Source organism: Sphaerodactylus townsendi, linkage group LG07 (genome assembly GCF_021028975.2).
Source record: "Sphaerodactylus townsendi isolate TG3544 linkage group LG07, MPM_Stown_v2.3, whole genome shotgun sequence".
Classification (NCBI taxonomy): domain Eukaryota; kingdom Metazoa; phylum Chordata; class Lepidosauria; order Squamata; family Sphaerodactylidae; genus Sphaerodactylus; species Sphaerodactylus townsendi.
Window position 1 is genome coordinate 49702923 of NC_059431.1, and position 60948 is coordinate 49763870.

The window sequence follows — 60948 nt, forward strand, 5'->3', positions numbered from 1 at the left end:
CCCCCTCCTGTTTACTTTTACCATGCTTGTCTGCTGGTTGGTTTTAATAAAAGGCATTTCAGGGGGTGGGGGTGCCTCTCCATTGTAGGGATGTGAGGGGTGATTTTGCACCCACACACACATGATTAAATGGGTGATGCCTGGGGACATGTGATCCCACCTGTCCCTGTGGCAGGTGCACTCCTGGACTGCACTGCCAATTTCTACTGCTCTAGTGTATGGCATCATTCATGCCTTAGACACCTTTAATTTGTTTTTCAACTGCCTCTGCTGCTAATTCTCCAGTGTGTCTCGTGTGGAAGCAGATACCCTTCTCCCCCAGTGCAGAAAGCTTTTTCTTTATTAAATTGTGTGTGTGTTTTCAAATCAGATTTTAGCATCAGTCTGAATCTTTTGATGAGGAGGAAAGGCTAATGTGGTGTGAACTTACTTTTTCTTCTTGTCCAGAGTGACTGAAAGCCAGTAGTGGCCCTCAGAAAAAAAAATGCCACCAGAACTCCTCAAATCATAACCAAGACCCATCTGAGTTTGCTGGCAACCAATGTGTGTGTGGGGGGGGGGGGGGGGGAAGGCTTACTAGCAGCAAACTGTTGCCAGTGATGCATCAATGTAACTGTTTACCATAAAGTTTTTGCCCATTACCAGAGTGTCTCCATGTCACATGGAGCACTGTGTCAGAACCTCCTTAAACCAGACAATTGAAACAGCTGTTGATGAACAATGAACAATGATTTCTTTATTGCAGGTTTAAGGAGGTTTCGACATCTCTGCACTTTCATCTTTTATCATGGAACCAACTCAGGAGGAGTTAGATGATTTTTTTTCTTCAAGGCTCTGATTCTCAGGAGTCATCAGAGTTCCCCTTTCTGCAGTCTGGCCAGGACACTAAACAATCTCTCTCAGCCGTGTGTGCCAGGAAATACCTGAAAGGAGAGATTGGTTTGCAGGACCTTACGAGGGAGGAATTTGGTAATGCTTTTGAGAGCTACCAAACTGAATTGGGACCGGTGGCCAGGTTGGTGCGGCAGCCGGTTCTTCAGTCCACTCACCCTGTGTTGCAAGTGGCAAATGGACTTATTCTGGGACCACAGCAGTCAGGAAGCAGCAGAAGAATAGTTTCACACAGCAGATTTACACAGACCAAAGTTCCCATCCCCCAGTACTCAAGCCACCCCGACACACTGCAAGTGGTGTCAACGTGCCACTGGCAGCAGAGGACTAGGCCTCAGTTTGCTGCTGGTAAGTCCCCCTATCAGTCAGCTAAATGGCAAAGGGAGAAGGCCTCAAGGTGGGCAACCAAGAGCCAACCCATACTTCATATGAAAACAGATTATATAAATTGACTGATTACATAACCCCAATCCCTAAAATTTTGTTTCCCTAGTTCTTTCTTAACAATAGCCATGTTGTTAATATGTAGGTGATGGGACTCATGGACATTGCAGCCTTCCAGGACTCAGGATTCAGCTTTGGATAACGTAACTTGAATTCTCAGAATCCAGTAGCTATGCAAATATGTGCTTTATCACTTTATTCTACCCTAAGACAAAGGAAGTCAGATTCAAAAATAATTTTGTTTCTTTTATATTTGAATGTCTACAGGTTTTGATTTACTGATTTAAAAAATATTTTTTCATCTTTTGCAATATGTTCCTTAAACACTTGATGCTTATCCATAAACTTTATTATTATTGCTGTTGTTATTTGAATTTCTTGACCACAACTCCCCTTTCAGTTCAGCTTAAACATTGTGTTGTGCTAATCTTTAATAGAGAATGAATATTTTGGTTTTGTATGGTAATAAGATTTTTGTTTTAATTTATGTAGGAATTACCTAAGGGTGCAAACAGAAAAATGTGAGGGAAACCACTACTCGAGCTCCCACATACAGTTCCAGTTCTGGATTCAGTGCAATTTACAGATTTGTTCTTTCCATTGTCTGTGTTATCAAGCATAATTCATTTTAACTACATTCATAGTCATTTATGACTTGCTGCTATCATAGATGATTGTAAATTTAGGCTCAGTAGACATCATTCAATCACAAGATTATGTCAATGTTCAGCAGGCTTGCATAAAAATGGGTTTTACTTGTACCCTCTCATTTTAATTAGGAATTCTTTGTATTATTTCAGAACAAGCATAGCCATTCAATCACAGTACTATTTAGGCTTCATTTGAGCTATCTTATTTATAAAACAAATGAAAATATGGTTCCAGTCAATTGCAGAGGACCTGTAATGATTGAAACTCAGTGTTTTAAAAAGTGATCTATACAAGCATCATTCAATTGTGAAGCACCATGAAATCTGGTAAAGAAAAGTAGCGCTCAAGAAAATATAGTTGTTTTTGCTATACTGTCCTATCAGTATATTAGAGGTCACTAATAACTAAACAGTGGGCAAGAGAGCGGTTCCTTTTCTTTTGAACTTATTTTTCCTTTTTATGGCATTCAAATTATCATAGGCCAGTTTTTCATGGTGAAATTGCTCCTTTGTTAGCAAGGGAAATGTTCCAGTGCAATCAAGAGTTCTTCACTGCTCCTGTTGCTGCTGCGTGTCTGCCACGCTGTTGCCCTGGCGCCACCCCAGAGCATTGACTTTGCTCCATGACTTTCTAGAACTGCCAAAATGGAGGTTCTTTTTGAATGCTCCTGTGTTGCTGCAGGGACTTCCCTGCTGTGAAGAACTCCATGGCAGCAGCACTGGAGCCGTTTTTCCTGCCTCTCTGCTTGGGCCCACCCCACCAAACAAGAAAATCCCCGCCCTCCCCTCATGTGTGAGGAGTTTGCAGGGGGGAGCTGGCAATTCTCTTGCATGTGTGAGGAGTTTAAAGGGGGGAAGCCAGCAATTCTTCTGCATGCACGAGGAGTTTGGACGGGGGGCAGCGATTCTCTCATACGAGCAAGGATTTTAGACAGCGGGTGAAGGCGCTGTTCTCAGCACCAGCCTGCATTCTGATTGTAAAATTTAAAAAATACTGAAAGTGAGTGGGAGGAGTGGAGGGAGATTTAGCCAATCCAAACGTAGGAAACAGAAGCTGCCCGCGCATGTGTGGAAGAGACTGCGGAAGAGCTCATGGTGCTTATGGGAAAGTACCGGCCTTGTGGGGGACAAGTTGGGGATTCCAGCACTGACCTTGACTGAGTCAAGGAAAGAGCTGGACAGCCATGGGGGGCTACAAGAGGGTGAAAAGCTCTGCGACAGATATGCTCCTGGATATGCCATGGGGAATTTAGACAGTGAAAAAACTGCCATAGTAGACAGATGGCAGGAAGGTCAGAATCTTTGAAGATAAAAGAAAATGGTTGTCAAAAGAGGCTTGTGCATTATTCCTCTAAACAGTCCATCCTCTGTAACTCATAATCACAAGCAAATATTATTTTTTTTTCAAAAAAAAGATAGATCCTTTTATATACTCTTGTTCAAAATATAAAATACCATGTAAAATAAATGCTAATCATGCAACATGGATGGATGGCAACTGATTTATAAACAAGACTTTCACAAGTTCATTTCAGTCCCACTCCTTGCATAGTGATTAGGGAGATTAAGATTTTCACAGATTTATTCATTACAGTATAACTATTTGCTAAATAATCTCTGCAAAACTTCAGGCATGGAAATTATGCCCGGCAATGAAATCCAGAGGGAGGACAGTTGTGCTGGGGACAGCTCAGCAACAGTGTAGCTGAGCTGCCTCCCAAGTGGTTTGTTGCACCACAGCCAGCTCCGGGCCAGCAAAGCAAAAAGCCAGTCAGTGAACCTGTAGCAGTGGCACAGCAGCACTGTTGTGGAAGAGGCAGGATGACAGACTGGATGACTGACATCCATAGGGTGGGGCAGAGGAAGGAGGAGGAAGGAGCCGGAAAAGCCAATCTGGAGGGATGGGTGGGAGAAGGCAGATGAGCTCCCACCTGCTGTCCAGTCTTTGCCCCCTGAAGGGGATGATGATGAGGCCAAGACAAAGTCCAAAACCCAAGTGAGAGCAGCAAGAAGGGATAGATTTTGAAAAATTGCAGAGTAAAGCTTCAGATGCTATATCACTGGCTGGATATCACTGCCTAGGTGTTTGTTGTCAATAAAATATGATGGATAACAGGTACGTCATCGCTTGGACCCTCAGCAGCACAATGAAACTTCCCTGCTCCCCCCCCCCCTTTGTTGCAGACTTCTGTGTCCCCAAAGATGTGATCCTACAGGTCAGTGGATCTAAAGAAACAATGCAGCAAGACAACTGGAAGTATGCAGCAGGGTGCACTGGCAAAGATCTCCCACTCCTCCTGTCCAAATGGAAAAGCTGCTCCATTTGACTGGCTGATGATACACCAATGAAATGATACCTTTGGATCCAAGGCCTTGGAGTTATTAGACTGGGAGCGCTATTTGCGGTATTTCTTCCTTACTGCTACTCCACACACTCACATATTTCAGCAGCTTCTGGGGTTGAGAAATTGGAACCTGCAGTAGAAAAAAGGAGCTGGCAGAATGAGGACAAACAGAAGTGCCAGTCCACTTGAACAAAAGCAGTAAGGATCTAAGCCTACATGACTAACATTATGTATAGGTTAAGTTTGACAAGATTACTACAGTCTTGAGGACTTTTGTATAACATTAGTGTCATTTTCATTAATCCTCATAAAAGGTATTACATGGCTTTTGTCTTTGCTTCTGAAAGAATCTATGCTGTGTCCATTGGCAATCATCTTCTTGGTAAGATACATGTGGAAAGTACCACAAAATATCCTAGAAATTTTCAAAGGAAAAAAAATCCATCCAGCATTTGTGGTGTATTTTAATATTATAGGGGGCATACAATCCAACAAACCAATAAATGCTGGTAAGTGTATCTTTCTAAACAGATTCAAATAACACAGGCACCTGGAGATTTACGAAGTCATTGATGGCATCGTGGCTGGACTCTGGGAACTGAGCTCTGCCACAGTACTTCAATTTTTTCCACAACTGGATCTTTAAGCTTACTGTCAGTTTATGGTCAGCCTATTGTGAGCTTTGAACTGTGCTGAGTGAGCAGAAAGTATCATTATATTTAGAAGTCAAGGAAGCTAATTTGTATGCAGATGGACTCTCGAGGGATTGATTGATCTGGCTAGAAACAACAAATTAGCAAGTGAGAGAGGCTTTTGCAAATGAGAGAGACTTTAACATACTTGCTGAGAAAGAGTGTGGCCAGCAATTGTGGAGGAGCTGGAGCTGGCAGCAGACAAACAGGATGAGCCAATGAAGCTGGAGTTGGTGGCAAAATAACCAGGACAAGCTGGCAAACATGGCTGAGGCTGGGGCCAAAGTCGGGGTCTGCAGCTTACAGATAGAATCACTGAGGCAGGGTGGAAGGCAACAAGGAACCTAACTGCTCACACCCACCCTTCAGAACCTGGCTGGAAAACATGGACTGGAACTGGCTAGAATGCACAGACTGCTTTGATTCCCTTCTGTTTTGTTTGTTTGTTTGTTTGTTTCCCCTCTCTTTACTTGCCAGGGAACCTTGGCTAACAACAATGCTTCCTGAGACCAAGAGGAGCTCCGGGTGTACTTGGGTTCTATCAGAGAGCTACAGAGATCAAATGAGAACATTGGAGGGGAGGGAAGCTCCATGGAACAAACTGGAGTAGCCTGATGTACTTCAATGTCCTAAGTGAGATTAAATGAGAGAGTCCCATGGCTAATGACTAGACATATTGCAAACAAATCTCTGGGTATATTGTAAAACACGAGAGTCTTTGGTTGGAATTTGCAGACATTGGACTTAAGCATTATTTAAAACATCACCCCCTGTGTATATTTAATGCCAGTCCCTAGGATAGGAGAATAAATAGTGGCCTGCTGTCTTGTGATTTTCTAGGGATAGAGAGAATCGGTGCAGATGGCCACTTTTGGAACTAGAAATACTCTTTTGTTTGAACAGTAGAAGAAGTTAGTTGTTGGGATTTGTTTATTTTATTTCAGAAAGAAAAGCAGGAGGGTTGTGTAGTTGGAATGCAGAGGACGATGGTGAGTGTGATGGTGAGAGTTGTTGGAAATCATGGGAGAGGCCTGCTTGGGTTCAGGGATCACCATTATTGAGGGTCAGGGGATGTATACCGATGGGAGGAGACTGATGAAAGGATAAACATGGAGAAATGGACATGCTCAGTGCCCTTCTAATCTCTGTCCCATCCCAAAGCACATTCACGGAGAGGTTACGGGATTTAACCCTTCTCCAGCACTGATGATAGATAATGCCAGATAGATCATAAATAACACCAAAACATTGCAAGATTTTTTTTGCAGAGCAGAGTCTATCTGGTATGCATAACCAAGACCTGGGTGAGGAAGGGTAAGACAGTCACCCTGAAAGAGCTGCCACCACCCCACCCCCCTTCATCAGTTGTGGACTAAAGGGTGAGAGGAGTAGCTATGTTGATCTGGAAGACTTTCTCCTATAGGGCTTTTCCTGCAAAATGGCTCACAAAATTGTCACAGCTAAATGCCAAAGTGATAGAAATTTGGCATTCAGCGGTGATGATTTTGTGAGCCATTTTGTGGACAAAATTTTACCTCTCCACCAGGGTCTTCTAACCAGAGTTAATGCAGTAAAAGAACTAGAAGCCCATTGGGGATCTTATGGTCCCTTATTGGACCAGTTCAGCTGACTGTTCCAGAACAATGTGGACAGGGTCGTGAGATGCATTGTGACTCTTGGGCCCAGGCCCATTCTAACTTGTGAAAGCAAGCACAGACGAGGTGCAGGTTCCCCTAGAGGAAATTATCAACCTTTTCCTCAGGAGTGGAAATTTTCCCAGTAGTTTGAAGGAGGCTGTAATGAGACTGCTCTTTAAAAAGCCATTCCTAGTCAATTACTACCCAGTCTCCAACTTATCGTTCTTGGGTAAGATAATTGGGAGTGTGCTCGCTGAGCAGTTCCAGTTCTATCTGGAAGAATCATCATGAAGACTCATTCCTGAAACCAGGTAATATATAGGTCATCAAATGGAAATGTTCAATTATATGAGTCTGGTCAGTCAAGTTTTGGGTTGTCTACTCATTACAATGAAAAGAATCTGACCTATTCCCATGTTCTCTGACAAATTAACTTTGAGATTGTTTGGAGGGTTGCAGCAATTATATACTCTTGACCCAAGAATGGTACATTCCTTCTACCTAAGATGGTCATCCTCCTCCTCTAAGCGTGCAGCTTCATGGAGCAGTGAGGGAGGTAGCCAGCAATATCGGCCAGATAAGCCCTGGTGAACAATGAGGTGATAGATGTTGCAGCCAGATTGCCCTTACATCCTAATCTTACCTGTCCAAAGTACAATGTTGCAATGTTCAGGTATGCATATGTGTGTGTTAGTGTGTGTGTGTACACAAACACACACATATATAAATCACAGTGACTAGTAGTAATTTCATTATTGAGTGTAATCATGCCATACAGCAATGAATAAAACTCAGTATTCCTTAAATGCTGCAGCAAAAAGATGCAGTGTTACTTTCATACTTAAATCAATTCTACATGTAATCAGCAAGCTATTAAACCACAAATCAACAACTTATATCACAGCAGACTATGATCCCACAAATTAGTTCCTAGATATCTTCTGTCTTATTTTTTACCAGAAATAAGGTCAAATTAAACACAACACTAAAATAATATGATTTAATCCCAGAGCTGTTATTTGGCCCTAAAAACCAGCCATAGGAATCTAGATCAAGGTCACAGCACTGGAAACGGGAGGGGGGGGGGCAGGGTTCGATTGATTTTTCCCTCCCACAGTTTTCCTCAATCACAATATAAGATACAGGAGGATTGGAAGTATAAGATCAGGCAGCAGGACCAGACCTAGTCTGTTTTGTTATTAGCCAGCATGCAAGTCCAGAAATGAGCTGGAGAAAATGTATTTGGGAAGGGTTTTTCTAGGGGGAAATCAGCGAGCACTTGAAAAAGTGAATGTGCTCTCCTTCCACCTGCTGATTCTCACCTTCAAATTCTGCCCAGCTCTACATTCTCTCTAGCAAATACGAGTTTGGAAATAAATACTGTACAAGGTAATGAGTAGTTCCATCCTCAGAACAAAATGAGTTCATACTGATTTGTCTGGTCTAATAGGAAACAACTACATGGGGAGGATGATACTTTGGCTTTATGTCTTTAATCATAAGATATCAGGCAACAGGAAGACTTTCATCTAAACTTCCTTTTACATCTCAGAAGACATGATAAGCAGCTGCTGTGATCACAGTTTGAAACATTTATGGCAATGCAACTGCTGGGCTGCAAATGGTGCATCAGATACACAGATGATTTGATGTGTATGCTGAAGTCCTTAGCACTACAGTGCAATGTTTTTTGAAGGTATGCGATAAGAATTGCAAATGGTTGACAGATCAGTTCTGAATTCTAAAGACTATATATATATGTATGTATGCATATAAATCAGCAGGAACATACGCTAACATCTAACTTGAATTTTTGCTATGCTCCTTGGTCTGTTAAAAACACATTTTAAAATTATTTAATATGATTGCCATATGTTAGAGGCTGAAATTAATTCATTGTTCCATGAGTAAAAAGGAGTTCTACATTTCGTCTTTAAGTTCCCCTCTCTCTAGGGATTATATTCTCAAGGGTTATACAATTCACAGAAGGAAGACTTCCACCCAACTTCCTGCCATGTAGAAAGTTCTGCCATGTGTCACAATGAATAAGTGAAAATTCAGATGGATGTGGCTCCTGCAATCCAGTCTCCATGCATAATTATTATCCAAACTGTAGAGCATCTATAAAGGGTTGTGACCACCTGTTCCTCTTAGCCATCTGAGCTAAATTTCCCTCCTTTTCTAAATCCCATTCTTTCCCTTCTCTTCCCTCTTAACTCTCTTATCTAAACACCCCTTAGGTTTCAAATAAAATGAACAAAAAAGTTTGATTTTACAGACCCCTCAAAATAGGTGGTTCTCTACTGATTCTAAGGTTGGCAGTTTGCCCTCCCCCGAACGGCAATTTGGGACGAGATCAGCCATTTTGGAGGAGGTCGGAGGACCAAGGGGAAATACCTTCCAGCCCAGCCGGCAAAAGGGCAGCTGGCGCCGGGCAGCCTCCATGCCAGCCGCTTGCCTTCCTTCCAGTTGGAAGGATTGGCGGCTAAAGGGGCTTGGCAGGGGATGGGGTGAAGGGAACAGAGAAGCCGCCACCACCCACCCACGATAGGTCAACAAATGAGCCCCCTGCAGGCACCCCCAGAAATTTCCCATTGAGAGACATGGAGCAAATTCACAGAGAAACGAGGAATCTTGGGCACATTTCTGGGGGTGCCTGCAGGAGGCTCATTTTTTGACCTATCCACACCAAAATTTCAGGGTATCATAGAGATACTGTCCTGATGGCACACCCCAAGTTTGGTGAAGTTTGGTTCAGGGGACCAAAGTTATAGACCCTCAAAAGGGGTAGCCCCCATTTGCTTAGCTCCCATTGGAAACAATGGGGGATTGGGGCACCCAATTTGCGGGTCCATAACTTTGGCCCCCCTCAACCAAACTTCACCAAACTTGGGTAGTAGCATCAGGAGAGTCTCTTTAAAATACCCTGAAATCTTGGTGCTGATACCTCTAAAAATGCGCCCCCTGCAGGCTGAAACGCAAAAACACCAAAAAATAAAAACGCATCCGAGAATCTCGGATGCTGCTGTAATTTTGGGTGAATCTGAACCTGCCAAGATTCTCAGGAGATCCAACCCCACACACCTGAACTGGGCCCAAACCCGAACTGGGGCCGAATTTTTTTCCAATCTGCCAACCCTAATTTCCTGTCGGGAATGGAAAATGACAGTGACCCAGGAGGAAAGCACCAGAAGGCAACTAGCATTTCTTTTGTAAAAGACTGTATTAATTTCATTTCCCTACTCTGAAAGTAACTATTTTTAACCTTTTTGCTGAAAGCTCTGCATTTTCCTATCCTTATTTGTCATGATCTATTGTTTGTTTCCTTTCACTAAGTGAGAAAGAAGGAAGAGAAGGAAGGCTAGAAGGAAGAGAAGGAAGGCTGTCATTATTCCCTATGGTGGAGTGAGGGAAGGGAAACTGGAGTGGCGGGTTTTTTACCAAATGACACCAACATTTCAGGGGAGCTAGTGCTGCCTGTCCACCAAAAGATCCCTTTCTTCACAAAAAAGTTCAAACAAATTAGGCCAAGGTGCTCCTTGCTAATTCTGTGGGCCACCACACAAGATGCCCCCTGCCACCCTACTTGCAGAGCGGCAAAGGTTTGATTTTGTAGATTCCCAAAGCAAGTACATTTTGGTGCTGGTGTACTTTTTGTCCTCTGATTCCTACTGGAGGAAAAAGGCACTTGCCACTGGCATTCATTTTATATATATATACACAATTATATATAATTGTTTATTAAACTTCTAGCTCAACCTAAATTCCTCATTATTCTTAAACCTTTTCTAATATATCAACTTACAATTTGAGGCAAGTTATAACCAATACAAAAAACTAATCAAAACAACACCCCATCTTCCTAACCTAATTCCCATAATCAAAGATTTTTTAAACATAGATTCTCCCTCTCTTATCTCCCTTCACTTTACCATATATCTGAAGTTATCTTCCTAACTTTATCATTAGTCTCCAAAAGGTCCATTCACTTCCTCTTTTATTATATTATTGATTGATCTTACAAAACATTTTTTATTCAAGGTTTTTAAAAAAACTTTCTTGAAGATCTTTTTGGGGCACTCACTATTGAAGTAATTATTTGCTGTTGTCCCTTGTAAGTGAAGAAAACACCTTCCCATCTGAGCCACAACAATCATATCTGTATTTTTTTCTTAAGATGTCTACCAGAAATGCATTTTTTTCTTTTTCTGTAAGACTGTTAAAGGGATCTCTCTCATCATAGTGATGTCTTTGTCTTGTAACTCCATTGTTGATTTCTTATGTGATTTCAGGATCTGATCTGATCTGCCATTTTAGAGTGGAAGTAAACAATGTCTCTTCCTAATCCTTTTACTTTTGGGTTCCTTGATGTGACTCTATAATTTTTTTCAATCTGGGACACCATTTCTTCTTTTTTAATCATCAAATAATTGGCCAAGATTGATGCAATTTTCTTGTATAATTCCTCTCTTGCTGTGTCTCATTCCTCTGGAACCTTTCTCAGTCTCAAGGCCTTTTCTTTGATTTGATATTCCAGTCAAAGAATTGTTAAATCATGTATTTTAGCCTCCAATTGTACAGAGTCCACATCTTGTTTTAGAGATTTTACTTCCTCTTTGATCTTTTCCACCTTCTCTTCTATTTGTGTTACTTTTTGAAATTCAGTTTTCTAGTAGAGACCATGTCCACTAGAGGTCACTGTTTTCACAGCTTCCCGAAGTTTTCATTAGTTTAATGCAGGACTCGCATTTCTCCTTTCTGGCTGCTGACGTATTAGTAAAGTCTTCTTTTCCAGTTCTACTTTGGCAGTCTACCAACTGAGAGGGTGATAAGATCTGGCATTTTTCTTGCTTTAAAACAGCTATCTCACTCTAATGCTTTCTCCTCTGGAAATATCTTTTAGTATGGCTTTATTTTCTACACTCTGCACATTCATCACTTGTCTATCATTCCATATTTCTTAGGAAGATCTCCTGTTTTTTGTCAGGCTTATCAGCAGCAGGGTATGAACTCTGCTTTCAAATTCTTTATATCTTCATTCCATCTGTACAGAATACACAGCATGGATATTTCCTCCCGAAGAGGGTTGATAGCTCAGGTTGGAAAAGATGGCAATTACTGCTAACTCCAGCTTCTCAACTCCAACAGATTGCTATGGTATGTGATTCTGCGTGATCCTGCTTAGATGAGATTGCTCCAGGAGTACATGCAGCTTCTCTCCTTCATCCAGAGAGGCTTTTGCAGCTCTTTTCAGAACTGCACACTTGAGCTTTGTTGTCTGGCAAAGCTAGAACAATGTCAGGCACATCCATCCAAAGCCATATTCTGTACCGAAATTCCAGGCCATGGACATTCCAAAAAATAAGAAAAGAAAAAAAGATCCTGTCAGTATCCATTCTTGCACATAACCTGAGTAACAAATTTTTTTTGTCATGTCCCTGAAAAACTGGTTTGCCATTATTCTGCTTTTCCCCTTTCACAAAGTACAGAAGGCTTCCTTTGCAGCAAACATCCTCCATACTGCCTTGCTTCATTCTTGCAATCAGTAAAAATAGTTCACATTAAAAAAAATGTGGTCACACCAGCTCCAAGAAGATTGCTTGAAAGCCATAGAATCTGATTTTGTTGATGAGGGATGACACAGGCAGAAGGGAGAGCTCTTGCTTCTCCTTCCAACCCTTTTCCTGATGCTACCCCTACCTAAGTAGGAAGTTATTTACATAAACTTGCAGCAAGTCTGAGAACACATGGCTCAGCACAGACTCATTCATGGAAACACCTTCTCTGGGACTTGTCTTCAAAGAGGATCAGATAGGAGCACTCACCTGGTGATCTCTTGCAAGGTTCTGATTGGAAGCAATGTCACTGTCCAGGAAATCAGAAGAATCAAAGGAAAACACAAGTGCTGTGTCCATAATGGCTGTGGTCACAACTCAATAATCTCTTCTTGTAGACTTCCCTCAAACATAAACCGGCGTGGTATTTCCTCCTACTCTTTGGCAGATTCCACATGGGCCAAAAACAGCAGTGTGAAAACGGTGTAAAATGGTTTAAAACGGTGTAAAAGGGTTTACACCATTTTCACACTGCTGTTTTTGGCCCATGCGGAATCTGCCTTTGCATATAGAAAACCAACTTATACTTTCAAGGAAGGTCAACCACTTTGGCTAGACTAACAGTAGTAACGCTGCTTCCTTAATCTTCTGAAAACCTTTCCTACCATGCATTATAATTTCATCTCCCATTTCTTCTGTCTCATTCCACATTTCCTCTTATGGTTGCTTTATTATGCTTATTCACCGATATCTCACTCCAGTAGCTCCAGTTCGCTTGCTGGAGGTAATTAGATTGGTGTTTCTGTTCTCTGCAGTGCAGCCTGTTCTGCTCACAGAAGGTTGTTTCCCTAAAATGTTTTTTCCCTCCTCCTTAGTTAGAAATGAAAAGAAGCTCATGACAGAACACTGTGACAGCTTGTCTGTTCCTGTTGAAACCCAGAAATCTGGTTCATACAATGCAAGAGAATGAAATGGCAGTGAAGGCACAGAGACAGGATGGCTGGCACTGCTCATACTGCAGATTCCAGCTCTGAATATTCATTGACATTTTTTTTTTAAAAAAAAAGCCCTGTATGAGACCTGGAAAAGAAGGTTCTGTTTCATCCTTTGCTAGCTGTGCTAGTTTTCTATTTGCAGTGCGTTTTTAACATAAAAGAGCATTCCAAAATGCTCCTCCATGATTCTTTACATGTTGTCTGAAATAGTTCTATCTATTTGACCCCCTCATCTAGTCTACCCCATAATTCTGTTGCATCATGCATAAACCAGGCTGTAGTCTGCATTTTACTTTCCTGATTACAGCACATCCATGTTGGGGAATATTTCAGCCCATGCCAGTGATTGTGTGCACTCCAACAAGAAGTATTTTTTCACAAAATTTGATGCTTAAAAGGCATGATTTCTTCAGTCATGGAACTGTCCCTTTTGAGCCCTATGAAGCTTTCTTCACTGACCTATTACTGAGGCCTACAATTCACATTCTCTTGGTGCTCAGGATACAGTAAGTTAGAGTCACTCTCCTCCAGATACAGCTGTGGACCTTCTCGATTTAATACTTACTTCCTTGAATGTTTTGCTGTGATCCTTTGCCTATGTGGATGCCTATTTTTTGTCTCCCTACGCAGTCAAGCTATTGCCTTGAGTAGTTCCTGAGAACTCTGGAAACAGTGAAAATCTAAATCCAATCCCCTCTTTCATTTAATAAGTTCAATGGTCACACATATAGTCATTAATTTCCAGAAGGCCTAGGGCACAGGTGTCAAACTCGCAGCCCTCCAGATTTTATGGACTACAGTTCCCATCAACCCCTGCCAGCATGATGCTGGCAGTAGATGATGGGAACTGTAGTCCATAACATCTGGAGGGCTGTGAGTTTGACACCTATGGCCAAGGAAACGACTGCTGTACCTTTGGCATCTGTACTGTCTACTTTTCATAGTATCACTGTTCACATATGAAAATTCTCCAAACTTTCAAAAACCAATAAAAAGAACTGGCTACATTTTTCCAGCCAAAGCTTGTTGTCTCTGATCCTTTAAGACTGGCTCAATTTTTTGAATTTCATTCTAGAACTGGTTGAGATTATGTTTTGAGAAACAACAGCACCATCTGTTGGCGAAATAAATTATTTTTTGTAAAACTATCTTTTTGTCCTAATGAGCCACTTCATTCATTATATGTTCAATGTTCACCTGTCCTCACAAAAATTATGCTGAGGGTGCAAGTGTGTTTCCAGGCACATGAACAAAAAAGTACACCAGAAAGTTGACTGCTGGGTGCCATATGTAGTTGTAATGGCAGTCACAAAGTTGCTACCATGTCATGTAGGAACCAGCCCAAACACAAAAAAAAATTAATGGAACTTTTCATTTTATGCAAGAAATCCATAGGCCTCAAATGAAATATAATTTTTTTATGCTTTGGAATAAAAGAGCAACATATGATGCAAAATTTTAAAAGAAGATAAATCCTAGTCTTGGGCAACCATTCAAAATGATAAGAGACCATAATAAAAACAAATGAATGCTAGATTTTTTGGAGTAAAGGCTTTAATTCAAGTAATTAAATAGACTCTTACTAAAATACAACTTCTCAATCATTTACAGATTGTGATAACTGTCTAAAATAAATACTTGCTTTCATTAAAAATATTGTTCAACAATGAACAGAGGCAACAAGAATGCATCCTGTTTGGGGTATGTGCATAGAGTTATATATTATGGTTTTAAAAATACATTCATTCATGCAACAAATAATGCAAAACAAACAAACAAACAAAAATGGAATCTCAGTAGCAATTTCAGGCATATAGGTTACTTGCAATGGACAAAAACAATGACCATGCAGTGCCCAGGCACACTTGGTGGGAAATTTGTGGTTTGCACTGGAATCTTTTGACACTGTCCTTTAGGATACATTTGAAGATTATTGCTTTATATCATGCATACAAACTCTTACGAATTGTTCAGTCCATTGATTTCTAGGGAGAACTGGGCACAATCAGGCACAAGAATCCAGTCAACTAGCTGTTATTTGGAAAACTCTATGTGCCAGATTCATGAAAGGTACTGAGGCACAGAAAAGTAAATTATTCTTCACAAGCTGTGGCAGCCAGAGGGGGGTGGGGAGGGGCAGGATCTGAGAAACACTGCAAGAGACTTTCCTTCAGAAAAAGTCACCAGACCCTATGATGTACATGTGCAATGCCTCCAATACCCATAAATGGGTTTTCTGGATTATGGTCAGTCTTTGGGTCTAATAGAATTGCAGATGTAATAACTTGTTCTAAAGAACAATCATTTACATTTATGAAGAAACAGCAAAAACATTTCTGAAATTTTCTAGTTATCTGTAGGTTAAGTCTGTGCTATAAAATTGGATATAAAATGAAAACGGAGAATATAAAGGTCAGTGGTTTCTTACACTCTGGATGACTTTGCACGCCTAAGACACGTTTAGTAAATTTACCCAAAAGACGATTTGCTGTTGAGTAATCAAAATGTTGACACACAGCTGCAAAACTAAAGAGGTCTACACAGAAACAGCAGGAAAGTATTGTGTTAAGATGGCAGAGATCCTTCTGATGAGCAGTTTAAGGTGCGTTCCCTCAGTTCCCTTCTGTGGCTAATGGCCTCACAGATCAGTTTGAAACACTCTTGTGAAAGCCAGAAAGCAAAGTTATGGAGCATTGTTGTTGTACTTTTCTCTCTGTTCCACAACCTGCAGCCCAAATTATAAAATGGTAGAACTGCAATAGTGAAGGGGAGAGAGCTGCAAACAGGGAAAACTCCTAGTTATAAAAATTGTTATAAGAACATTAATTTTAAGGCTGCATGTCTGCTTAGTAGTGCTAATCATTGTTATACCCCATAGAATGTCTAAAGTCAGGTGACAGCTGACACCAATTTGGATTGCATTTTAAACTTGAACAAGGCATTTCCATTAGCGGAATGGGACTTGTTCACCTTCCCTTTCCTGTTGTAGCCCATAATGCTCTCTGAAATGCTGCTCCTGTGGAACAGGGCACATCAGGAACAGCATGAGGGGTAAAGAGAGGGTTTGCAGTAGGAGACGAATCAGTGAAAATCTGACACCTCCTGTATTAGTTGAACATGATGGAATGCATATAGAAACATATCTGTTACATGGAAACATATATGTTTGTTTCTACCATGGAATACAAGCTACTGAGACAGGATGCCAAAAATTCCAAATGAATGGACATTTGTAACAAATTATCTCAGTTAGGGATCATACGCCAGTGAATATTATCAGTCACATAAACACAGCTATAAGTGTTCATAGGTATATCTCTGACACATTAGACATTCACAAAATTTATCTGGAATTGGTAGCATTCACCAAATTTGGAGGCTTGCTGCAAGAAATGTAATAATAACCAGGGACACTGATACATATCCAGTTTTCAGGTATAAACAATGAAAAAACCCCTGAGTAATACAAGTCTGTTTACAACTACTGCTTGCAATCACAGCTAAGGAGGCAACAGATATTTTTCCAGGTCACTGACAAAAAGGTTATTACTACAGAGATATCCACTCTGGTGACCAAGTTTTTTAAAATCATACATTCTGTAATACAACAGAAAATCTGCTAGAGCAGTTGACCACATGTGAACCAAGGATAAATACAGCATTCAAAAATATTAATGATTTTCATCAAGTGGTTTTCATATGTAAAGCCCAATACACCAGCCAAACAATAGTATAATTATACTCCATTTCTACTAGATCAAAATACTGAAATTTGCGAAGTCTGTAAATAACCAAAAGAGGTCAGCTGGTTCAAAATCAGGGAGAGGTGGGTGAGGGTATGGATAGTCTAAGAAAGTTTATAAAGTAAACCCATAAAGGTATGAAAACATCAAACCATATTCATACCTCAAAAAGCACACATATTAACATATTTAAAGTACTCTGAGTTTGTGCTTTATTAGCCAAAACTATTGTTGCAAATGTGCATATTTTGTTTTGTGGAAATATTGTGAGAATATTAAACCACAAAAAATTAACATGAGTCTACTGCACTTTCCCACTTCGATGCCCAGTGCCCTCCAACCTGCTATGAGATTATAAATAGGATCTTATGGGTCACTTTAAAACCCAAAGGCATAGCAGAAGGACACCTGTGATCCAGACCGTCCACATGCAGCTGCCATGATTTGTACATCTGTACCAGTTGTTCAGACAGGTTCATGTTGATCTGTCATTTCATGGAAGAAGCACCTCCGTGCAATCCCAGCAATGGCAAGTGTTAACTGGTGGTCCATATGCTCCTACAGTAAATTCTACTGGAACTGCTCAGTAACTCAAGGCACTGGAATGAACTGAGTTGCTGGTGCTAGATTTTTTTTTATCAGAAAGGTCTTTAAAGTGCTATTTCTTGTTCTAGAATATTCCATGTTATTCTGTCTGAAAAAAATTGCTGTTTCAAATCATTGAAGTAAACTTTATAAGTCATATTTAAAAAACAGGAGAAGATAGATCCAGATCTGCTCCAGTCATTGTATTATTCAAGCTCTGCAAGTCTAGCTGCAATGCTGTCTCTTCAGTCTTCAATTCTTCTATGAGTTTCTATGAGAGCTGTAGGTATTCATTATGCTACAATTGTACACTAGTCTCTATTTCAGTATTCTTCTGTGAAGAACAAGTTTGAACTGGTGGAGGCTTATACAAAAAAAAGGCTATAAGGATGAAGGTAATGGAAATCGCTTTGCTAGTTGCACCTGAAAGGGGAAAAAGGTATATTTGAATTTATTTAATACATACCGTACCCCCTTTTCCTTCCAAGAAAAATTCACAAAATTATTCAGATCAGATCTATTTAGAGCATTTCCATTATGTAATATTAATGAAAGCCACTTACTTATACCCAATAATGTATACGCCATTAGATGGTTGTTGTAAACCCAACAGGCCCCATGCTTTCCACATTCATCTACAGACCACAAAGTACAGCTATGGTCTATTGCAACACCAAATATGATTGGTCCAGGTATAGTGCCTGTAAAAGAATAATTAGTGCACAGTGAGTTAGCAATACAAGCTCAGAAAGATGTGCTATTGTCAAATGGAATAAGAGACACTGTAAGGTATCACAGAACGTATTTGTATGGGCAAACAAGAAGGGAACCCATGAAAAAATCTTCAGAAAAAAAACATAACCACAGATCAAACATAACATAACCACAGATCAAAACACTACATCAAAACACTACATGGATTATTTAGCATTTACAAACAATGGGAAAAGCTCTGAATCCTCCCCGCTGTCAAAAAGCCTCATAGAAGAGAAGAGAAGAGAAGAGAAGAGAAGAGAAGAGAAGAGAAGAGAAGAGAAGAGAAGAGAAGAGAAGAGAAGAGAAGAGAAGAAGAGTTTGGATTTATATCCCCCCTTTCTTTCCTGCAGGAGACTCAAAGGGGCTTACAATCTCCTTGCCCTTCCCCCCTCACAACAAACACCCTGTGAGGTAGGTGGGGCTGAGAGAGCTCCGAGAAGCTGTGACTAGCCCAAGGTCACCCAGCTGGCGTGTGTGGGAGTGTACAGGCTAATCTGAATTCCCCAGATAAGCCTCCACAGCTCAGGTGGCAGAGCTGGGAATCAAACCCGGTTCCTCCAGATTAGATACACGAGCTCTTAACCTCCTACGCCACTGCTGCTCATAGGGGTGAAAGGACAAGTTTGAGGGCTAGTGCACCACAGTACTTGAAACTAGAGGTGTACCAGGGGAGAATGGCGCCCGGAGACATCCATTCACCAGGCGCGCCCCCCTGCTATGCCTGGGGTGGGGCCCACAGCGGGGCCCACCCCTGAGCCCTGCCCTCTCCTGGCTGCTGGCTCCAAGCCAGCAAGCCCTTTTACCCTCCCCTATGGGGAGGACAGAAGCAACTGGAAGGCTCCATGCTGGGGCCTTTGCTTTTATAAGCTAAATAATGTTTGTTTTCATCTTGTGGCTCTCAAACATCTGAAGATTATTCTATGTGGCTCTTATGCTAAGCAAGTTTGGCCACTCCTGCCTGATAATATTACAAGATGTGAAGTTACATTACAAGAATAAGTTAGCATTTCAAGGAGGTATTCAGATCATAAACTCATTCCTGCAAACAACTGGCAATTTCAGAGCCATAAATAAGGGGAAAAGACAGCCTCTTCCTTGCACAAAAGGCACAGGGCAGAGCAGCTCTGCACAGGAATGTATTGTGACTGTACCACCCAGCCATGTCTCTACTAGAGATGCACTGTATCTGTGCCAGATGCATTAGGAACCAAAAAAGGTTAAGACATTATAAACATAACCTCGATATCTATAGATTAAATGCATAAATATAAACAAATATAGGAGTATGCATTTATATTCTGATATTTCACAAAAAACACATCTTGGCCCAAATAGTAACCTCACAAGTATACATAAATTTAAAAGACCACTACTGACCCAGACCAGATGCTTTTCGGCATCAGATATTGAAACAGTATATAAATAATCTCTAAACCAGACCAACATGAAATGTAATAATAATAATTCTCTGTGACCAAAGGCAGACATGTAAGTCAGAAACCATTTAGTATCTTGCTATCATTGTCAGTTGGTGCCTTTCATCAAAAGATGAAGCAATCATTTCATAGAAATAGAGATCAATCTCTCTGTTTCTCTATATATAATTTAACCTATAGATACTGAGTCCATTTTCATACTGTCTTAACCTCCTTTGTTTTTAATTAAATTTAGTTAGGGTTAAGTTCTCTCCCTTTTTTGTCTGCACCAGACGCATTCATGCCAAGCTGGAGTTCTTCTACACCTTGCCAGATTCCTAAAGTGAAGACAACTCACAGCAGGAAATATGTAAGGGCCTACAGCAGTGATGGCGAACCTTTTTGAGACCGAGTGCCCAAATTGCAACCCAAACCCCACTTATTTATCGCAAAGTGCCAACCTGGCAATTTAACCTGAATGCTGAGGTTTTAGTTTAGAAAAAACCGGTTGGCTCCCTCTTCCTTTGCCCCACCCGCTCGAGCAGGGGCCAGCCTGCTGTAGCCTCCAGCAAGTCCTGCGCACACCGCTCTGTGCCTCTCTGGCATCTCTGCCTCCTCTGCGCCCGCCCCTCAGGCAGCAGCCACCCGGAGCACAGGCACTAGTTCCACCAGCTGAGTCCTCCCTGCTCACCGCGGTGCGCGCACGTCGTGCTCAGTGGCCCAAGCCAGCCTAGATGTGTGTGTGTGGGGGGGTGATTTTCTGCCCCCACATGATGAACTCTGTGTGTGCATGCCCACAGAGAGGGCTCCGAGTGCCACCTGTGGCACCCGTGCCATAGGTTCGCCATCACTGGCCTACAGGGTAAGATGAAGGATACACGTAGGTGAAAGGGTGCATCCAATTTATCTATTACCTGGAAATGATCAGCTCTCATGTACACCTAACATCTTCCAGGCCAAAAATATTTTGTAGGTCAAGAGCCTACTGGGATGCACATGTTGCTTTATTGACAAGTGCTTGTCCATTTCCTTAAGCTGCTTACTCCATCTAGTACAGCAACTTATGTTTCTGATAAAATGACGTCTCTGGTTTAATCTTTTATTCAGCAACATTCTTCAAACTTCAAATAGTAAAATTTAACAATGACAAATAACAATAAAGGTTCAAAGGATTTCCCAAGATACAAAGGATTTCCCATATTTATCCTTTACAAAGAGACATACCTACAATTCGTAGAAACAACATATGAACACCCATAGCAAATGATCGATGCATATCTGGTACACATCTGTAAACAACAATTGAGCTTTAAGATGGGGCCAAAGCAACATATATTCTCAGTACATATAACCTCTGTAGATCTATGAATCTTCACTTTTTCTGTAATGTACATTCAGTACTTAGTTCATTAAAACAGGAAACTGCCTTATGGTGAGTGAGACCATCAAAGGGACTTAGTCAGTTCTTTCACATCTCCTGATCTTTTGTGATCCTTTCAATAGGAGATGTTGGGGATGAAGTTGGAAACTTCTGCATAGAAAGCAGATCTTCTACTAAATTTTCTGCCAATTTCTTCAGAATTTGAGACACTAACAGTGCAATCCTAAACAGAACTACACTATTTTAAGTTCATTGACTTTGCTCCTTTAAAGAGTATATCCCATTACCTTAACGTTTTCAATCAATTACAATTTAAATTAATGTAAAATATTGGCCACCCTAAACAATCTCCCCTTCAGCCCTCTAAAATCTGACTCTCCCTAAAATTTAGAAGACTGAAAATGGAGAAAAAGAATAACTAGTCTTAAAAGGAATTTAAAAAATGAAAAACTATAAAGGAAATTAAGTATATTTTACAGGGCTCTAAGAGTAGAACAGAATAAATATATATATGTAACTACCTGAGAATGGCCACAGTTGTTGGTGTAACTGCCAGAAATGTAAAAATAATAGTAAGAAAGAAGATGGAAAGAAATGCAGGCAAGACTGTACACCTGGATGGACACTTCCCAGCAACGGCCCCATTGGTAATATTGCCAATTGTGTTTTTAGGATTCACAACACAGGAACAATTGCTGTATACCTATAACGACAGAGACAGGCTCATACAAGTAAGATATGTATCCCCTGTTGGATGGTAGATGGCATTCAACAGTTACAGGATTGAAAAAGTATTTGTCGGACTCAGTTTTTTTACCAATTCACTGGTCACCTTTGGATACTTAGGTTCTCTTATAGATTTAAAAGTAACCACCAACAATTGGAAATAAATCAGCAGCTAATTCAATAATTATAAGCATGAGGTAATATGAACTCCTTGGGCTACTGCCAACAATAGACAAGCTGTAGCATGTTGCACTAAATACAGTTTATGAGTTTATCTTCAAAGGACAATACTATGTAGCTTCCATTACAGTAGCTGAACCTCAAGGTTAGCAGCTTGTGTGATGCCAGATCAGCCAAATCTGGGGTGGGGTGGGAGGGGAGAGGGCTCATTGATGGGCCAGGAATAGATGAAAAACATGTAATATGGCTACTGTGGAAACCAGATTCTCCAGCAAAAGAACTGAATCCAATAATACCTCCAAATTCTTAAATGAACCCTGCACTACATCTAAAAATGAAAGGGCAGTTCCCTCATAATCTTAGTTTTACTGATGAACATCTACCTTATCAGGATTAACTTTCAGTTTGTTTTCCCGTAATGATGGTTACCAGACATTGGCCAGAGACAATAGCATCTATAGGCTTATTCAATTAAATATATACCTGTTGGTTGTGGTTATTATTATCATTATCATCAATTATGATTCAATCCAACATATACTTGGTTGCCTTCGACATAATAAACAACCCCAAAGAAGTAGATAATTTCATTTAAAGTGTTCACATTTACATTAAATATTTACATTTTTTAAAAAATAGGGGACAACACTGAACCCTATGGAACTCCCCACATTAGATTTCAAACTATTGAATGTATGTTAAACTGCAAGCTGAATAACAACAGTATCTGATCTCTGTCTCTTAGGGTCAAAGTTGAACCATCATTGGAAGATCCATTAATGTGTTTCATGTGGCTCTTTTAGATGGGTAGCCGAATCGGGAGTGGGGGTGAAGCATGATGTAGAAGCGGTGTGGGCTCACACTGACATGTTTGCCCACCCCGCCAGCATAAGTGGCACCTACACTAGTGGGGAGGGCAAAGAGGGTGGCAGGTGGACACAGCATTTCTGTACAGCACCTGACCCAGAAGAGGCTGCCTGCCCCAGAGCTGCACAAGCATAACTGCAGATACTGGTGCAGCTGGGGATGAGTTAGGGACATTCTCAGGGTGGAACTGACCTTAGTGAGCATCTATCTGACTTTCAGGCCAGGAAGGCCCCTGGCATGAGTCTCTAATTTATGCCACTCAAAAGTGTGGCTTAAGTTTGTTTTTCCCCAACGGCAGCTGTTCAGGTGGCCAGTGATTCTCCGGGTTTTGCTGCCTTCCCACACCACTTGGAAGCCCTCTGGAGGTACAGCAGTGGTGCTGCCCCAGGCAACCACGGCCTGTGGATTGAGCTATTAATGTTATCAGCACCAGGAGAGGAGCGAAGTGGTTTAACACTCACCCCATCCCATGGGTGGCAATCAGATTTAATCTGTACTTACAGCTATTGTCAGAACATAATCTTTATCTGCACTTTTAAACCACAGAGCCCCAGAGGAAATGCTTTCTTAGCACATTCTTAGCACATGAAACTACCTTTCCATCGTGAACAGAGCTGCATCCTGCATAACATGGAGAAAAATACTGGATTTGATCTGTGCCACAAACTGGTAAATAAACTGAACGTAAGCAGTGGCAATTCTCATTACATGGTGCAGTTAAGTTTGAAAATGTGCTTGTTCTGAAACAGAAAAACAACAAATAACATTTTTAAATATCCCATTGAAACCTATTTCAAATCATTAATTACTATAAATTTTATATATATCATAGAATATAAATGCTAGAATTCAAATAATCTTATTTATTAAAAATAAAAAGGGAAAGGAAGAAAGTAAATGTAAAACAGCACAATCCTAAACAGGGTTACACCCTTCTAAATCCATACAAATAGGCTTAGAGAGGTGAAAATCTGGTTAGATTTGCTCTGACAGTTTGGTCCTTCAATGTTAATATCTGGATTAATCAGCCCCAATTTTATTTCTAATTGTTCAAGTGCTACCCAACTATTTGTGGTATTTCACAAGAAAATATGAAGCTGCAATCACTAGTCTTTCTTGCTTGTTAATTTCTATTTTGACTGGCAGCAACTCTCCATAGCTTCAGAGGCCTTTCTCAGTTTAGCAGTGATATCTCAGAAGTTAAGCAAGGTCAGTTAATCATAGTGCTTGGATGGGAGTCCACCTTGGAAATCCAGGGTTGCTACACAAAGGTAGGTAATGGCAAATCACCTCCATATGTCTCTTCCCCTGAATACCCTATGGGGTCACCATAAGTCATATGCAATGGCACTTTCAATCACCACTTAGGCAGAAGGTTCTAACAAGAACTGAGACATCTTTACAGTGCTGGAAAACATAGAGCACCTTTGCTGAATCTGAGAAGGACTGAGATTGGTCAGTGCCTGTAAGTTGCTTTGAGGTCCAAGATGGAAGAAAGCTGGAATATGTATGTAAATAATAACAATCCTATGCCCAATTGCAGGGAACACATAGAGTACAGAAATTATGGTTACAATGATGCCATAGACAGCACATTCTCTTACACAACAGCATGTACATTTCTTGGTGTATTTCTTCCTAATAAAAGCAGACAAGTTAAGGTGGTCTGTTTCATTGACTCAATTTCTGTAGCTATAAAATGAAGCAAGCATTTGAGTCACACAGGCCTCTGTCAAGTTGAAGTTTTAATCAGATGGAAAAGCAGAGCAGTTTGTTCCAATCCTTAACTTGATGACTGGAATTCTGTTATGGAACAGATCAAGAGAAGCAAAACATTGTCTTTAAATGTCCTGCATTTAAATATCCTGTCCCATCTAAAAGGAACAGAGATACAGGTGATTTTAAATAACTACTGCCAATATAGCAGATATACTGCTTATGCTGCTTTCTAGGCAGTATAAGAAAAAAAAACCCTTTTTATATCAGTCATCTTCTAAAATAATTAAATAATGATCATTTTGGCCAGGTCTTACAAGAGATTCTGTATGTTTTAGGAGTGACAAATCATTATCCAGAAGATTGAGCTTTCCAGGCTCAGCTTACAGAACTTCTCATTATCTCCAACAAAATAGTTCCACTGTTGGAACTACTTTCCATTGCCATTCATATCTTGGTGGCTTCTAGGTTAAATTACTGTGATTCATCTACCTTGGAGCTGCTCTTGAAGATGGTTCATATATTTCAACAAGTTCATCAGTTCATAATGCTGCTGTTGCCCTTTATGCAGAGTGCCCCTCAGTTAGAGTACTACTTAGGCAAATTTTCTCAGGTCCATTCAGTAGAGACAAATCAACAACGTTTTATTTGCAAGAAGGGCAGGTCTTACACCCATCAGCTTCAGCTAACTTGCAAGAACTAAGAACTGAAACCACTCAGAAGGACCAAACTAAATCACACAGATAACAGAAGAAGAGCAGACCATTCCATTACATATATATACACACAGCAAATATGCCACAGCTGCCACGTGAGCGTTAACAGAGGTAAACTTGCCATGATCATATTATACCTGTTAAAACAACCTCACAGGCTTCTAGCTTGTTTTCAGACCTAATTCAAAGAGCTGTTTTTGACTTTTAAAGCTCTAGAAGTTTCAAATGCTGGATATCTCAGGGGGTATCTTATGATCTTCCCTCGCCCCCCAACATTTAAAATTACCCAGTGACATATTTTCCAGGTATGATCATTTTGGATTCCTGAATGTAATAGACCAGAAGTATCTCCTTGCTTCTATGGAACATTTGCCTTCAAAAGCTGTGCTTCCATCAGTGCCATCCTAAGCAGTTACAGTCATTGACTTCAATGAAATGAGAAGGGTTTGACAGCGCTTAGGACTTCTCTGTATATCACATGACTCATTCCAGAAACACATGCAAGCTTTGATTGATTTAGTTTCTTTTTATATTATTGCATGTTTTTTCAGTTTTTATGATGTATTTATTGTTTTAACATTTTTACATTTCGAGAAACGGATATGTTTTGGACATTACTTATTAAAGCAGTTTAACACTTATCTACTTACCCATTATAGGTTTCAGATACACCAGCAAAAGGTTCATTTCCGCATTTGGCAAACAAAAACACTGAATTTAATACCAGCGCTATTGAACATGTAATGGCAATGAATTTGATTATGCTTTTACAACGCAGTTTCAGCTTGGAAACCAATATGCCACTTAGGATTTGGCCAAGAGCTGCTCCTGGGATAAGGACAACTCCTGGAGGAAACAAAGGCACAAATTGGTGGGTTTTTTTAAGTTACAGAAAAAACTGAATAGTGATGCTTTTAAAATGTATATTTCAAAAACTGCATCTAACTTTATGAGCACTGCCCAAAGAATCAGTAGTCAGTAGCAGGCCAGACTCTGAGTCAGAAAGTTTGACCAAAGATGATGCAGACTGGAGTTAAGAATATAGGGAAGCAGTAGACAGACAACACGCAAAAACATCCAACTGTAAAAATGGTAAGGTGGAAAAGGAAGGAACAGGTAAGTTACCAGTTTGGGATATTTTTGAGGTGGAGCCTGAGGAGGGCAGGATTTGGGAAGGGGAGGGACTTCAATAGGGTATAATGCCCTCGAGTCCACCTTCCAAAAGGGCCATTGCCTGGAGATCAGTTGTAATAGGGAGGGATCCCTAAACACCACTTGGAAGCTGGCAACCCTACTAGGGAGGCACACAGTCAGGGGCCAGAGTCAGGGACAGGCTGGGAAGTTAAATGATCCTGTCGCAAGCCAAGCTGAGTAGCCCTTGTGATATTGCAAGCCTAAAGGGCCACTCAGCTCAGCATTTTCCTCCTACACAGTTGGTAAATTAACATCTGTCATCATTGCTGTTGAACTGCCTGGGCTAAGTGGGCTAAATGGGCTAAGTGATAGCCAAGTTACTAAGGCTTGACTCTATTTCAGGCCAGGAAAAGTGACCAGTCTGTCTAGAAAAAAACCATTAAACTGATGTGTTAAACAGATGTGACCAGGAGGCATTTAAAGTCACACCACAACAGGAGGATCCCCATATTTCCTGCACTGTGCAACCCTTAGTGGCTCATCTCATGGGCCCTGAGCATGCAGATCAGGAGTCCTGGTTCAATTTGCAACTGATCCTTATGCATACTCCATAAGACTAGAGATGTTTATTCAGGAGTAAATTCCGCTGAGCTCAATTAGACTTATTCCCCAGGGCTGTAGGCTTAGCACTCTTGATCCTGTTATTTAATATATACATTCAACAAGAACCTTTTTTTCAATTACAAACAGAGAAATACATTACCTGCTAAAGTGGCTGAATAACTAGATGAAAAACCAAACTGATTTTCAATAAATTTGGGTAAGAATGTTGCAAAGCCAGTGGCAACTAAAGCTTCTAATGCAGCAGCTATCACCAGACACATCAACACAGGGTTCCTCAGCAGACTCTGGGGAATGGTTAAAAAAAAGTGATGAGTTCACCATGCAGTTCTTCACTGTGAATTTGCAGATGCTACATAAATGGCATGCCCTCCGCTGAAGGATTTTATTTAGGTCAGGGTACTAGCCTGGTTTTCTAAATGACTCTTTACCACAGGGTGGGTTTTTTTTTAACTTAATTCTGTTATTTTTTAAACTTAATTCTGGTAGAACTTTGCTGCACCTCAGAAACCCAAGATTAAATTAGAGGTCCACAAGGAGACCCAATGTTATCCCATTAAAAAAAATTGATACTTTTGCCCCTTGCCAGAATCTGCCAAACTTTTCCAAGATTGTTAATAATTTCCAATTATTGTTAATTGTGCAAAACCAAATCTTTACATTTAAATTTCTTGTACAAAATGCAAAGGCTGCATTCAGAGAAGATGATAAATGTGTTGGTTTGAACTAAGGTTTGTTTAACAAGCTCTGTTGAGTGTATCAGGTGTTTTGAACAAATTCTGGTTTGTGTATAAACCTTGGTCAGCTTGCTTTTATCTTTCTTACATCTCCCAGCTAAAAAATAAATACTACCTGATCAGCTGGATACAATAAACAATGGACTCAACAAACTGTAGTTTGCCAATTCAGGTAAAACAACAAACCATAGAACAAACCAGCTACAAGCCCACTCTGAAATCTTGAATTGATGCCAGTCAACAAATTGCAACTTATTGGTGTAGCTGCATTCAGACATTGCAGCTAGCCAGGGTTTGATAAAACCACAGTTTATAAATCATAGTTTGTCACGCTATCTAAACACAGAAAAAATATGGAACACTTTGTTATGCAATCACAAAAAAAGGAACAAATTCTTTGTAGATTAGGGAACAAGTACTGCCAATATTCTACTTAGAGTAATGCGCAAATTTTGTAAAAATCAAATAAGCACAGCTAGCCCAGAATTATTTCATCCACATCCATGTTCTCATCCTGTCTGCTGCTCCAAAGAATCGCAACCAGTTGTAGACACAGCGTTATCCATTAGAATAAACAATCAGCCCTGTTGTTAATTTTCTGTTACAGAGAGCAATAATATGTTAATAATTTAAGGGTTAATCTGAGAACCAATCTATCTATCTATCTATCTATCTATCTATCTATCTATCTATCTATCTATCTATCTATCTATCTATCTATCTATCTATCTATCTATCTATCTATCTATCTATCTATACACACACACACACACACACATCTCCCAATATTGCCCAAGGAGGACCCTTCAAACCTCCAACAGCAATTTACTGGTGGTCCCCAGTTCCAAGAACATTCAGCTGTCTTCCACAATAGCCAAGGCTTTTTTGACACTGGCTCCTATTTAGTGGAACTCAGTCCCAGCAAACATCAGGGCCCTGCAGGATATAAATCAATTCTGCAAGGCCTGTAAGACTGAATTATTCCACGGCCCTACAAATGAAAATGCTTGGTCCTTAATAATGTCAGCTTGGCCCCCCAGTTTGTGCCCCCTCCTCTCTCACCCATAAGATTTTATACAACTAGAGTGAGAGCTGGGATTGATATATGGGTAAGGTACTGCTAAAATGCCATCTGTGTAATTATTATATTTGGAATCTTAATTGATTATGAATTCAAAGTTTTAAGATTGTGTTTTACATATGTATGTTACCCATCCTCAGTCCAACTTGGCTGGGGAGGGTGGGGTATCGACAAATAAAATAAAAAATAAATGTTCTGTCACAGTTGTAGCAAATTTTTGCTTGGTTGCAACCACACTTTACAAGCTTCTCAGCTTATCTATTCCACAGTCTACACTAGGAGAAAACAGTACAAGGAACCATGGAAACTGGCCCCGATTGCAGCTCATTCTATTTCAACAACCTAGTGCAATATATCCAGACAGCTGCAGTTACCAATGGCGCTGAAGTGACATCTCTGGAATACAGGCATAGTTCCTTCTGTTGCTACATGCACTGAACTTTTTACAGCAGCAACTACTCTTTCTAAGGCCTTATTTGATCCTGTGTCACATGCCAGTGACAGTGTTTGTACCTCCCCCTCTTCCTGTTCTGATGCAGCAGGCAGCTTGAGAAAGAAATCTAAGACAGCAGCCACTCAAAAACCAAGGTGATGTGGTTTGGGGCTGAGTGAGTGATAGCATGTAACCTACATCCACAAAGGCCAAATCAAGTGGGAGGATTCTAATTTGGCTTCAGGTTGAAACAGCAGCAGCAAAATATGGGTTTCAAGCTATCATGGTCCACAGCAGATTCATGAGATCAATTTTATTTTGGAGCTGAGCATTGGCAATCAAACTAACGTTGCCAACAGGTTGGAGAAAAAGGCTTAATGTGTTGAAATAAGCATAGAAATTTTCATGGCACAGATATAAATAACTTCACCTGCTAAATAACATCCCACTTCACCCCCCTCCCCCCCACCAACCCAGGAAGGCTAAATAAAACTAGTTAGTTACAAATACAGAGATTAAGAACATATGTCAGGGGTACATTTTATTTAATTGTAATTTTTTGCCATTGCACTTCCAATGGCCAGCATTTGTCATATTCTCAAATTCTCAATTCTGACTCAACTCAAAAATCACAGCCAGACTGTAGCTGGACTGTGGCTGCAATATACTGCAGATGTCCCTGCTCCCTCCTTTCCTTACTGATACCTTTCTTTTCTTAATTTGCAGCAGTGTCTCAACTGGGCAGAGCTATGCCTGTCACTAATAACATTTTGCCTCCAAACCAAATTCAAAACTTCATGTGGACTAATGAGTGGCTAACAAACACCCTAATTACTGTTAGTGTTTAAGTATACATTTTTAAAGTTTTTTTTATTTAGTAATGATAAACGCCACTGTAAGTGGAGTACTACTGCACAGGATAACATCATATATTGTTTATACTTTTTGTTTTTCATTTCAGCCTGTGATTTTTAACTGTTAATTCTTTTGCCCAGTTATCCAAAGATATCTGTTTAGGCCAAACCCCAATTACATATGAAGATGAGCAACACAGGGCCTTAGACTTACTGAGACTGTTCCTTTCAGGTAAGGAAATAGGTTGCCAGACACCCTCCAGGGCAAGAAATTCCCCACTTTAGGCCCCTTCCCTCCAATACCATCCACCTGGCTAGTGGGAGGGACTTACCAGGTACAAACTGAGGCCTAGCTTGAGGCCCTATCATCTGTTATAAGATGTCATTTCTGGAAGTGACAACATTTCCCTGATGATGTCACTTCCAGGAATGACATCTCATCACTGATGAAAAGTGAGACATTCTGCTATTTGGGGAGGGATGGAAGGGAATTCTATGGTAGAACCTGCTATAACACAGTTTTACCCAAATACTAGAGTGTAGCCCTTATAATCAGTTAGATGATGTGACATCATAATCCTCCCTTCCTTTCCAGTTGCCTCCTAGGAGGACATTCCTCTTATCAAGTTTTGGTGGCAGGGACTAATTTTTCATTTCCTGGCTCCAGCACTGTGATTCACCAGAGCCTCCCACAGTTGTCTGCTGACTTCTGTGATGCACTGATACTGAATAATTGAAAAAGTACACCCCTCTTAGCAAGCCTCAATATACCAAAGTGCTAACATTTAATGATGTGAAAATGTGAAAAATATTACATCAAAATATGGAAATATGAAAATGTCATACATTCACACACCACAGTCATACCCACAAGCTTTCATACAATTAATACCTCTTACAGCAATAAATATAATAGATACATGAGATGCTTTGTCCAGTTCTCCTGGAATCTCCAGGAATCCCCTGAAGATCTTTCCAAAGTTTCCAGAAATCTTCAATTATTGTCCCAGTATCCTCAATTAAGAGGTTGGTTATATTATTGATCAGTGATGGAGAACCTATGGCACTACAGATGTTCATGGACTACAATTGGCCATGCTGGCAGGGGCTGATGGGAAATGTAGTCCATGAACATCTGGAGTGCCATAGGTTTGCCATCATGGTTATAGATCCAAAACAGTGATCAACAGTTGCCGGTCAATAATAATGTTCTCAAGTGGGTAGACAATAACTGGAACAAGTAATGAAGTTACAGAGTAATTTTATCATTGGTTGTGTTCTAACAGGTGGCTCATCAAGTATATTTGGCAATAATTATTCCATTCAAAGAAATTCCATACGTGCACAAATTGGCATAAATATGAACGTGGTCCACGGTTAGACTCCACGCTTTTGGGAAACTTCACCCCTTCCTCAGACAGCCAATTCAAATTGTTGTACTTTTTCAATTATTCAGATTTTTCACTGCCACTAGAACTTTTGATTAATGTACTGATACTCCCTCAGTGGGAGTTTCCCCACTCACCCCGATCCCCCTTTTGCTGCGCGCTGCTCTCAGCGCGTGGCATCCCTGGCGCGTGCCCAGGCATCCCCATGGAGCGCGGGGTCATCAAAAGGCGCCGTTTACAAAAGCGCCAGGGACGCCGCACACTGAGGGGGCGCGACAGCGGCAGCGTCGGGGCGGCTGCGCTGTCGCCGCCTCTGTCATGGGGAGTGCCCCGGGACCCCACGCTACTTGAGGAGAGTAGCGCGGGGCTTAAGGTAAGTGGGGAAAGGCCCAGTGTCATTCTAAGCAGAGGTACAAGTTTAGAATGCCACTGAAGTCAACTTTCTCAGAAAAGAGTGATTCTGTTTGGGATGGCACTGTGTAACTAACAACAGAATGTAGCAAGCAATTTAGAATGTCAGAAAATAGAACATGTGCTAGGGACCAACTGCAGTTTCCTCTTGAGGAATCTCTTTTAAGTTATCATAGAGGTGAAATAACTGAAGGGTAACTAAGGAATAACTGATAACTGAGGGAGAAAATGTTTCTATGTGGGGTGTGGCTGATTCCTGGACAGGCATCTAGTCAACAGAGACTTCCCTTCCTTTCATTCTGGCGGATATTCAAAATCATCTAATTCACTTACATGTACCCTTCCTTGAATCTGGGAGCCTTCCTCAAGAAAGGAAATAACCTATTAGACTGGAAAGTTTTTGTCTGGTCTAGTTGGTCAAGTTGATCTACAGGAAGAATGGCTTCCCTATATATGCTGCAAAGTTAATTCTGAATATCATTTCATGGTGCCTGATACCTGAATTAATTGTGTGAATTTCTGGGAATGGGGAGAGAATTTGGCTGAAGAGCTCTTTTTCCCCCCTTTAGTCTTGTCTGCTTTAGCACCCTGGCAAGTTCTTCAGTTACAAAAAGTTTTGCAGACATTCCTATACCACTTAGAAACCTATGATGGGTTTTCCTTTCTCGGGAAGAGAGTGAGACTCTCTCCTGAAACTGGTACCCTTTTCTACTGAGTTGAACGGGGAAGATTCAGATGTGCTGCTGTTTTAGACCTTTCAGACCTTTCCTTCCTTCCAACTCAGAGCTGGGTCACAGATATTGGCATCCTTGAAATCTGCTGCTCTACTGTGGTCTGCTACTTGTTCTTGTAGAACCATCCTGCATTGTGTCTTCAGATATGGTGATCCTCTCAGGAGAAACTAGGGGCCCCTTCTGATCCCTTTCCTGATGGATGACGCTCCAACATCATGTTTAGCTGAGGTGGCAAGAGATCTGGTGCCACACTAGGGCCCTTTCCGCACGGGGCCAAAAATAGCGGCCCAGGGACGGAAAAACACCAGTCCCTCAGCAGCCGTTCACCTAGGCCGTCCTGTGCGGCCCCGAGCGGCGTGAAGGCGCCGCTTTCTACCTCCCTTCCCAAGGGAGGTTTTTGGAAAGCAGCGCCTTCCCATCGGCGCGGTGCGGTTCCGTCCCCCCCCCACTCACCTCATCCTCCAGCGTCAATCTGGAGGGCTGCTGAGACCTGCCCACGCTGCCCTCCGACCCCTGGAGGTCAGAGGGCAGCATGGGCGGGTCCCTGCAGCCCTCCAGAACAACGCTGGAGGACGAGGTGAGGGGGGGGGACACAGAAGAGGCTGCTCCATGCAGAGCCGCCTCTTCTGCGCTGGCCTCTGCAGGGGTCGCTCGCACGCTCCCATGCGAACGTCCCCCTCCCCTCCACTGGCATAATTCCTGCCAATGGAGGAGCGCCCTTTCCGCTGTGCAGAAAGGGCCTAGGTGAAGAAGATTTATTTTGGTCCAGAAGAAAAACAGGAGAGAAAAGGATTATGAGATGAAATTCTGAGGTTAAAAGTAGCTAGAGATAAAGAAGCCAGAAAGGAGAAAATGCAATCCTAAGTGGAGTGAAAATAATCACCAAACTCTCTGAAATCTGACTCATCCTTGCTAAGGCAAGAATGGAACTGGTAGAGACTACTCCTAAGGAATATAAACTAGGTCCTGCCTCCACAACTCAATGGGAAGAAATTAGCCATCCAGGACAAATGCTGTTTTCCTCTGAATTAGGTTGTTTTTACATATGTACTGCTTACACATTTTATTCACAAATGTGACAATGTATGAAATCCACAAAAATCAAAAGTAGTTCTAAATTGTTATAAACACTGCTTTGGATTAATTGAAGAAATTACCAAGAGGGTCCCTGAAAAGTCTGTCACACTTCCCCCGATATTCTTTTGTCCTTGTCCAGCACTGTGTGCTTCTGAAATCTTTTCCGCTTGTATTTTTTGTGAACCTAGTAAAAAACTTGCAATTAGAAAAGCAAAAATGTTTTGTTTGTAACAGGACACACTCAACAACTCAACTGAAAAGGGAAAAATAGAAAATAACTTCAGAGTACTTATAATTATAGTTAAGGCATACAGGCCTTAGAGAAGGTGTGATTTACTGGTGCCATACTTAATAATGCAGCATTTGATTTCTTTTGTCTATTGGACTTCATTTTTTCCAATATTTATTTGCCCAATTTATTTTCTAGCCAAAATGGCTAGTTATAACTATAATTATATATAGAAGCAGGCTTCTTTTAATAGCCTGAGGAACATGGGGACAATGAAACCATAGGTATTCCCCAAAATGCTAGTTCTGGATCTCTTCCACACAAAAGCCTTAGGAGTTCCTATTGTACATCTTGTGCTCTAACCATTCCACATTTATGAACTGCATTTACGCCAGACGCCCTCCCCCCGTGACTACATGGTGTGCACCTGAGCCGCCAACTGTGGCGCCCTGCCCTCCCGGCCTCCCTGCAGCCTGGATCCAACACTCTGCAGGGCCTCGGGAAAGCATGAGCCGGCCTCCAGAAACGCGGGGGGGAATCTGCAGCAGGCGGCGGCAATGCCCCACCCTCCCAGGCTTCCTGCAGGCTGGCTTTGGCCCTCCCTAGGCCCTGGGGAGAGCAGGAGCCAGCCTGCAGGGCAGCGGCATAGCTCCAAGGAAGCCTGGGGGTGCGCAACGCACCAAGCGCGTGCCCTTGTGGGGGCGTGGCAGGGATGTGGCAGGGGTAGTCTGGGGTGGGGGCGTTCTGGGGCGGGGGTGGAGGATGAACCAGTGCACCGGGCGCTTTCCCCCTTGCCAAGCCTCTGCTGCAGGGACATGGGGGTGGAGTACTACTTCTCGGCCTCCATGCTTTCAAAAACTGGCCTGCCCGGAGGTGGGGGTTGAGGGTAATGCCACGCCCACAAGGACTGCTCATGGGCGCGGGGTGACGCCTGGAGAAGGAGTTGTCTCCGGGCACCATTTCCCCCCAATATGCTTCTGTGGGAACCTCAGGAAGTTTTTATTATTTATTTTAATTTTATATACCATCCAACCCCCGGAGGGCTCTGGGACTAGCCAGATTCAGACTTGTTTAATTTCAGCAAAGCACCTCCACTGTGTGCCCATCAACTATATTCTTTACCCAGATTTGTACTCCCCCTCTTAATTTAGTTATCCTGTTTACCTGGCAAATGCCTTGGGAAATATGAAAACGGTGCTACCAAAAGCCATGTACAGAAACTGCATGCAACAAATGCTACCCACCAAGCTCCAACCCAACGTGGATCATTTGGAGTGATGTCTGTTCTAAAAAAAAGATATTAATTCAATAAAAATAGAATTAATGAATAAATAATTGACTGTGTATTTTGAGACAAAGCCGTCTACGTAATAAATTATGGCCTTTTGTTTTATGTGTATTATATTTTTAACCCTCTCAACTCCAGACACATATACCCAAATTCCCTGAACCCCCATTATTCATAACCATTATAAATATTGTATATAGTTATTATTGAAAAGATTGAAAAGGAGATACAAATTTACCATATTTTAACGTTCTGGAGGCATTCTGTAATACAGATAGGTTTACTTACTTCATTATCTGACCTGGATAGCCCAGGTTAGGCTAATCTCATCATCTCTCAGAAGCTAAGCAGGGTCAGCTTAGCTTCTAAAACAGTGATGGTGAACTTTTCGAGCTTGGCATGTCAAAAATTCAGAAAATGCCTAACTTGACTCAGCTGGCGTGTCATTATCCCGCACCTCTTGAACAAAAGAAGAATCATTTTTTACATATTGATTTATTTTTAAAATACATTTCAATCATGTGTAGTACTATGCATTATATAAAGAAGAAGCCTCAAGTAATTACAAAAATGACTCAAACTCAAGCAGGGAGAATAGTTGTTGAGTGTTGGTGAATGCTGGCATGTCACCCAAAATATCGTGGCTTGTCACCTTTAACACACATGTCATAGGTTCACCATCACTGTTCTAAGAGTTAGTATTTGGAGAGGAGACCATCAAAGAAGTTCAGGATTGCTATACAAGAGGCAGAAAATGGCAAGCTACGTCTGTTCATCTCTTGCCTTGCAAACCTTAGGGGGCACCACCATTAGTCAGCTGTGACTTGACGGTACATCCCACTCCCCACTTTATTGATAGAAAGTCTTGGAAACCATGGTATGATTCAACACCTGGAATCCAAACAATGATAACTCCAATCCATAGCAACATCATACAAAACAATTAGAGTTATTCTATGGAACCGCTATCATTTCTCATCTCTTCACCCTCTGAATACTTAACTGTACTGCATTTCCACTTAGTAAGATAAAGCACTTGATACTTTTTAAAGAAAAATTGGATTGTTGTCACTGAGAGAGCAAAGGAAAAAAGAAACCACTGTACCTTACTTGCTGATTGAAATCAACATAGATCTTAAGCAACTGCCCTCCTACCACATAGCCAATAGCAGGACCCAGCAAGGACATGGAATAGCCAATTCCTGCAGAGGGGGAAAAGAATAGCTTGCATTTCAAATCTCAAATGAACCTGTAGCCAAGATGCCAAAATTAACATTAATCTCACTCAGACTTTACAAAGAAGAGCAACAGTAAACAGTTAACATTAAAATTTATAAGAGATTTATAAGATATAAGAGATTGAAAAATCAACCTACATTTTCATTTGAATCAGGAAAAATTGCTTTCTGGGGGCTCACAGTGTTCTGCACTGAGAAACTGTGGTTCCTGTCCATGGAAACCCAAAGGTACTTTCCATGCACAGTGCCACATTCTCACTCAGTTACAGAAGCTAAGGCATGATCAGATCTGCCTCTCATTTGAGAAAGAAAGAAGGTCAGGCAAATGGTCAGGCAGACAGATTTCCCAAGGAGATCTGCTCAGAGATGTCAAGCAGTTTTTCACACTAGAATTTTTCTTGAAGATTCTGCTCATCTCAACTGGACAGTAACTGTCTTTGCCCTTGTCATAGGCAGGGAGAAAAAAGAAAATGAGAGATTTTGCCATTGATTTGATAGGCAGGATGATGTGAATGAATGAAAGTATGGTTGCCATGTCCTAATGCCAAAGCTTGACCTTCCATTCTAAGAGCCTTGAGGGGGCAAGAGAGTGTGCAAGAGAGCATACAGCAATAGTCATTCCACTCCCACATGTGGTGACAACTCCTTGGAGAGTCCTGCTTCTTATGGGCTACCACTAGAGGCCACCTTTCCATTGCAGAGGGAATCTTCTGTGATTCAGAACTATGTATGGTTGACATTTGCTTTGACGAATGCTTGCCATGTGGTGCTGAGGAAGTCTGAGATACTGAGTCATAGTTTGCCATTACAGGAAAAGCCTTGAACTCATACTGCTCCCTTCTCAGCCTTCCTTGCCTGGGTCATGAGTCCTTTTCTTTCTTTCTTTTTAAAAAATTAGATGAAAACCACAAATCCATACAAAGAGTCATGTTTGTACTTGCACTCAAAGTCACAATTACAGACTGAGGGTGGGGGAGAACAAACAAGGAGAAAGCATGTGAGCCAAATTACATCTGAACCAATTCACTAAATAACTTATTATGGTACAAGCAGCAGAGCAGCCATCACCATCATAGCAGAACACAACATCACGTCCTATTGCCTGATCCAGATGAACGGGAACATTTGAAATCTGATCCTTAATCATTCTGCGCTGGTGAGATAGCCAATAATAGCAATTCACCACAGAACAAATGTTTCAGTTTTCAAACAAGTGATAACAGTTAAAGATCCCTGTTCCAAATCATCCAGGTGCAGACCCACCAAGCATCAGGAAGTTATCAATTAGTAAACAAATGAAACTGCAAGGAATTTGGCACTCACATTTTTCCCAACTGATGGACAACCAATACAAATGGCAATTCCAAGAGACACAGCTTAGTTATACTTACCTATATAGACTGAAGATTTGTGTTTGGGGACACTATCATCAATGAATGCTGTTCCCAGAGTGTAAAGAGGGGTACCACCTGCTCCCAATATCAGCTGTCCCAGGATAAAGACATAGAGGTAGTTGGAGAGTGAAGACTTTGAGTCAGGAGAGCAGGTGGCATTATAAAACTGGCGATTAGATACTGGGCAGGTGTCTATAAAGATAGATTCAACAAACAAAAGTGACCATGGAGTACGATGCAAAATTCAAAACAAGGTGTTGAAGAAATACAGTATAAAACACAGTGTAATCCATGAGTAGCCACCATAAAAGCAACAAGAGTAACAGACTGAAGTTGTTTGTGCATACCATTCACAAGACTTACTTTTGTATAATAGCAGAAAAATTACAGGTCCTTCCCGAGTACTAAAAAAAGAAGAAGTAGTTTTGCAGAAACTACATCTAATTTTCTAAGGAAGAAGTAACAGGCTGACTTGCTGCCATTCCAGTTCCTTAATCAAAGTCTCCAAATACCACATTAATATTTGGCAAATATTGCCATTAGGTTTTCCTGCAGCTGTAGCCAGATCCTCCCAGTTCCTTTGGAGAAAGCAGACACAGATAAAAGATACTAACTCTGGCTTGCTTGTAAGTTGAGTGGAAAGGTCACAGAGGAATGGCCCATGAGACTTTTCTAGCCGTAACCCTTTCCTCAGTTCTGTCATCTCAGGCCCAAGACCCTTGCAGCACTTATGAGCCATCCTCAGGATTTTCTTGTGTATCAGCTAGTTGCTTGATGCTTCTCCCTATAGAGCTGTTTTGTGACAGCTCTGGGGGCTGAAGCATTCCAGTATCAATTGCTGCAGCTATTCACTATTAACTCTTGAAAGCATACGATATTCATGGAGCTGGCTTGTATGAGAGAACAGGAAGGGACAGGCCTCTGTTTCAATCCCTTCTGCTATCACAAATCGTCATATGACCCCAGTTATTTAAACTCTAACAATATGGGAAGTGTTACTAAACAGCTTATAAGCAAAGGCTCTTGAGAGATATTATCTCAAAGAACTGATCTCTGTCACCTGGAGATTTGGTGTAACAGTGGGAGATCTCTAGTTATCAGTTGGAAGTTGGCAACCCTAATTAAATGTCATAAGTTTAATACTGGATTCCAAAGTATCAAGTTTGCATAATATAGACAATATTGTAAATGCTGGAATATTTTAACTTTTATTAGAATTTAAATTATTTTAAAGTACATGGCTTAGATAAGGTTATGTACGTGCCATGCTAAACAATAAAAAAATACAAAGAACACATGACAATATTGTTATTGGCCCAACTAATGTTTAAATTATTGAAGGCAAACTTTCAAGTCAGTATTCCCCCTATTTCCTAGCCTAAAATCCTATACACTTATATGTGGGAGAAAGCTGTAGAATATTCTTCTGCATCACCGTACAAACCTGGGAGAATTGTTAATGTCATCACTATAATGACTAGAGGGAGTGCAACAGAAAAAGATAGAAAGGTCAACAGTTGTGTTTAGTGGGCCAGACTGGGATCAAGCTGACCAAAGAGGCACTGCAAGCACCTCAGGGGCATGATGACTTGGACCTGGATGGTGACTACACAGACCTGCAAGGTGATGGCAGTATATGCCTATTGTCCCTTCCCACGCTGCTAGCTGAAGTAGCACTGGTAGTATCACGAAACTTGCCTCAGTTGTTTAGGCAGAGAACCAGTACTGTGCACAGGACAACATTGTCTGATATGCTGCTGTTCAAAAGACATATCAAGAATTGCCAATCCCAAAACGAAATAACAAAATTCTATCATTTTTAGATTATATTGCTACTAAATTGTAGATCATATTTGCTTAGAATCTGATACAATCATTCCACAGGAAAAGGTACTGGCTAGTGTACATGATAAATAAATCCCACACAGAGTGGGAAGAATGGTTCGCTAACTACATAGAGAGGATTAACCAAGAATAGCCACTAGAAGAATCTAACTGTGCAATCCAATGTGGCAGGATGAAACTGCACTGGAAGCGTGCCATTGGCGCCATGCAAAGTACCAGAGATGCTGGTACAAAAGACTTACCCTGGTGGTGGGGCACTGGGGTGCAGAAACTAGGCAGTGGTGCTCCATGTCGTCATTCCTGAACTGCAGGAGGCTGTGCAGGAGTACCATGGGGCATTCCAGGGATGTCCCCAGGGGTCAAGCAGACTTTAGTCAGCTCCCATAGGACGTTCAGCCCAGGAATGCCCACTACGCTGGCAGACAATGTATGCTATCAAAAAGTATGGTGTAAATCAGTCTTCCCTATGGGATTGTTCAGGCAGCCACCCACCCACCCACCCTCCCGCCGCCGCCAACTCCTTCCTGTGCTGCCCAAAACCACAGTGCAGAGGATATAGCTGCACTGCTGTGGCACCATCCCCGCCTGCTGCTCTACCATTACACACACACACCTTGGACTGGGCTGCCTGCCTGCTCTTCGCCCTATCCCCAACTGAAGGTCTGCTAAAGTCTTATTCTATCACTTATATCTGCATTGCTTTGAATATTGAGTGGCAAATATTCCCCAGGTACTGAAAAGTAGCTACAAGATGCCAACATCACCATCTACCCAAACTGGCTGAGAAGCTAGACTATTTTTTATTATTTATTTATTATTTCGATTTTTATACCGCCCCGTCCCCGAGGGGCTATCTGTTCAGGATAGTGCTTAGAACTGATCAGATTTCTGTTCTTGCATTTTAACCATTTGATGTGGCAGCTTTCCAAATGGCAGTTTATTGGAAGAGCTATTATGAAATTATGTCAGAAGGGTACCTATTCAAATAAGTCAGATCCTTTTTCACTATGTAATTGTTCCCAGTACTCATTAACCCCACTTGAAATAGCAAATTACAGTTGCGTTTTCCAGAATCCCTAAGAATAAGCAGCTTATTACAATTTCTTGACAATCTGTAATTTAAAAAAATAAAATAAAAGGGGGGGGAGGTAAAACCTTACTTAGACTTTTTTTAACAAACAATTTTCCATTATGGCTGAAACTAGATTATGTTTCATTTGCACAGGCAGCTTCAGTTTTCTGGTAGTCATCCAGAATACATTTTAGTCTTCATGGCTGCAATTCTGATTCCATTAATCATAGAGTAAGTTCCACTGAACTCAAAGGAACATGCTTTTCAGTAAATATGCTTAGGATCCCATTACATGCTACAGGATTCTAGATACCATCAATACAATGAACTGCTCTAATTTCATACTTTCTCTTTCCTTTAGAATGGAGAAACTCATAAATTTCAATCAAGTATTTAAATAGAGCACTATTATGCTTACAGTGCAGTTCTAAGAACACTTTTCAGGGGGTAAACCCCAGTGAGTAGAAATGAGTCAGATTATGAGCAAAACAGCTTCCATTGACTATCTTATATACAGAATTAGATCTTTCTAAGCCTGCTAACTTCAGTGGTCTTGGAAAGATGTTTGTGCTTAGGATTGCTCTGTAAATGTATGTATTCCATGACATTAAGACAATCTTTAAAATATAGGTTTAAAATTAGGATAGTCTAAACATTAGTGATACAAGAATGGGATGTTTTTGTATTATAAACTTTATAAACATTAAACACCCAAAATAATTTAAAGTGTTGTTCTCCAGTGCCTATAATATACATGCTAGGTGTGGTGTGCCACTCCTGGTGCCCATTTCATTTGTCTCTTTTTCTACAACTTCTTCAACTGAACCACAGCACTAAGTGAACACTGGCCAACTGCCCCACAACCCTCACTCAAAATAAAGAAGATTCATACATGCACACACGTCAGAACAGTGGTCATTCATAATGACCACAATCTGGGGGAAAAACACAAAAGCATAAGCATTTTATTGTCATTGTGCACGCACAACGAAATTTACAGCAGCATTCCTCAATGCACACAATTTCAGACTCATACCACATCCTCACTTTCCCCTTCCTCTACCCATCCCTACACAGCCCCAAACACATCAACACAAAGCCGTGGAGTTTAGAATACCATCCAGAATCTAGTTGTTTTTCATATACTTCATTCAACACATGGGACTAAATTCACACAAAGGAGACTAAAAATCCACAATTAAAACCAACCTCACTGACTTTCCTTCTTCAGTATTTTTGCTTCTTTCAACTACACTTGATCTAGTATTGCTAAATGTCATTGTAAATCTTTTTTTAAAAAAATAAAACAGCCTATGTGCTATTTATAAAGTAGATATAGAGTAAGGTTTTAATCATAATCTTACTCATAAGGCAGAGAAAGAGGTGTCTCATACACTGCCGTCTTTGTTGTGAAAGTACTGATAAAATAAAAAGGAACTTTCTCAAGGTTCAGTAACTTCTCTGGCACAAAATGAAACATGAAGTCATTGGACATTAACTAATCAAACCACCCTTGCAAAGTTTCTGAAAGAAATTACTATGCAAACCTCCTTCTGGAAGATTCCCATTGCATTAAATGTGCTTTATTCTAGTTAGATGAGTCCAAAGTAGATTTCATGTGTGTATCAAGTTGCTGTGTGTGGCTTTAGCTAAGGAATTATTTCCCTAGGTCTGCTACTAGAGCCTTATGAAGATGTATGTATTCAAGGCACAAAATCAGGGCTGCACTTGCTTGCCTAATAAACATGTGTTAGATGTCATGTTAAAGCAGGAAGCCACATATGAAGGCCTAATAGACACAATCTATATTCCAGAATTTTAAGGGGGCTCAAATAAGTAGATACTTATTCATATATGGGAAAAAGGAAACTCAATTTGAAATGTTGAGAAGAACGGGGTGAAAATGTTAAAATTAAACATATGGACCTTAGTCTAGCTCTGGTTGTGTACAGCCAGTCCCATGCAATGTGTTAATGGTGCCAAATGAATATGCACATCTATTCACACCAACAGATGCATGCATATAGGTGGGGCCTGGGTCAGCATTATGATCGCTCTTCAATACAAACAGAACTGAAAAAAGGCACAACACAAGGAGTATAACAGCCAGACCTGAGGAACTGGTGAAGATAGGTTTGGATTTGTGGCAAATGACACAAATTATTCATGAATACAATAAAATCCTACTTCAATCAATAATTGTCACATAATTTTCAGATATGTTTCTAGCATATGTGAATTAACTGTAGTACCATGTGTCTAAGTGGTAGTATTGGTAGAAAATGCAGTCAAGTCACAGCCACCTTACAGCAACCCTATAGATTTTCAAGGGAAGAGACAAAGAGAGGTGGTTTGTTGTTGCCTTCCTCTGTATAACAACTCTAGTATTCCTTGGTGGTCTCCCATCCTACTAACCAGGTCTGATTCTGCTTAGCTTTTGAGATCTGATGACATGAGGCTGGTTTGTTCCATCCACAACAGAGACCATGTCTAAGTATTGCTTTATAATTAGATTCTATACCAGTGATGGCAAACCTTTTCGAGACCGAGTTCACAGATTGCAACCCAAAACCCACTTATTTATCGCAAAGTGCCAACACAGCAATTTTACCTGAATACTGAGGTTTTAAGTTTAGAAAAAATGGTTGGCTCCGAGGCATGCGTTACTCAGGAGTAAGCTTGGTGGTAGTCAGTGGCTTTGCTTTGAAGCAACCGTGCAACTCTTCCAACAGATGAATCACAACCCTAAGAGGGTTTACTCAGAAGCAAGCCCCATTGCCAGCAACTGAGCTTACTCCCAGGTAAAGGATTGCGCTTTAGTTCTTCACATGAAAATCAGTGGGGTTTAACAGCACTTAACAGGATTACCTAGACTGCTCCCCCCAAAAAACTAGATTTTAGATTTAATGCTAATAATCAAGCCCAGCGGCCCAGGCCAGCCTGGATGTGCGGGGGGGGGGGGGGGGCTCTGTTTGCGCGTACCCACAGAGAGGGCTCTGAGTGCCACCTCTGGCACCTGTGCCATAGGTTTGCCACCACTTTTCTATACTGTATGCAATGGATAAATTGATGAAATCATCATTTAGAATGATAAAGAGTCCAGAATTCAAAATTGGGGTGATGGACAAAACCATGATTAAGAAGATTATCTGCCTTAACAAATAAATAGATATTTATGCCGCAGTTTTCTCCCTAATGGGGACCCAAACATTTACAGCCTCACAGTATTATGGAGGCCAAATTTTAGAAATGCTTTTGAAATTCATACTCCTTTGCATCAGATTATGAGACACACCTCCCGTATTTTTGCCAGTTCACCAAGATCCCAAAGCCAAAAACTCATGGAGTACCTTGTGTTCCAGTGTTGTCAACTCTTAAAAGATACAAAGTAGGGACAAAGGACAGAAAGTAAGCAGGTCTAGCAGTGAATCTTTCATTCAGTATAAAACTTCATCACAACTAAACTATACAAATACCCATTTACATAATATTAAGCCAAATCTTAAGAGAACTGTTGGAGTGCATCAAAGTTAAATCTAGCCCAGCATCTGCCCGTGCTCCATTGTGCCCAAACAGATGATTCCATGAAGTTCACAAGCAGGATACAGTAACCCTTCTTTCACACACATACATTGGTGTTGCACAGCATCAGTAATCAGTGGGATTCTCTGAACCTGGACTTTCCATGAAGCTGTCACAGGTATGGTGACTAATCTTTCAAGAATCGTTCCAATTTTTATGGGCATCAGCATATCCTGTTGCAGTGAAATCCACAAAATAATTATGCATGCCCTGAAAGTATATTTTTCAACTGAAAACAGTCAAGTAAGTTACAACCGGATTTAAAAAATATTTTAAAATTCAGGTCACATAGACAACTAGAATATAACAAAAGGCAATGAGTTTATTGTATAGAAAGGCTTTGATCTGCTAAGCAAACTCTTAAACCACTAATCCAGAAATCTGTTTTCATTGTCTTGCTCTTATGACTCAGCTCTTGACTCCTATAGAATTACTTGCAAAGAAAAGTGCAGGCACATGTGTTCCAGAGTATTTAGTGACCTAACAATATGTGTACAATGCTTTAAAAAATATCATCCTCATTATTAAATTATTTTCCTTGTTAAAAAAGACTGTTGAAAAGTGGTTAAACATTGGTCCGCAGAAGAAATAAAACATTTTGCAGACATTTTGAAAAGATCCATTTGGGCTTTTTGTATTTGCTCTGCATGGAAAACACATGCATTGCTAGCCAAAATGGTTCTTTTCCCCCACCTGCTGGATGAAGGAACTCTCAACAGTTTCACTATTGTTCCCACCATTTTGTGTGCTGCTGCAGAGATTCTCCTACCTCCACCATTTGGTGAAGGTGGAGGTTTCCACTGCTTGCAGCTCATCCACATGCAGTTTCTGTGTAAAAAGCAGATGAATAAAGTTTGTTTTGCCTGGCGATCTCATGCACATGTTTTTTTCCTTCTTTTTTGAGGGGGATGTCTGCAAAGCAAGACGACACAAACATGCACATATTGCAGTTTCTGTAATTGTGCATGCGTAGCTTTGCAGACATCCCTCTCAAAAGAAAAAAGGGGGGGAAGGACAAGTGTGCAGGATCACCAGGCAAAACAAACTTTTATTCATATACTTCTTACACAGAAATCGGGCACAGTTGAGTTGCAAGCAGAGGAAACCTTCATGGGGAACCTTCATGGAATATCTCTGCTGCAGCACACAAAATGATGGGCACAAACTAATTGGCCAAGACTCCTGAAGGGCCCCATGACACATAATCTGGGAGGTTAACAAAGCTGCAGCTTTACAGAAAGAACTGAAGTATAGTCTAATCAAATTATTGGCATAGAACAGGTTTTTGGAGAAAAGGGACTAGTGGCTGCCTCCTTTGGGATGTCAAGATAAACTACTAAAACTGTTAGAATGTAGCTGCCTGACCAGAGGGGCCTAATGGAATTGGCACCATTGGCTGACAATTACACTGTCATGAAAAGGGGGCTTAGCACCCACAAAGTGTCCACAATCAGTGTGCCTTTAGTTCAGAGGAATCTGAGGTGGTCTATTCCATTCTGTGGCTCATTCCGCACACGCAGAATAATGCACTTTCAAGCTGCTTTCAGGGCTCTTTGAAGCTGTGCGGAATGGCAAAAACAGTTGTGAAAGCAGCTTGAAAGTGCATTATTTTGCGTGTGCGGAATGAGCCTGTGTGAGTCTTATGGGACAAACCCTGCCCCACCCTTGTTCTTAAAAAATATGTTTTAAGGCAACCCTTAGCCAGCTTTGCTGTTCCATTCAGTGACTCAAAATTCTGGCTCAAAATTCTGCTCAATTGGCTCAAAATTCTGCCAACTAACAGTTGTGGTGGCTCTTAAAACATTCTAATAGCTAATAAGTTTAGACTTACTGCCTGCACAAGACACCCTACAGTCCCAGATTTAGGATTTTTGGCTAGCCAGTGGGGAATGAACAATGTTTCATTTGAAAGCAAAAAATTCCCTCTTGGTCCTAAAACAATTAGCTCACACCCACAACTGCCCCATCAGAGGAAACATAGATAGGTAAGTAATCTGCTTCCAGCAGGGGACTTAGGAGCATGTGATGCTATCCCAGACTTAAATGTCCTTTCGTATTCCTCTTCCAATATATGGTATGACCAGTTGTCCCGTGTCCCGCCCGAGGGCCATGGCAAACTCCTGCCACACCTGAAGATGGGGAAGGAAAGCTTCAACAGTCTGAGATAGTTTAAACTACTAGTCATTGAACACTTTATGAAATACATCCATATCGTAGCATAATAATAGAAGGGAGACAGGTTGAAAGACACCCCCCTCGCTGAATTTACAATAATACATGAGTCTCTTGAATCCATTCATGTGAAGTGTGTGTCATTAAATTCCATAGCCAGACAAAACCACTATTTTTCAGCAACTATACCCACGAAGAGTTTCACTTCCCCTTTCTTACAACCCACACAACAAACTTTCAGGGTAATGTTGCCAAAGACTTCATAAATTACTTAACAGATAACTTTAGAACAGTTAACTTTTCGCTATGAAAGGCAGTGTGGGAGGATCATGCAGAGAACTAGTATGTGTTTACACACATACAGAGAATAGGAATATGACTAGTTTCAGTTCACAAAGTCCAGTTCCAAAAGTTCCCAAGCTCACTGTGATAAATCCCATAGTAATCTGAAAACACATCCAGAGATTCAAGTCAAGGTCAAGAGGGAGAAGACAATTTAGAGCAGAAACTGCAAGGTTGACAGTAATTAGACATGTTGCTTCCATGTAGCTAAACCCTTTCAAGCTGCTTATCAACATGTACTACTCAGGCCTCCTGTAATGCCCATGTACGTGCTGAAACTAGACTCATGTGTGTGATGCGTGTTTGTGTGTGCGTGCATGTGTGCGTGAACTGGAGAAACATGGCATTGTGTCTCCCAGGCCACCTGTAATGCTGTACATCTGCTGGTTGCCTCAGATCTGCTTCTGCAAACACTCATCTTCAATATCAACACTGGCATCTGCTGCCCCATGAGGACTCATCTTCACTGTTGCCACTGGCATCTGCTGCCTGATGAGGTCTTCACTTCCTGTCCCATAGAACCTTGCATATTCTTCTCCTATGCTGTTCCTGAGGCTCTGGTGATGCAGGAGGTGAACAGACTGGCAACTGTGTTCCCACAGCCAACTTAGAGCTGGGAGGCTAAGGAGCCACTACACTGGTTCCTGGCTGCAGGTTCAAGTCTGATCCCACAGAGGCTGCTTCTTCCCATAATATTTCTGTGGATTGAAGCCAGAGCCACTGGCTGACTCTTCATTGGAGAAGTATTAAGTGACTGCAGAGCTTGGCTTGTCCATGACATCCATATTCAAATCCCCATCTTCCTTTGAAAGTTCACTGAGTGATTTTAGGTTGGTCCCATACTTCCAGCCTAATGTACCTCACAGAGTTACTGTGAGGATAGAAAGGAGAAGAGGAGAAAAATGTAAGCTGCTTTGATCCACACTTTGAATAAAGAGTGGGGTATGATCCAGCTGAAGATGGGAGGCAGGTAAAAGGCAGGTTGATGAATGGCTGAGAAGGAGAGAATGAAGCAAGGACAGGGGAGAAAATATGGGGGAAAATATAGGAGGAGAAAAAGAGGACATAGTGCAAGGAGAGGAAAACAAAGGAAAGGAAAGTGCTCCCATAAAAGTCCTTGGAAATTCCCAGTGACAACCACTATACAACTGCACCATAATTTTCTTAGGAAGAGGCTACTGGGGGGTTAAAAGCTGAAAGAGGTAGAGTTGTTGGAAGTGAAGGACTTTGCACTTTCTCTCACTTTGGACTTTAAAGGGGGGCTGACTAGAAAGGTCAAGACACTGAACAGAGAGAGGTCAAGACACTGAACAGTCTCTCTCTACTGCTCTAACACTATCCCTGGTGGGATGGTTAGGGAGGGGGAGAGGGAAAGGGAGCCTATCATCTGGTCATGGCCCATCCACCCTGAGAGAAGGAGGAGGGAGGGGGCTCATCATCTGGGGGAGGAGGCCCATCCACCCTGGGGTGAAGGGGGAGGGGCTTGGTGGAGCCCAGCAAACTGGTAACAGAGATTAAGGGGAAGACTTTGCCCCACCATAATACTGATATCTTAAGCAACACTATACTTAATGCCTTAGGAGTTTATGGTAGCCATTTGCTTATAAATGACAAAGTACAGGGTTATGTTGGGGACCTCACTGAGAAAGGTGTCAAACTATATTTTTGCTTAGAGCTCAATGAAAGTGTGTAAGAAGTAAAACATTGAATACCTGTAGAGTGCCCCTCTTCATCTGCATAGCTCTGATCTAAGGTCAATTTCTTCTCCCTGCTACAATGTGACACTACAATGTGCTGAAAGCCTCCACCGTGGTTTCTGTGTTCCAGGAAAAGAAGCTCTTGCGACGTATTGTAATGCAAATGTGGCTATAAAGGGCTTGCATCTTTTACAATCAATGGGAACCTTAAACTCATTCATGTTCCTATTTCAAAATCAGAGCCCCTGCATGCCCCAAAGCACGTTGGTGAAGCTAATAAACAATGGCCCCTCTATTAACCTCAGGGACATTTTTAACATTTGCCTGTCTAATTCTGAGTCCACAAAATATAAACTTTACCATAGACAAAGTAACATGCCTATCATTATCAGCCAAAATATACAACAGATGAAAATCATGTAAACAGCAAGGGAGCCTACTCAATAGCAGCAATATATATAAATACAAAATAGGCTACAATTTCAATTACAGCTCTGCTACAAGGGCAGAGTCTTTGGGGGCAGCTAATACATTTGCTGTGATCTGACAGTTCTGCAAGTGGAAAAACATTTACTCTAGCCAAGAAAAAGTTGATGAAAAACAGGGACTGTTAGAAAACTAAAAGGATTAGGAAAAACAGGGTAAAAGGGGGCTGAAAAGCTCCTCCCCAAAAGGGGGGAACAATGTCTCTTAGCATCTAAACCAGTGGTTCTCAATCTTCCTAATGCTGCGACCCTTTATTACAGTTCCTCATGTGTCATTATTAATTTTATTTATTTATTATTTGGATTTGTAGACCGCCCCTACCCCGAAGGGCTGTTAGATGTTACTATTTGATTCTGGTATTATAGGAAAGATAATTATTTGGTCTGCAATGATGTGTTTTATTATTAGATGCCATTATTAACTATTTCCATTTGCCCAAAAGAACTCTGTAGCGACATGTACAAATACCAACAAGTGCATATATGTTTTCCAGTGTAGTATGTGTGTATATTGAAAAATGGAACACATAAACCCAGATCAAAATAAGGTAAGCAAAAGGGAATATGTGTGAGAGACAGAAAAAACATAGAAATTTACTTTATGTATCCTAGAACCACACCTTTAAAATAACATTTTCATGATCAAATTTAAAACATAAGATGAACTTACCATCCAATTTTTCTCCATATTTATACTTTCCACTTGTAAAGTGCGGCAAGGAGAATACAAGCGATCCTAACCCTATCAGGAAAGACGCAAAGGCCAGCCATCTTGGTTTATGTCCTCTTTCACCATAGAAAGATATAAAAAGGCACAACACACAGAAAGCAATGTCATAGCTGGCAGAGATTAAACCAGTGAGGGAACTGTTCAGTGCATAACGCTTTTCAATAGTGGAGATGCTTATGTTGATTAATCCATTTACAATAATGCCTAAAAGAAAAGAGACATAAAATTAGAAAATCAAATGGGAAATCTATCTATGTGGCAGGCAGTTTTTGGTTATTTACATTTTAATATTATTCCTCTGGTCACTAGTCACGATGAAATTAAACACTAACTAAAACAAAAGACACACACTGAAAGGAAAAAGGTAAGATGAAAGATGTTGCCTTATACATATGCTTTGTATATTATTTGACATTTCACTGCTTTGTGCTGAAAGCACTAACAAAAACCTGATAAATTCACAAATACTCAACAGTCACTAGCATAGCTAATGTTCAGCGCTCAGATCACTTTTTGACTTTTAGAAAATACTAACTCTCAACACATTCAAATACATTACATGCCAATATAATTTGCCATTACTTTACAGTTATAACTCCTTCAAAATATTGCAGCTAGAGTCAGGGTCAGCCCCACCAAATGACAAAATGAGATAGGGTGTTCTTCAGACAGCAGATGGGAGGCATCACTGAAATGTGTGAGATGTTAATTATATGTTTACTTCAGCAAGGGAGTCATGTTGATTTTCTGTCTTTGGCATCTGAAGGCAACCTTAGTAAGCTTCCACTGCCCACCCAGCCCCCGTGCGCTGGCAGAGCTGGTTTCAGAGATATGTCACTTTTTTGTGGCATAGCCCCATTATTTATTTATCATATGATCCCCTATGGGAGATGCTTGGAAGGATTTTTTTTTTTGCTTTTTTGGGCTTCCCACAAAGCTCTTTGGAGACAGGTGGTGGTGCCAGAGCAGCGCCATCTCTGTCTGCCAATCACTCTGGATGAGGCTGTCAATCTCCATAAGTGACAGTCCCCTGCCATTTGACTTCCTGGCAGCTGTTTTGTCCTAAAGAAGTGGACATGCCCCCATTCCACACCTTCTTGAAAGCAAGTAGCATTTATTTTGCAAATACTACTGTTGACTACATTTTCATATTCACACCTGTGTCTTTATGATTATTCATAACTAGCATTTAAAAAAAAAACAAGGGCCCAGAAAATTATCAGATTGAGATGGATATGAACTACATATATGCATTCAGACATTAACTAATCAGAAACAGAAGTAAATGTATTTTAATACTGTTTTAACTAATCTGAAGTGAAAAATCAATGGTAGCCAGTAATAGTAGGAAACAATAGATTCTTGTTATTCTGGTGCCAGGATGTCTGGCTTGGAATTCAAGCTCAAGAGGAAGGATGTTTATCAGTCAGTGAAGTTATACACAAATATTAATGAAATCATTTTCAATGACATCTTTAATCTTTGTGCCAATTGCGCTGCTGATTTGCTAGCTTGGGAGAAGAGAAGTTTTGAACTGGTTTTATATAAGCAGCACTGACTCATGTTGTTTGTAATTCTGTGTTTTGTTCTCTCTGGTAAAGTCCACACAACATAAATATAATGTATTTAGGATGTTATTAAAAAATCCATTGTGGGATTTGGTGTTCCCACAGCACAGGAGAGTACAAGCATTGTCAGCCAAAATGGATCTTTTTTCCCCCACCTGCTGCACAGAGATCTTGTCAGTTTCACAATGGCGCACACTATTTTATGTGCTGCAGGAGATTTGCCATGGAGATTGCCCATGAATGTTTACTCTGATTGCAGTTCATCCATTTGCTATTTCACTGTCAAAAGTAGTTGAATAAAGTTTGTTTACCGTAGCAATCCCATGCACATGGAGTTTTTCATTTTTGTTTTGTTTTGAGGGGGCTGTGTGTGAAGCTATGGCACAAATATGCACACATGGCAGCTTCTATAGTTATGTTGCTGCAGCCCCCTCAAAACAACAACAAAAAAAGGAAAACAGACATGTTCAAGGGATCGGTAGGCTAAACAAACTTTATTTCCCTACTTTTGACAGCAAAATAGCAAATGGATGAACTGCAAGCAGAGGAAACATTAATGGGGGATCTCCACAGACAATCTCCTGCAGTACACAAAATGGCAGGAGTGAGGAGTGAAAATGAAAGCAGTTTGGGAAGAAATAAAGCTTTTCCTGCCGGCTGGTGTTTGCTCAGCAGGCAGGAATTGTCCGCAACCTAGGTTGGGGGGAAAAGATCAGTAGTTCAGTGATTTTTGAAAGAACCCTGTTGAGAGAAATAAAAAGGGCTAAACATACACACACACGAAGCTGCCTTATAGCAAATCAGACCATTGATCTACCCTGTTTCCCCGAAAATAAGACCTATCCCGAAAACAAGCCCTAGATTTTTCGGGATTTTGGGAGGATGCTTGAAATATAAGCCCTAGTCCAAAAATAAGCCCTAGTTATAGATTCCCCGGCGCAGCTGATCTGGTCATGTGGGGGGCGCAAAATCATGGGGGAAAAATAAGACATTCCCTGAAAAAAAGCCCTAATGCATCTTTTGGAGAAAAAATTAATATAAGACCCTGTCTTATTTTCAGGAAACCACGGTATCAAGGTCTGCCTTGTCTACTCAGACTGGCAGTGGTTTTCCAGTGTCTCAAGCAAAAATCTTTCACAAAATCCTTTTAGCTGTAGATGCTGGGGACTGAACCTGGCACCCTCTGTATGCCAAGGAGATGATCTATCACTAAGCCATAACCTCTCCCAAGTGCAGCAATGGGAGACAACAAGGTGATTTCCCTTCATTCTCATCTTCTCTTTTAAAGAGATCCCTGCCTCCACCCAAGATTATATATTAATGAACAGACTCATGCAGAAAAATTCCTGCAGTTACATATTATCTGTACTTTTTAGTGTTACCAAAATCTGTGTCTGCCCATTTCACAAGTCATAGGTTCAATTGCCTCTAAAACAGAGACAACTTTTATGTGCATGCAATGCAGAGAGGATATGGTTGCCAACCTCCTGGTCAGGGCTGCAAATCTTCCAGAATTTCAATTGAACTCCAGATGACAGATAACAGATCCCCTTGAGAAAATGGTTGCCCTGGAGAATGGACTCTTATGGCATTACACCGTTCTGAAACCCTCCCCTTCTCAAACCCTGCCCTCCACAAATTATACCCCCAAATATCCAGGTTTTTCCCAAGCAAGAGCTGACAACCCTAGGCAAGGAATATTACTTAGGCCGTTTCCGCACGGGCAAAATATGACGTCGTCGCAACGGAAAAAGAAGCGTCAGAATGAGAAGCGTTCGCCGTCAGCAGCAGCTAAACGGTAGCGACAGCGGTGTATTCAGAAAAGCAGCAAAACCACTCTTTTTTTTCCCCATGTGGCGCATCGGCGCCGCTTCGTGCGAACAGCATACAGCTGTCGTCAAAAAATGGCGTCGGGCCTGCCAAGTGCGCGAAGCGCCCAACATCGCGAGGCGCTTTCCGCCCAGCGCTTCCGTGCGAACCGTCACATTTCTGCGGGGCTGCGGACGCCCGCAGCTCCGCCTGTCTGTGTGAACGCTTTTTTTGGGATGCGTCGCAATTTGCGACGTCATCGCGTCGCTGCTTTTGGCCGTGCGGAAACGGCCTTAGATAGGGTTCAAATCCAGTTTCCTCATAATCGAATTGAAGGGAAAGTTACAACTGGAAATGTGTTTCACGCTGATATCAATGGGGAGGCAAAAGCATTATAAATAAAAACACATTTTAAAAGAATTAACCTTTTAAAAAACTATGTAACAAAAATGCTCTATCATGAATACATGAAACCACTTTATACAGAGGTGTGAAAAGAAGATGCTACCGGTAGTTAGAAGAACTAAGCCCAACACTTGCCCTCTTGGAAGTCAGAGATTCAACCTGGGTTTTCTACATGCCAAGAATGTGCTCTGTAAGTTGAGTCACACATCCTCCCAACTCAGCTATGCTGCTACAACCAGTTGTAGTGTTGTTAGTTGTTTTCAGTATCATTCTAAGAATAATAATTGGGCAACATAGTTGTATGCAAAATATTAAAAGTGAGCAGTTTTAGAAGTTCAGTTATTAAACAAGTGACTAACTCCAAGTTGTCATTTCTGTAGATGTGGACAGATTAGAATTGCAACTGGCATGCCAGCTCTGAAAGTCACAGGCTAATTGCTGAACTTGTCTTTCAGGTCCTCTGCCCACAGATACCACACAACACATATTGTGTGGTAGAGATATTGATCATGATTTCTTCATTATCAAAAATGATCCTATGTTTTTCACAGAGAAACAATTTCAAAAAAGTGCTATTGCATTATACACATTGTTGCACCTATTTCACTTCTTCTGTGATGCTGGGTTAGCAGAATTCGCAAGAGCACATTTTTGTGCTGATACTCCATTTTGTATGCATGCTGAGGGAATTACAGTTGTCATAGCAGGGCCCTGCACCCTTCATGCAACATACATGCATTCATTCATAGGACATGTACATGGGGGTCAATGAGTGTGGAACTCTATGAAGGTAGCTTCCATACCAGAGATGTGTACAGACTGCGTGAATGGAGTCTATATACACAGGGATCTATGTCATTATTCACTCACACAGCCGACATGCATATTCAGGTCAAGTGACTGGAAGAATCAGGCCTGTAGCTACAAGTGCAGTTTCTCTCTGTTACCACTAACACTCACCCACATATAGGTCATCTTAGACAAATGAAGGGCTACACCCAACTATCAATCAACACCTACTTCCCTCACCCTACGCAGTCCCATTCCATAAGGATCTGCACCCTGGGAAAAGAACATGTTGCTTGAATTAGGAAAGGCACTGCAGTTAGCAGACATTCCTACTGCTTGATCACAAGGAAGGTGATGACAAAATTTGCTTTCAAACTTTAGCTATGTTACAGCAGTGGGGGATAGATGCAGTGTCTGACATTTCAAAAGGCATTCCATCTAGAAGAGAAATCAGGTCCATGTCCTTCAGCCCCACCTACCTCACAGGGTGTTTGCTGTGAGGGGGGAAGGGCAAGGAGATTGTAAGCCCCTTTGAGTCTCCTTCAGGAGAGAAAGGGGGATATAAATCCAAACTACTCTTCTTCTTCTTCTTCTTCTTCTTCTTCTTCTTCTTCTTCTTCTTCTTCTTCTTCTTCTTCTTCTTCTTCTTCTTCTTCTTCTTCTTCTTCTTCCACAGAACTCAGGAGAAGGATAAAAGATGGAGAGAAAATGGGAAAAACCTTTTCCAAGAATACAATTCTATTTCTCTGCCAGGGGAAGAATAAGAGATCATTCTTCCATCCTTACATTGCCCAGAATGGCAGTTACTGCTTCTCAATGGCTTTATTTAACAACTCCTCTGTAATATTGGCTGTTTACAGTTCACTTAACAAGGGGTGGGCAAGACCACAAGTCACTATATCATCAGCCCAACTCTCCCCTATCCTTGCCTGCACACACACAAAAATTACTACTATGGCAGGGGACAGTCATGGCGAAGAGAACAAAAATGCTGCTCAGCTGGGTGCATGAACTCAGGATGTCTTCATAGCCATCCTTTGCAAGGTGGTTTAATGAATGATCAGATTTTTTGTCACCCCACACTTTCTATCCCTCACAGCAGCTCACAGATGACGCTTAGATTCTGCTCTTGAGGTTGTGAGTACAACTCTGTGGAGGTAGTTATTCTGTTGCAATCAAGTTAGAGCAGCCTTGTGTAACCTTCTGAACTTTGAACTGTTGTGGAAAATGGTGAATGTAGGCAGTTGCAGCACATCACAGTAGGTCTGAAGAAGTCTTACCTTCCAAAATTCCCTTTTCTACACAGTTAATATAAGAACCCTGTTGTCTATCACATTTAGTTACCCTATAGTAAAAAGTGCAATGATGTTTGAAATATATGAATGATGCAGAGAAGGTATGTAATATTTTTTAAAAACCCGGTGGACAGAGTCCTGTCTCATTAATAACCCTTCTCTAACCAGTATGTTTGGATGTAAGAGTCAAACTGTAACTATTAGAAAACCCATGGGATATGAAATGGATGTATGGTATAGTCGTCTCTTAGATCTTAGAAGATAAACAGGGTTGGCAGACACATACATGGGAGACCATCAAGAAGGGTGGTCTCCCATGTAAGTGCAATGCAACGGCAAACCACTTTCAGCCCTGGCTGGAGTCACCATAAGTCTCTTGCAACGTGGTAGCACATACATATATATATTAGAACCCTACTCCTCATCTTTCAGCCATTATGTCATAACATACAGCCAGCAGGGCAATGGAAGAAGACTCCCTTACTCTTGCCTCTGCCCTACCCACTGACATGGAGGGTGCAAGTACCACTCCTCAAATCATACCATGAGTTTCATCTTCTACAGCACATGTGTCAAACTCACGGCCCACAGGCCACATCTGGCCCCTCATACAATTCTATGCGGCCCGTGTAACACACTTAAAATCCCATTGTCTGTCCCAACCCCAGAAGCAGGTTTGGTGGGTGTGCTCAGGAGCCTGCTGTGAGTAGCTTAGCATTGAAAAGCAGGGAGAACGTATTTGCATGCAAAAATTGCAATCTTTTGCAAGCAACACTCACTCCTCCCCAAATGTGCAGACCCAAAAGGGGAAGAAAGTCATCTCCTTGCAAGAGAGCTGGCCCATTGCAAACACACGCCCCATCCCTGGCTCCTTTGAATCTAATCTTTGCAAAAAAGGGGGACGGTCTGCCCCTGAGTTACAGCTCTCCAAGCCAAACAAAGGGTGAGCCCTCCTCTTCCCCCCCCAACCCAAAACTGCCATCCGAGTCCAACAGCATCTCTTTGCGGGCAGAAGTCTTTTTTTGCCCCACTCCTGGTGCTTTGCATGAATTTTTTTGCAAGAGCCGCCCCGATCTTTTGGTCATGAGTTGGGTAATAAAACCGAGCAGGAGGGGTGAATGGGAGGTCCAGATTCAGCTTTGCACCAAGGGAGTCCTGCTCTGACTTCTGTGCATACCTGCAGGGTAGGAGATATGAGGTGGAGCATGGGGAGGAATTTTAGCAGCCACAATCTGGTGTAGCCCCCCCCCCCCTTGGGGAAATGTATCTGTCTTGCCTGGAGATCAGTTGTCATTCTGGAAGATCTCCTGGCCTCACCTGGCCTGAAGCAGAGGCATAGCTGGCCAAAGCTGTACCCAGGGTGGCCTCCACATTTTCAGCCCCCGCCCCATGGGTCCCCGTGTCACACCCTGCACCCCCTGCATCACCACTTACCTTATCCTGCAGGTATGATGGTGCATGGGGGTGGCTGCTGCACGGGGGTCCACGGGGAGGGGGCAGAAAACGAGGAGGCAGCCATATTCCCTCTGCCTCATGGAGCAGCAGGCGGCTGCCTTCTCTGTCCGGCAGAGGAGGTTTGCAGGGCACCACTGCCATCTCCTCTCTGCCCAAAGGAGAAGCAGACAGCTGCCTTCTCCATGGGGCAAAGGGTTTTTGTATGCTCAGTGCTGCTGGCTCAAGCAGTGCGAGAGAGCTGGCAGCACTAAGCAGGCTGCCGCCACCACCATCTCCTCTCTGCCCAATGGAGCAAGCGGCTGCCTTCTTTGTGGGGCAGAGGGGGTTTGCAAGCCTGGCGCTGCTGGCTCGCATGGCATGAGAGCTGGCAGCACCAGGCAGGCCACCGCGCCCACCCCCTCTCTGCCCAATGGAGCAGGTGGCTACCTTTTCCGTGGAGCAGAGGGGTGTTTGCATGCCTGGTGCTGCCCGGCACCGGCGCCAGTCGCGAAGCCCGTGGCTCAGCTTGCCAGGCAGGCTGCGCCACCCGCTTCGCCATCTCCTCTCTGCCCAATGGAGCAGGCGGCTGCCTTCTCTGTGGAGTAGTAGGGGTTTGCATGCCTGGCGCTGCCGGCTCACACAGCACAAGAGCCGGCAGCACCAGGCAAGCCGCTGCCGCTGCCCCCTCTCTGCCCAACGGAGCAGGCAGCTACCTTCTCCATGGGGTAGAGGGGGGGGTTGCATGCCTGGTACTGCCGGCTCGCGCAGTGCGTGAGCTGGTAGAACTAGGCAGGCTGCTGCCGCTGCCATCCCTTCTCTGTCCAAATGAGCAGGTGGCAACATAAGAACATAAGAACAAGCCAGCTGGATCAGACCAAAGTCCATCTAGTCCAGCTCTCTGCTACTCGCAGTGGCCCGCCAGGTGCCTTTGGGAGCTCACATGTAGGATGTGAACGCAATGGCCTTCTGCGGCTGTTGCTCCCGATCACCTGGTCTGTCAAGGCATTTGCAATCTCAGATCAAGGAGGATCAAGATTGGTAGCCATAAATCGACTTCTCCTCCATAAATCTGTCCAAGCCCCTTTTAAAGCTATCCAGGTTAGTGGCCATCAACACCTCCTGTGGCAGCATATTCCAAACACCAATCACACGTTGCGTGAAGAAGTGTTTCCTTTTATTAGTTCTAATTCTTCCCCCCCAGCATTTTCAATGTATGCCCCCTGCTACCTTCTCCATGGGGCAATGAGGGTTTGATGCCTGGCGCCACACGCTTGCACGACACAACAGCTGGCAGCACCAAGCAGGCTGCCGCCGCTGCCATCTCCTATCTGCCCAACGGAGCAGGCGGTTGCCTTCTTCGCGGGGCAAAGGGGGTTTTCATGCCTGGTGAGCTGGCAGCACCAGGCAGGCCACCGTCACCATCCCCTCCCTGCCCAACAGAGCAGGCGGCTGCCTTCTCCATGGGGCAGAGGGGGTTTTCATGCCTGGCAATAAATGTTTATCCTGTTCAGCCTGGGACCTAAAGTGTGATTTGAGTTTTGGCCCCCTGTGCGATTGAGTTTGACACCCCTATTCTACAGGAAGCTACCAGAAACTTTTGGCACTTTGCTGCACCCGCTGCTTTTCCCCTCAGTTTCTGAGGGTGCTTTTATGGCAGCACAACCCTCGCTTTAGGCCAAGGTCCAATCACAGATGGCGACGGACAAATCAACCGCGGCTTTTCCCGCCACGACCTGGGGCCGGCTTACCTTGGAAGACGGAGAGGAGGCTGTAGAAGACCAGGTAGCCTTCGGCGTTGTTGCAGATCTGGAGGACGCGGGGCTCGCACGGGCCCCAGCCACACGCCTCTTCCTCCTCGCTCTCCAAACTCGGGGCGGATCCCAAAGACCCCTGGGACTGGGACCCACCGAGGCCGGGGGCTGCTCTTCGCTGCCCCGGGCTGGGCGGCTCGAAAGCCAGGTTGTCGACGCCATTTTTCTTCATGCCACCGCCCGGGGTCCGTCGCTGCACCTGCCGCACCTGCCGGCTCTAGGAAGCTGCCCAGCTGCCGCCCCGATGCCCACTCCCTGAGCCGTTTCGGCGCGGAGTGTGATGCCAGGAGGGAGCGCGAAGAACACCTGCTCTGGGGCGAGGGAGATCGTTATCTGAACGCGCCGAGACACGCTGAGGAGCGAGAATGAAAACAAAGAGGTGGGGACCTTGAAGTGGCTGTTCACCGCGGCCGCTTATAAACCGGCTGACTGGAATTACCAGTCGGTTGGCAAGGCTTACCTACGCCTCGGCCACAAACGTGAGGAAACCGGGTTAGTCGCGCAACTAAGCAGCGAAGTGATCAAGAATGAGACCAGTTTCAATCTTAGGTCTCTTCCCGCTCTTCTCTCTCCCCCCCCCCCCCAATTTAGACAGAAGGGAAAATAAAACCAGCAGATGTCGCCAATGTCCGTGCTAAATTTCGTATTCGATCTTCAACGCCTCATTTTATGCCTGCGCCCATCAGCCTGCTTTTCTGGAAATCACAAGAATGTTCATTGAAAGTATGGGACGTTGCCGCTCCCCGGTGTTAAATCTGTATTTAAACATATTGGAAACGTTTTTCCAAACATATAAAGGCTGTGAGCATGTCAGGTTAAAACTGAGAATAAATGATGTACTCCTATGTGAGACAGCTCAACTACAGCCAGTATTTCAGCACAATATTGAACCCTTTCATATGGAGTGTTGCAGACAAACTCTCCTGTGGCAGTTAAGAATGACAGTTAGCCATGGCAACCAGGCTTCTTCAGAACAAAGTTAAGCTGCTGCATCACATTACAGAAGTACATTTCTTCAAACCGGATCCTGTGGTATTAATATTACAGCACCAATGTCTTCAGATGTTAGAATGAGTTATCTTTGGTATGGTTCCTTAACACAGAGTGGTTACCCCTTAGCCTGTGCAATCATTTCTGCTGAATATGCAGTGCAGTTGGTTGACAAAGCTACCCCACACATATGCACACTGTTATTAGCTGTGGAAAGAAAGAAAAGGTACACTCTTTTCCAGACCTTTTCCCCTTTCAGGGCTGATGTCAGCTTGCTGGAAGGGAAGTGGTTTTGATTAGCAACAACACCACAGGCATTGAACACTTTTTCTGCCTTAACAGCAATCCAAATACAATTTAGAAGCCCCAAAAGCAACTATTCTCATTATGAAAACAAACTCGGAAAGCCTGGAGGAGTAGCTGTGTCAGTCCTTTGCAGAAAAAAATTAACAAGAGTCTTGTGGGAATCTATTTTTTAAAAAAATTCTGGCATAAGCTTAATGGGGATGGGAATGATATAGCATAGCCCAAACTGGTCAAATTTTAGAAGCAAATCAGGATTGATATTTGGATGGGAGAACACCAAGGAAGACTGCAGAAGAAAGCAAAGGCAAATCACCCCTACTGAATCACTTGCTTTGAAAACCCTATGGAGTTCCTACAAGTTGGCAGTGGCTTTACAGTACTTTATACAGACACATACGCTTCATGTACTACTCTATCAGACAGTATAAGAAGTCAGTGAACTTAGAAAGATGCTAGTTTCTTTAGAAGTTTAAGCAGTTGCTAAGTGTTTGAAACAGAAACTCATGCCCCTACTCCCTCAGTGAAAAAAAAAGCAGAGGAGGGGAGTGCAAAGGAAAACTGCCCCAAACAATCTGTCTCTAGTCCAGAGCAGGTGAGGTTCTGAAGATCAGTATTGTAATTATAGTGTAAGCTGCTGAAAAACTTTTGGGAAATTTATGGACTGCCCATGCAAAAAATTACATTCAGGATAAAAAGGTAGCAG

The 60948-nt window shown here is 42.0% G+C and overlaps 1 protein-coding gene across 2 annotated transcripts; it reads right to left on the bottom strand.

Moving 5' to 3' along the window:
- Positions 1–14731: 14731 nt before the first annotated feature.
- On the bottom strand, positions 14732–59447 carry SLCO4C1 (solute carrier organic anion transporter family member 4C1). Of its 2 annotated transcripts, XM_048504605.1 has the most exons (14): positions 59410–59447; positions 58887–59301; positions 49779–50042; positions 37911–38105; positions 36387–36483; positions 35158–35279; positions 33845–33948; positions 27192–27336; positions 25945–26140; positions 23458–23602; positions 21611–21792; positions 20933–20997; positions 18101–18238; positions 14732–17960 (listed from the first exon to the last, which is right to left on the bottom strand). In XM_048504605.1, the coding sequence occupies exons 2-14, from the start codon at positions 59119–59121 to the stop codon at positions 17836–17838; spliced, it is 2013 nt and encodes a 670-aa protein (XP_048360562.1). In that variant the 5' UTR covers positions 59122–59301; positions 59410–59447; the 3' UTR covers positions 14732–17835. The 2 variants fall into 2 exon arrangements, with proteins under 2 accessions (XP_048360562.1, XP_048360561.1); XM_048504604.1 differs by having other exon boundaries at positions 58887–59433.
- Positions 59448–60948: the final 1501 nt, after the last annotated feature.

Coding starts and splice junctions, on each gene's coding strand:
- SLCO4C1 (XM_048504605.1), bottom strand. CDS start 59,121: ATGAAGAAAAATGGCGTCGACAACCTGGCTTTCGAGCCGCCCAGCCCG. Junction 36,484..37,910: donor CAAATCTTCAGTCTATATAG/GTAAGTATAACT, acceptor CCCCCTCTGCAG/GAATTGGCTATTCCATGTCC. Junction 20,998..21,610: donor ACAACTGTGGCCATTCTCAG/GTAGTTACATAT, acceptor TGTTGTTTACAG/ATGTGTACCAGATATGCATC.